General features: G+C 46.9%; 2 protein-coding genes across 2 annotated transcripts in view; both read right to left on the reverse strand.

Annotated features, from left to right (window-relative positions):
• The window catches only part of HDHD5 (haloacid dehalogenase like hydrolase domain containing 5), a 20,321-nt gene extending 15,267 nt beyond the window's left edge, over positions 1 to 5,054 (reverse strand). The window contains exon 1 of the mRNA XM_021690412.2: positions 4,929 to 5,054. Within this exon, the coding sequence (XP_021546087.1) occupies positions 4,929 to 5,054 (126 nt within the window). The remainder of the gene's footprint in view (positions 1 to 4,928) is intronic.
• Positions 5,055 to 29,093: 24,039 nt separating this feature from the next.
• ADA2 (adenosine deaminase 2) lies at positions 29,094 to 54,463 on the reverse strand. Its single transcript, XM_021690617.1, is given in 11 exon segments — positions 29,094 to 29,252; positions 29,488 to 29,690; positions 30,474 to 30,631; positions 34,061 to 34,169; positions 35,322 to 35,412; positions 37,108 to 37,235; positions 47,460 to 47,670; positions 48,907 to 49,132; positions 50,557 to 50,740; positions 50,742 to 50,887; positions 54,419 to 54,463. Coding segments are annotated over 10 exon segments (1,548 nt in total). The 5' UTR covers positions 50,880 to 50,887; positions 54,419 to 54,463; the 3' UTR covers positions 29,094 to 29,152.
• Positions 54,464 to 71,701: the final 17,238 nt, after the last annotated feature.

Consider the following 71,701-nt stretch of genomic DNA (forward strand, 5'->3'; position numbering starts at 1 on the left):
AATAAGAAACCAAATTCAGAGAGAAGAACTAGTCAAAGGTAATCCGTTCACAAGTGCTCCATCCAGATGTCAGCCTTAAACTGAGCTGTGGCAAAGTCAGAGCTCATTCAGTGGCCCCCCAGGGCAGCAAGCACCTCAGAGTAAGGAAGGGATTCAAGAGGTACCAAGAGATCTATGTTGGAACATGCTGTTGCCGCACCTCCTGCCAGGCCCCAGCCATGTGAGTTTGTGTTCTTCTCAGTGTGCTCATTCACCAGATGGTCCTCAAGGTGTTCTGGAGCCCCTCCCTCTTCCTCAACAAACCCCACTAGAATGGGGGTCCTAACCAGGGGCCCATGGATAGATTTCAGAGTGGCTATAAAACCCCTTAAAACTCTATGTGCATTTTTCCTGGGGAAAGGATCTATGGCTCTTTTCTGATTTTATCATTTTATTCTTCTCAAAGAGAATAACTGCACAGGTCCAGAGGGAGGAGGGGTATGATTTTCCCACCCCTGGCACAGTGCTTAAACTCCCGTAGGTACTCAACAAAGGTTGACTGAATGTTGAAGGACCCATAGGATGAAAGCTCAGCCCTCAGGTAAGGGCGACCTTTCCCCTCAGGCACTTCCTGACCACCAAATCCCTTCCCAAGGGAAAACAGTTGGTTACCCTTAGAAAACAGGTCCCTCTGGAGGCAAGGATTATGTTGTTCTAGAGCATGGTCTGCCTTCTTTCTTGTACTACACGGACACACAGCATACTGTTCTGAAAGCTTACATGTAAAACTCATATACCCATAATTTTGAGACACTCAGGGACATTTTAAGGACAGGATTTTAAGTTACATTAAGGGATTACTAATGTTAGGTATGACAACAGCATTGTAGTTATGTTTAAAATGTCATTTTTCTTAGAGGTACATATAGAAGAATTTAGGGGTTAAGTGACAAGAAATCTGCCATTCATTTTAAAATCTTACAGCTGGGAAAAAAAGGGGGGAGGGGAGAGACAAGCAAAGCAAGTGTGGCAAAATGTCAATAACTGGTGAATCTGGATTCATAATATTATTCTGTTTTTGGATTTTTGAAAACTTAGCATAGTTTTAAAAAATAAGATGTCTCATTTGTGCTGATGGCTACAAAATTTAACCATACAGTTTTAATGGTCTTAGTGGCCATGTCCTAAATAGTCACAAATCTTGCTCTCTTAGAAATAAGAATCCACAGGGGCGCCTGGGTGGCTCAGTTGGTTAAGCGCTGCCTTCGGCTCAGGTCATGATCCTGGAGTCCCGGGATCGAGTCCCGCATCGGGCTCCCTGCTCAGCAGGGGGTCTGCTTCTCCCTCTGCCCTCTTCCCTCTCGTGCTCTCTGTCTCTCATTCTCTCTCTCTCAAATAAATAAATAAAATCTTTAAAAAAAAAAAAAAAGAAAGAAGAATCCACAGCCCCTGCTACTTAAAACATGAAGGTTTTCAGGACAACTTAGCAATAACCTTAAGGCTCCCTCATCTTTAACTATATAAATGAGTAATCATATACCTCCAATCCTCAGGTGAATGCATATAGAGAAATCAGGCACCCAGCAACAAGAAAGTAAAGATGCAAGTCAACTGTAATAAATGTGCCACACTACCACCAAGATATTAGTAATACAGGAAACTGGGGGGAGAGGGCGTATATATAGGATTTCTCTATACTTTCTCTTCAATCTGTCTTTACCAATGCTCTAAAAAATAAAGTTTATTAATTTTTTTAAGTGAAGGTACCTAGACAAAGAGAAAGAGGCTTTTTCTCCTCACTTTTTTTCATTTTTCTTTTCATTCTCTTCTGTATCTGTATTCTGATTTTTCTTCTTTATCACTTGGATTTTTAAAAACCTCATCCTGGGTATTAAGCCAGATCTTCTAAGTAAAGTTCCTATCTATGGCAGTGATAAAATGTGTGATTTTTTTTTTTATTTATTCATTTGAGACACAGAGATACAGAGAGAGAGAGAGAGAGAGGGAGAGAACATGAGCAGGGAGAGAGGCAGCGCGAGAGGGAGAAGCAGGCTCCCTGCTGAGCAGGAAGCCCGATGCGGGGCTCGATCCCAGGACGCTGGGATCATGACCTGAGCCGAAGGCAGACGCTTAACCATCTGAGCCACCCAGGCGCCCCAAAATGTGTGATTTTAAGATTAGTTTGAAGTGGGGGCGCCTGGGTGGCTCAGTTGGTTAAGTGACTGCCTTAGGCTCAAGTCATGATCCCAGGATCCTGGGATCGAGTCCCACATCGGGCTCCCGGCTCAGTGGGGAGCCTGCTTCTCCCTCTGACCCTCTCCCCTCTCATGCTGTCTCTCTCTCTCTTTCAAATAAATAAATAAAATTAAAAATTTAAAAAAAAAAGGTTAGTTTGAAGTGAAAGGACTACTAAGATGTTCCTTTGTGTTTTTGCTTCTTAATTGTAATTAGTTTGGTAGGTTTTCAACAACAGCATTAGAACTATTGTCTACTTTACTGTCTACTCCATCCACTTCCACATTTAAGAGAACTTACTATGTGCTAGTCACTGTGCAAAGTACCCTACATATATCACAAAAAGTACCCTACACTGCACAGTAAGTAATATCCTCAATACATAGATGGAGAAATTGAAGCTTAGAAAGCAAAGTAATTTGCCTTAAGTCAAACAGGACAGGTAGGATTCAGTTCTAAAGCTAGTACTCTGGAGATGAACCATGAGAGACGATGGACTCTGAAAAACAAACTAAGGGTTCTAGAGGGGAAGGGAGTGGGAGGATGGGTTAGCCTGGTGATGGGTATTAAAGAGGGCCCGCTGTATGGAGCACTGGGTGTTATGCGCAAATAATGAATCATGGAACACTACATCAAAAACTAATGATGTAATGTATGGTGATTAACATAACATAATAATAAAAAATAAAAAGCTAGTACTCTGAAATGCTGTGCTATGCTACATCCCTTTCTTCCCTTTTCCTACTCTATCAGAAAGTCACTTGGTGGGGCGCCTGCGTGGCTCAGTCGGTTAAGCATCTGCCTTTGGCTCAGGTCATGATCCCAGGGCCCTGGAATCGAGTCCCGCATCGGGCACCTTTCTCGCCAGGGAGCCTACTTCTCCCTCTGCCTGCCGCTCCCCCCCGCTTGTGCTCTCTCACTCTCTCTCTCTCTGTGACAAATAAATAAAATCTTAAAAAAAAAAGAAAGAAAGTCACTTGGAAATATCTCAGGACCTGCAAAAATGCTAAAGTCAATACAATAGTTATAAATGACAGCAAAGTCCTTTCCACAACATATTTTCGTTCCATGCTTCCAGTGTGGCCACTTTTAGCTCTGTGACACTGGTCAAGTCACTTAACTTCTTTGACTCTTAGCTGCTCCATATCCAAAATGGTAACAAGTGATAACATAGCTGTTAAGAGCTAGAACTCTAGCACCAGACTGCCCTGGATTCCAGGATTCTACCACTGACCAGCTGTATGCCCTTGGGAAAGCTGCTTAACCTCTCTGTGCTTCAGTTCCTCCATCTGTAAAATGGAATAACAGTACCTACTTCATAGAGTTGTTATGAAAAGTGTACAAATTAATAATTGTGAAGTGTCAGGGCGCCTGGGTGGCTCAGTTAAGCGTCTGCCTTTGGCTCAGGTCATGATCCCAGGGTCTGGGATGGAGCCCCGCATCAGGCTCCCTGCTCCGCAGGAAGCCTGCTTCTCCCTCTCCCACTCCCCCTGCTTGTGTTCCCTCTCTCGCTGTGTCTCTCTCTGTCAAATAAATAAAAGATTTAAAAAATAATAATAATAATAATTGTGAAGTGTCTGGCACAAAGTAAGTGCTTATGTGTTTTTAAAAATAAAGTTATCAAAGAGTTACTGTGAAAGCACTATAAAAATGTACTATTATTACATACAGAAATTGATTTTAGAAAACGAAGTTATCCTTTAAAAAAAAAAAAAAGACAAATGGCCCAGAGGAAAGTGAGGGTAACAGATTTGCCCACCTGGTTTAGAGTGCTGGCACAGTCGTCCCCCCACTGTTTGACCTTACAAAGAAAAGTAATTAAAAACTTGACTCCAAGCTTCAGCTTCCTTACTACAGGGTTAAATCTACCTCCAAAGTTGCTGAGAGAATTATCATCACTTAAGTACCTGGCACAAATTAGGGACCCTGCGCCAGTTCTCTTCCTCTCGCCCCCCAGATCTTCCACGTAACAGCTGCTCATTATGAGTAAGGCTCACAAGCGAATGGGACCAAAATAAAAAGCCCGCACAAAACCACTTTCATCTCTGGGCTGTCCATTTATAGGTGCAGTCCATCGCGAAATCTCCAAATTTCTTTCAAATGTAGCTGAAAATCAGGGGCGCCTGCGTGGCTCAGTCGTTAAGCGTCTGCCTTCGGCTCAGCTCACGATCCCAGCATTCTGGGATCGAGCCCCGCATCGGGCTCCCTGCTCCGCGGGAAGCCTGCTTCTCCCTCTCCCGCTCCCCCTGCTTGTGTTCCCTCTCTCGCTGTGTCTCTATTTGTCAAATAAATAAATAAAATCTGAAAAAAAAATGTAGTTGAAAATCAAAACCGAAAGACTCTCATCCTGAAAAATCACAGAGGAAGTGCAGGAATCATACCCTGACCGGGAAAATAGGAACACAGAAACTGCAGAGTAACTTTGGAGACGAAAAACAGCGAGCGGCGAAGAAATCCTGGTGCGCGTTTTGGGCTTGTTTTGTTCATTCTCTAGCTGAAGTAACTTTTCATCCAGGCCGAAGGCATGACAAACTCCCTGACTGAGGGGGAGGCAGGGCGTGCTAGGGACACTCGTGCTCAGGGCAAGAACGAAACGCACTTGAGATCAGTGGCCTGTTCCAGGAGCAACCCCGCCCGCGGCCCCTCCCTCCCCACGGCTCCGGCCCCACCCCCAGCCCTGAGGACCTGCTCGGCAGGAACTCCGGCGTTCTCACCTGTGCGGCGTCCACAGAGCAGCCTCTCCCAGGGCAGGGCCCCGGGAGCCCCAACGACGCGCGCGCTGCCCGCCACCAGAGCCCCCGCGCCGCACGGACCGCCGCGAGGTAGCGGAGAACAGCCATTCAGCCGCCCGTCGCGCGCACGTGCAGACAGCACCAGCCCGGGTCCGTGGCCCCGCCCTCGCCGCACAGCCAGTCAGCAGCCGGGGAGCGCTCGGGCCGGGCGGCGCCCGAGGCATTTCGGAAGTTGTAGTCCCACATCCGTGTCCCGGAGCCCTGCCCGGCGCAGGGCATGTTAGGCCCGGGGTCTAACAGGGCTCTGAGTCAAGCAGGGCGCGGGGTCAAGCAGGGCGCTGGGGGAGGCTGGGGCCGGGGCCGGGAACCGGCCGGATGCAGAAGGTTCTTGCCCCGCGAGCCAGGGATGAGGGGTGGAGGGTGGGGCGGGTGAGGTTCCTGTTGGAGGGGAGAGAGGCAGGCAAGGTCCCGCCTCTTTAGTAGACGGAGACTTGAGGTACGCAGGCCAGTGTGCACGGACTCTGTACCTGCGGACTTCCTGGGACATGCGTTTCTGATTGAAGTCGCAGCTCCCTCAACCCTCAGCGACTGTCAGGGAGAAGAAACTAATATTTATTTGCAAGAGGGGGGGGGCGGAGGAGCAAAGCTTTCTTTTGATGTTCTAGTGCCCTGGACCCCAGTCAATCAAGGAATACTTACAGGATACCAATTAGTCATTCTTGTAGTCTTTCAGTAAATATTCTCTATGGTCCTCCTTCCTGCCCAGCTCTGTGCTAACTCCTGGGGAGACTATATACATAAATAATCCCGCAAACTCAGTTTGTAGGGAGGTTGAGACAGGACTATAATACAAGGTAGAAAATAATTGTCCCGAAAGAGGGAAAGCACAGTTGTTTCCACCGCTTGAAATGTTTAAGATGCCCCCTTTCAGACCCTTTGACCTGTCCCTGGATATAGTTATACTGAGAATGGCTGAGCCTACAATATATTTAGCACTAGGTGAGAGGAAGCAAGGTGGGGGTCAGGGATGGGCAGAGACCCTGCCAACTCAAAGATTAGTGAAACCCTTAGATCCTCAACGTTGAAGGCCAAGATCTTAATTTTGTCAGTTCACCTGCAACTGAGCAGGATCTGGCAGACTGATTCACATTAACCAGCCTACAATAGCCCAACACCTCAACCCTGCCAGGGACATGTCTTTCCAAGACTGAAATGTTCTCAATCTCTTCCTGCTATCAAACTACCTGGAAATTGCTTTAGTAGGTAGAAGGTTTCTTGGTGTAGTGATTTTAAAATATATCCACAATTTATCTGACAATCCTCTACTAAAAAGGTAGAGTTAATTCCACTTCTGTTGAGTGTGGGCTGGACTTAGTAACTCACTTTTTTTTTTTAAGGAGGCTCCACACCCAGCATAGAGCCAACGTGGGGCCTGAACTCATCCCTGAGATCAAGACCTGAGCTGAGGGGCACCTGGGTGGCTCAGTTGTTGGGCGTCTGCTCTTGGCTCGGGTCATGATCCCAGGGTCCTGGGATCGAGCCCCACATCAGGCTCACTGCTCAGTGGGAAGCCTGCTTCTCCCTCTCCCACTCCCCCTGCTTGTGTTCCCTCTCTTGCTCTCTCTCTGTCAAATAAATAAATAAAAATCTTCAAAAAAAAAAAAAAAAAGACCTGAGCTGAGATCAAGAGTCAGACTCTCAACTGGCTGAGCCACCCAGGTGCCCCAATAACTCACTTTTAACAAATAAAATTAAGTAGAAGTGACACTGTGATTTCCAAGGCTACGCCATAAAAGATAATGTGGCTTCCACCTTGCCTTTATTTGTCTCACTCATTCTGAGAAAGTCAAATACCATGTTGTTAGGACACTCAAGCAACTCTCTGGAGAGACCCACGGGTTAAAGACCTGAAGCATCCCGCCAACAGTCATGTGAGAGAACCATCTTGCAGGCAGATCCTCTAGCCCTCATACACATCTTGGCCAAAACCTCATGAACAACCTGAAGACAAAACTACCCAGCCGAGTCACTGTTGAATTTCTTTTTTTTTTTTTTTAAGATTTTATTTATTTATTTGACAGAGAGAGACACAGCCAGAGAGGGAACGCAAGCAGGGGGAGTGGGAGAGGGAGAAGCAGGCTTCCCGCTGAGCAAGGAGCCCAATGCGGGGCTCAATCCCAGGACCCTGGGACCATGACCTGAGCCAAAGGCAGACGCTTAACGACTGAGCCACTCAGGCGCCCCACACTCTTGAATTTCTAACCCTCAAAAACCAGGAGATAATAAATGTTTGTTGTTGTAAGCCAGTAAGTTTTGGGGTAATTTGTTGCACAGTAATAGATAACTAATACACTCAATGATCAAAATTATATCATCATCATGGCTATTTCAGCTCCAGAGGTTCTCAGCCTAGGTCAGTGTATTCTGGATCTGGATCGGCCCTGCTTTCAATCTTCCTCAGCTGTGGGCTGAACTCCATAAAACAGCAGCTGTCCCTAGCAGGAATCAGAAGCAGGCTGGTTTGTTTCAGGAAAGGTGATGGAACAGGTGTTTCTGGGAGGTTCCATTCTGGTTATTGTAATTAATACTCTGTGTGTATGTGTGTACATGTGTGTATTTATTTTTATTTTTGTGTGTGTGTGCCTGTGTGTTTAAATATTGATAAGTCCTCCTTAGATTCTCTGGGGCTTCTTTGTTTTGTTTTGTTGTAAAGATTTTATTTATTTATTAGAGAGAGAGAGAGACAGCACAAGCAGGGGGATCAGGAGAGGGAGAAGCAGGCTCCCCACTGAGCAGGGAGCCCAGTTCGGGGTTCGATCCCAGGACCCTAGGATCAATGACCCGAGCCAAAGACAGACGCTTAACTGACTGAGCCACCCAGGCACCCCCACTCTCTAGGGCTTTTTAAGCCAGAAAATATTAAGAACCATCTATAACTAGAAAAATCCTTGAGAGCAAGGTCCCTCTCTGATTTGTCTTCCTCATAGGTCCTATCATGGTGACTTGCACTTGATGAGTGCTCAATTAATATGAGTAGGCAAATGAATGAATACACATACACCTACTATCCCTCTAAACTTGCTCACCTCTGCTTGTATGTCCATGTGTGTGCATAAGCCTGCTCATCCCTACACACATACTTTGTGTTAGTTAGGACTATGACTGGCTCTAAGTAACAGAAACCTCCAAAGACTAGCGGCTTAAATAAGATCTAAATTTGTTTCTTTCACGTACACAAAGTTGGGAAAGAACAATAAGGCTTGGTATTGTGACTCCACCAACTTATTAGGTACCCAGGCTCCTATTTTGCTCCTTGCCTGTCTTCACTGCACAGCTTCCACTTCGTGGTCCAAGATAACTGCTCAGGCTCAGACATTATGTTCACATTCCAGGTATCAGGAAAAAAGACAAAAAGGCTATGCCATCTCCCTATAGATACAATTTCCAGAAGTCTTAAACGGGCATGCCTCTTTCTATTGCACTTCACAGATACTGCATTTTTTACAAATGGAAGGTTTGTGGCAACCCTACATTGAGCAAGTTTCTTGGTGCTATTTTCCCCCAACATTATTTGCTCGTTTTATACCTCTATGTCACATTTTGGTATTTCTGGAAATATTTCACAATTTTTCATTATTATTATATTTGTTATGGTGATCTGTGATCAGTGATTAGGACTTGCTCAAAGCTCAGATGATGGTGAGCATTTTTAGCTATAAAGCATTTTTTAATTAAGGTATATTGGTTTTTTACACATAATGCTATTGCACACTTAATAGAGTACAGCATAGTATAAACATAACTTTAAGTGCACTGGAAACCAAAAAATGTATTTGACTTGCTTTATTGTGATCGTCCCTTGGTTTCCGTGGTCTGGAACTGACCTGGCTATGTCTCCCACGTGTGCCTGTACACACCTACTTACGCCTCACTGGCCAAAACTTAATCACATGGCCACACCTAGTGGCAAAGCAGGTTGGAAAATGCAGCCTTGTGCCCGGTTAAAAATAGGGGTTTCCTTTTCCACATAAAAAGGGAACAAAGGGAATTGGCATTTTATGTCTCACACTAGGAGGCAGACAAAAGGAAAAAAAAAAACCAGAGTTCATGGGTCCCCAGAGGAAGGGCTGGAGTGCCGTGGCTGGGAGAAAGTGAGTCAGGGATGGGGAGCAGATGACAGGAAGGTGGGTGGACCTGGGCAGTGGTCAGTAAAGGGACGTGGACAGACGGACACACACACACACACACACACACAGCTTTCCCCAGGCCTCACCCAGTTTTGCTGAGGGAGAATTTTTTTTTTTTAATTTTATTATGTTATGTTAGTCACCATACAATACATCATTAGTTTTTGTTGTAGTGATCCACGATCCATTGTTTTCGTATAACACCCAGTGCTCCATGCAGTACATGCCCTCCTTAATACCCATCACCGGGCTAACCCATCCCCCCCCCCTCTAAAATCCTGTTTGTTTCTCAGGTCCATAGTCTCTCATGGTTCATCTCTCCCTCCACTTCCTCCCCCCCCATTTTTCCCTTCCTTCTCCTAATGTCCTCCATGCTGTTCCTTATGTTCCACAAATTAGTGAAACCATATGATAATTGACTTTCTCTGGTTGACTTATTTCACTTAGCATAATCTTCTCCAGTCCCATCCATGTTGATGTAAAAGTTGGGTATTCATCTTTTCTGATGGCTGAGCAATATTCCATTGTATATATGGACCACATCTTTATCCATTCATCTGTTGAAGGGCATCTCGGCTCTTTCCACAGTTTGGCTATTGCGGACATTGCTGCTATGAACACTGGGGTGCATATGGCCCTTCTTTTCACTACATCTGTGTCTTTGGGGTAAATACCCAGGAGTGCAATTGCTGGGTCATAGGGTAGCTCTATTTTTAAATTTTTGAGGAACCTCCACACTGTTTTCCAAAGTGGCTGTACCAACTTGCATTCCCACGACAGTGTAAGAGGGTTCCCCTTTCTGCTGAGGGAGAATTTTGAGAAGAGGTTAGAGTTCATCTTTGTTGGGGAGTGATACTTATTCCCTTCTCCTCATGTTTTCCTGAAAATACAACTTTTTTTCTTTTTTTAAAAAATATTTTATTTATTTACTTATTTGAGAGAGACAGATAGCAAGAGAGAGCACAAGCAAGCAGGAAGGAGGGGGTGAAGCAGACCCCCCCTGCTGCTGACCATTGAGGCGGATGCGGGGCTCGATCCCAGGACCCCGGGATCATGACCTCAGCCAAAGGCAGGCGCTCAACCAACTGAGCCACCCAGGTGCCCCACAACTTTTTTTTTTCTTAGAGAGGGAGAGCAGGAGGGAGGGGCAGAGGGAGACGGGGAAAGAGAGAATCTTAAGGAGGCTCCGCACCCAGGGCGAAGCCCAAAGCGGGGCTCGATGTCACAACCCCTAGATCATGACCTGAGCTGAAATCAAGAGTCAGATGCTTGGCGCGCCTGGGTGGCTCAGTCGTTAAGCATCTGCCTTCGGCTCAGGTCATGATCCCAGGGTCCTGAGATCAAGTCCCACATCTGGCTCCCTGCTCAGCGGGGAGTCTGCTTCTCCCTCTGCCGCTCCCACTGCTTGAGCTCTCTCTCTCTCTCTGATTAAAAAAAATACTAATAAGCTGAAATAAAATCTGGTTCTTTAAAAAAGAAAAAAGAGTCCCTTATGGTGGGACACCTGGCTGTCTCAGTTGGTTGAGCATCTGCCTTCAATTCAGGTCATGATCCCAGAGTCCTGGGATCGAGTCCCGCATCAGGTTCCTTGCTCAGGCGGTAGCCTGCTTCTCCCTCTCCCTCTGCTGCTCCCCCTGCTTGTGCTCTCTCTCTGACAAATAAATAAAATCCTTAAAAAAAAAAGAGTGTCTTATGGTTTGCCTCCCCCTCCTCTTTTTTTTTCCCTTCCCACATGTTCATCTGTTTTGTTTCCTAAATTCCACATATGAGTGAAATCATATGGTATTTGTCTTTCTCTGACTGACTTATTTCGCTTAGCATAATACCCTCTAGCTCCATCCACGTCACTGCAAATGGCAAGATTTCACTCTTTTTGATGGCTGAGTAATATTCCATTTAAAAATAAATAAATATATATATATATATATATATATGATACCTATACACACACACACACATATGTATACCGCACATCTTCTTTATCCATTCATCTGTCGGTGGACATTTGGGCTCTCTTCACAGTTTGGCTATTGTGGACATTGCTGCTATAAACATTGAGGTGCATGTGCCCCTTCAAATCTGTATTTTTGTATCCTTTGGGTAAATACCTAGTAGTGCAATTGCCAGGTCATAGGGTAGCTCTATTTTCAACTTTTTGAGGAACCTCCATACTCTTTTCCAGAGTGGCTGCACCAGCTTGCATTCCCACCAGCAGTGTAAAAGGGTTCCCCTTTCTCCGCATCCTCGGTTCCCCTTTCTCCGCATCCTCACTAACAACTGTCATTTCCTGTTACAAGCTTTTAACAGTAATAAATCTGATATTTATCCCATCTGTCCCATGTCTATTTTTCAACGGAGTCATATTTAAGCAGGAAAGCAAGGACCATTTATGGACTTATCCTTAGAGCCTCCGTCCCCACTGGTTCCAGACTAGCAACCCCTACTTGCCTTCCCAAACCCTAGTGATTAGCAGAATAACTGGCCCCCCGTGTGGTAGGGAGGCTGCAGCGGTCCCCGGCTAGCTCCTGGCTGCTCCAAACCTCTGAGGCAAAGAATGACATCTTTTACACCACAATTAGAGCTCTGACTTGAGACCCGGACAGCAGGGACACAGGAAGTTGAGACAGTTCACTGCATGCTATAAATAACTGATGCTCTCTCCTACCTTAAAAGCAAGTTTTTCGAGTGGGAAGAAAGGTCAGTGCTAAAGACGCTAGATGACAATGACAGGAGCAAAGCAAAGGCTCAAAGAGGCACCCACGGGCTTGAAGTTCAGCACCTCACAGGGCTTCCTGCTCAGATTCATTCCTTCACGTTCTCTAGCCCACCAGTCTCCCTTGCTCGGAAAAAATCAGACAGCGGGGTATGGCAATGTCAATCATGGGCTAAAGGTGGCAGGACCTTCAGTATGGCTGAGCCTCTGGAAGAAGAGGCACTTTCAAGGACTTGTCTGAGCTTCCCTGGTACTGTGCTGCAGCTGGGGGTGGGAGTCCTGGTCAGCAGCTGGTAACCCAGTCCCATTTGGATTATGTGACCCTAATTTGTAAGCAGGTAACATTGACAGAAAAACTTTAAACCTCCCAGGCTAAGGTACTGTGTCATCGGTCCCAGGCTAAGGTACTGTGTCATTGAGCCCACCTCCAGATCTTTGCCCTCCTGACCCCTGGCTGCAGGGGTAGAAGGGCGACTTTCTGACATCTTGTCCCAGCCGTAGAAGAAAATGAAGAATGCAGGGAGCCACCGATGAGTTCTCACAGCCCTGTGCTCCTGCTCAGACGCTCCTTCTCCCCAGAACTGCCAGTGTGTCATGCTTTGCTCTTGTTCCCTTCCTGGGTCCACCTCTCCCCCACTCCCTCACCACCTGCTCCAGGGAACTGCAGGCCATGTGTGAGAGTTTAGCTGTCCTGAATACCAAGCTGGGTCATGCTCCGAGACCAGGCAGTGAAGAAAGGGCTCCTCAAAGATGCAGGAAATGAGCTGGCAGCTCAGCCTGGCACACCCAGCCTGGTTCTCCCTGCCACACCTGTGCTCTGTCCAACATGTCCATGCAAAACACAGGTGGATTTCTGAGTGCGGGAAGGAGAAGGGCTGAATGAAAGAAAGGGGAAGCTGGAGAGGAAGAGAAGAGAGAAAAGAAACAGGCAAAAGAAGACTGATGAAGGAAATGCTGAAAACCCTACACAGAGACAAGTGAAGAAAAAGGAAGAAAACAACAGAACAGAGGCTCCTAAGTATCTTGGAAGCATGTGATGTCCAAATGAATCCCTGGGGGGCGCCTGGGTGGCTCAGTCGTTAAGCGTCCGCCTTTGGCTCAGGTCATGATCCCAGGGTCCTGGTATAGAGCCCCGCATCGGGCTCCCTGCTCCGCGGGAAGCCTGCTTCTCCCTCTCCCACTCCCCCTGCTTCTGTTCCCTCTCTGGCTGTGTCTCTCTCTGTCAAATAAATAAATACAATCTTAAAAAAAAAAAAAATGAACCCCTGGGCTGGGTTCCTAGCAGGCCCAGGGGTCCACCTCTCCCTGCTAAAAGCCTGTGGCCCCTCCTCTGCCCTGACTCCCTGCTACCCGCCCTTCCTGGGCTTTTTTTTTTCCCCCTTTTTCTTTTTGCTAGTCAGGGGAAGCAGTGGGAGTAGAGAAGGAACAAAGAAATCTGTAACTGGCTGTGATCAATTAATAATGAAACCACTGCACTCAGACCAGCCCCTCTTGGGCATTTTCAGCTCCTCAGACCTTCCCCAGACTGGGTGCCCAGGCTGCACTATACTTCTGGGTCAGGGCAGTGCCAGGATCCTCCAAATATGGCTCCTTGCCCATTCCCTCTCTTGCAGAGCCCTAAGGGGAACGTTGATCAACTGCAGCCCAGCCCTCACACCCTCCCGCCGCTGACTCCCAGGGAGCCTCTGAGGGGAATCAGTGGGGCCCCAGCCTTCCAGCTCCATCCCGGCTGCCTAGCACACAGGGATGGACCCCTGCTCCTGTGGGGGCCCCCCCCGAGCCCTCACAAGGAGGGAAGGGGATTCAGAGGCGATGAGGCGGGGAGGAGTCTGACTGCCCTCCGGGGTCCAGCCTCTAGGGTAGGCTGAGCAAATGAAGGAGCTGTCCCCCACAAGCCCTGACTCAGTGTGATCCCCATCTGATTGCTGCCCCCGCATCTCCAGCCCTGCACAGGTCATGGACTGTCCGGACTGGTTGGTCCTCATTGGTAAAAGGTAGGAATGAAACAGTCCTATGGGAAGAATCACACTTAAATCATATTAAGACTCTAAGTCTGGGGTGCCTGGCTGGCTCAGTCAGTAGTGCATGTGACTCTTGATCTTGGGGTCATGAGTGTGAGCCCCACGTTGGGTGTAGAGATTACCTAAAAGAAAAAAAAAAAACCTCTAATTCCAACAACTAATTTACAGGAAATATGCAGGCCAGAGGAACATGTTAAAGAATAGTCCTGGGCTCACTTCCTTCCATGGACATAACTAGATAACACCTGTATCAGCATAAACAACCCAGAAAGCAATACGAAGACTGGCAGAATATACTCCCCACAGCAGAGAAGGCACATCAAAGAGGTTTAGAAGGGTGGAGACATGGTCAGAAGCTAAATGGACCCGGAGACCATCTGCAGGAGGGAAGAACACAACAGGCACAGAAGGGAGAGGAGCAGATCCCGAAGGCAGGCATCCCAAGCACAGGGGACCTGCATGGGGAACAGGAATCTACATAACATTGGGCTTTGAAAACCAGCGAGGCCCAAACACTCAGGGGAGCTTAACACCTGAACACTAAAACTCAGTGGGTTTAGCTCTGGAAGAGCCAGAAGGGTAGAACCCTTGCCCTTAAGAGACAGTACAACAAACAGCTCCACCAAGAGTCAGCATAGAAGCAGCAGTTTGAAAAATGCCTGGTGTTTATGGGAAGATATATTTACTAATCTGAGTGTGTGCTAGAGGAGCATGGATCATTGGGAGACCTCTCCAAGAACAAAGGAGCAGGTGGGCACCATTTCCTTCCACTGCCTCAGCCTAGACACAGGCACTCCTGCGGGAACTAGTGCAGGGCCAACATTCTCTACCTAACTTGCTAACCATGTGCCCTGTCCCTGTGCTCTTCTGCGGACCCACCCCCTCCAACCTAGCCTAGGCAGGAGTTTTCCTCAGCTGCAGGTCCCCTCAGCAGCTGACTGGCTAGGACCTCATTGACATCCCTGCATTCTCCTGCAGAATTGTCCCCTCTAGTATACCCTTGGCCAGGAGTCCATCCAAAGCTGCACCATAAGCATGACAGTGTGCAAGCAGCCCCGACAGGGGCCAGCACCACCCCAAAATGACCACTATCTGAGGGAAGGGGAAGAAAACCACACACATCAGTTTGCAGCCCCAGCAGGGGGCTAGGGGCAGACATCTGGTCTGACTGCAGGCCATGCTCACCAAGGAAAGCTTCTCAGAGGACAACACAGAGAGAATATCAGCAGCTCTGGGAAACACATGGTCTGACTCAACTCAGGCCCAAGGTGGCCCCAGACTGGCCCACTAACAACACAGGGACCAAACCCTGCCCACAACAGGCAAACAGAGCCATTGCAGATGACTGGACTGAAGGCAAAAGTAGCTCAGCCACAACAGCAGGGTGCACGCAACACACATAGGAGACACCCCTGCAGTGCCGGTTTCTGAACAGGGGACACTGCACCACAGGGCACTATAGGACCTCTTCAAAGCCACTACTTCCCTTTTTTTTTTTTTAAGACTTTATTTATTTATTTGTCAGAGAGAGAGAGAGTACAGGCAGGGAGAGCGGCAGGCAGGGAGAAGCAGGCTTCCTGCTCAGCAGGACTTGATCCCAGGATCCTGAAATCATGACCCGAGTGGAAGGCAGACACTTAACTGACTGAGCCACCCAGGCATCCCAAGACCACTGCTTCCAAGAGCAGGAGACATAGCTGACTTCCCTAACACATACAAACAGAAAAAGAGTTAGATAAAATGAGGAAACAGAGGAATATGTCCCAAAGGAAAGAACAAGACAAAATCACAGCAAGAGAGCTAAATGAAACAGAGATAAGTAATATGCCTGATGGAGTATTTAAAGTAATGGTCATGAAGATATTCCCTAGACTTCTCAAAATATTCCAAAAAATAGAAGAGGAAGGATAGCTTCCAAATTTATTCTATGATGCCAGCATTATCCTGATACCAAAATCAGGTAGAGACACTACAAAAAAAGAAGAAAGAAAGAAAGAAAGGAAAGGAATGAACTACAAGCCAATATCCCTGATGAATATAGATGCAAAACTCCTCAACAAAATACTAGCAAATTGAATCCAACAATACATTAAAAAAGTCATTTACAACAATTGAGTGGGATTTGTTCTTGGGATATAAAGGTGGTTTGACGTTTGCAAATCCATCAATGTGATACATCATGTGAATAAGAGAAAGGATAAAAAAAAATATGACATTTCAAGAAATGCAGAAAAAGCATTTGACAAAGTACAACATCCATTCATGCTAAAAACCCTTAACAAAGTAGGCTTAGAGGGACCATATCTCAACATAATAAAAGCCATATATGAAAAGCCCACAGTGAACATCATTCTCAATGTGAAAAAATGAGAGATTTTCCCCTAAGATCAGGAACAAGACAAGGATGTCCACTCACCACTTTCATTCAACATAGTACTAGAAGTCCTAGCTACAGCAATCAGACAACAAAAAGAAATAAAAGGCATCCAAATTGTTAAGAAAAAAGTAAAACATTCACTATATGCAGATGATATGATACTATATATAGGAAGCACTAAAGACTCCACTAAGGGGAACCTGGGTGGCTCAGTCAGTTGAATGTCTACCTTTGGCTCAGGTCATGATCCCAGGGTCCTAGGATCAAGCCCCGCATCAGGCTCCTATCCCTTTCCCTCTGCCTGCCACTCCGCCTGCTTATGCTCTCTCTGTGTCAAATAAATAAACAAAATCTTTTAAAAAAAAAAGACTCCACCAAAAAATTACTAGAACTGAAAAATGAATTATGTAAAGTTTCAAGATACAAAATCGACATACAGAAATCTATTGCATTTTTTTAAAGATTTATTTATTTATTTTAGAGAAAGAGAGAGAGCACAAGGTTGGGGGGGGTAGGGTAGAGGGAGAGGAGGGAGAAAGAATCTTAAGCAGACTTGAAGCTGAGCACAGAGCCTGACACAAGGCCTGATCCATGACCCTAAGATCAAACCCTAAGCTGAAACCAAGGGTCAGTCACTCAACTGACGGCGCCACCCAGGTGCCACCAAGGCACCCCAACATTGCATTTCTATACACTAAAAATGAAGCAGCAGAAAGAGAAATTAAGAAAACAATCCCATTTGCAATTGTACCAAAAATAATGAAATACCTAGGAATCAACTTAACCAAAGAGGTGAAAGATCTATACCCTGAAAAGTATAAAACATTGATGAAAGAAATTCAAGACAACATAAACAGAAAGATACTCCATGCTCATTGACTGGAAGAACAAATATTGTTAAAACGTCCATACTGCCTAAAGCAATCTACAGATTTAATGCAATCCCTATTAAACCACCAACATTGGGGCACCTGGGTGGCTCAGTTGTTAAGCGTCTGCCTTCGGCTCAGGTCATGATCCCAGGGTCCTGGGATCGAGCCCCGCATCCAGCTCCCTGCTCGGCAGAAAGCCTGCTTCTCCCTCTCCCATTCCCCCTGCTTGTGTTCCCTCTCTTGCTGTGTCTCTCTCTGTCAAATAAATAAATAAAATCTTAAAAAAAAAAAAAACCAACATCATTCTTCATACAACTAGAACAAATAAGCCTAAAATTTGTATGGAGCCACAAGAGACCATGAATAGCTAAAGCAATCTTGAAAAAGAACAAAACTGGAAGTATCACAACCTCAGATTTCAAGATATACTACAAAGCTGTAGTAATCAAAACAGTATGGTACTTGCACAAAATTAGACACATAGATCAATGGAACAGAATAGAGAGCCCAGACATAAGCCCACAATTATATGGTCAATTAATCTTCGATAAAGCAAGAAAGAATATCCAATGGGAAAAAGAAAATCTCTCCTACAAATGGTGTTGGGGAAACTGGACATCAAAAAGCAAAAGAATGAAACTGGACCATTTTCTTACACCATACACAAAAATCAACTCAAAGTGGATTAAAGACCTAAATGTGAGATCTGAAACCATAAAAATCCTAGAAGAAAGCACAGGCAGTCATTTCTTCGACATCAGCAGTAGCAACATTTTTCTAGGTAGGTCTCCTGAGGCAAGAGAAACAAAAGCAAAAATAAACTATTGGGGGGCTCCTGGGTAGCTCAGTCGTTAAGCATCTGCCTTCAGCTCAGGTCATGATCCCAGGGTCCTGGGATTGAGTCCCACATTGGGCTCCCTGCTCAGCGGGAAGCCTGCTTCTCCCTCTGCCTGCCGCTCCCCCTGCTTGTGCTCTCTCTCTCTCTCTCACTATCTCACTCTCTCTGTGTCAAATAAATAAAATCTTAAAAAAAAGAACAGATGGTCCCTTTAAGGATGCCTCCCACAAGTTATACACACACTCCTACTCACAAACCATTGACCAGAACTTAGTCATATGACCACACACAGCTGCAAAGGAGGGTGGAAATGGTAATCTTCATTTCAGGCAGCCATGTGCCCAGCTAAATATCAGAAATCTTTATTTCTAAGGATAAAGGGGTAACAGAGACCATGGGATAACATCAGTCTCTGCCATATTACTCCTGAAGCAGAGCGTAAGAGAAGGAGTAGACCTTCATCTAGGATCACCAGGCTGTATGGCCTCCAAGCTTGCCCTCACCAGAAGGTTTCCTTCCAAGATTAACTCAGGGTTTGATTTTTTTAAAGGATGATGTCTCCTTCCCCTTTACCCATTGTTCCTATTGCCTTCCTATAGACCATGGTTTCTTCCTATAGTGTTAACTCTTCCTTAAGAGCATTGAAGAATAGAATGTCAGAGCCAGAAAGATTCCTAAGAAAACACCCAGCCCAGCACCTCTAGTGACAAAAATGAGGCCTTTGAGTTTAGAGGCAGGGAGCCGGCTCGACAAGGTTCAATACACGCACACACACACACACACACACACACACACACACACATTAGGAGTAGCAGCAGAACTGGAGCTAGAGCTCAGGCCCCAGCACTCTGTTCTTGGCCCAAGGTGAGTTATTCAAGGGCAAAGAAGGGCAGGCCTCTTCTGAACGAGGTCTGGGAACTTAGATGAGCTCCAAATATCAGGAGATGATTGAACCAAGTGAAGGTAGAGTTTCAGGAAAAGGCCATTACCAGAGCTCACAGTCTGGAAGGCACTGACTCCTCGGCCCTCCACCACCTTTCCAGAGCAGACAGTGTTGAAAATGTCCCTTATGTACTACAGAAAACTGTGCCCAATAGAAAAGAAAATCGGGGGCACCTGGGTGGCACAGTCAGTTGAGCATGGGACTCTTGGTTTTGGCTCAGGTCATGATCTCGGGTCCTGAGCTTGAGCCCCATGCCAGGCTCTGTGCTCAGCGAGGAGGCTGCTTCAGATTCTCTCTCAAATAAATAAATAAATCTTAAAAAAAAAAGAAAAGAAAACCGATTCCTTATTTTTCCTTAAAAATCCCATTGGCACCTTTTTCTTTTTTCCATCTCTATTTCTAATCTGCCTGGACCAGGCCTGTGACCTATAAAGCAAGACGCTGCTTCCCATCAGCCAATGAGCAGGTGATGACTTAGCACCTTCTCTGGGCTCGCCTGAACTGTTGTCATGAAAGAATCGGGGAGGGGGGAGCCTGGGTGGCTCAGTCAAGCGTCTGCCTTCCGCTCAGGCCATGATCTCGGGGTCCTGGGATCGAGCCCCACATCGGGCTCCCTGCTCGGCGGGAAGCCTGCTTCTCCCTCGCCCACTCCCCCTGCTTGTGTTCCCTCTCTCGCTGTCTCTCTCTCTCTATGTCAAATAAATAAAATCTTAAAAAAAAAAAAAAAGAATCAGGGGAAAGACACAAGTTTATAAACCCAGGGAAGTGTCTGCAAGGCTCTTGTTAATTGGCCTCTTCTTCATTCATCAAATAAAGCAGGTACTTATTCTATTGCAACGGTGTTTATAATAAAGGATATTTGAAAACAATCCAGATGCCAACTTGTTGGGGCTTTGTTAATTAACTATGGCATGTTCCCACAATGAAACACTGAGTTAGAAAAAGGAAGTACTCCCTATGACCCAAAATGGAAAGATCCCCAGGGCATATTGTTAAATAAAAAGAGCAAAGCCCATAACAGTGTGCATAATATGCTGCCTTTTGTATCAGAAAAAGGGAAAACAGAATATTCATATTTGCATTCATTTATTTTGCACAAAGAAACACAAGAAACTATTAAGTATGGTGGGAAAAAAATAGGTGGGGTGGGAAAAAGGATGGGGTGAAGTTGGGATGGGCATAAGACTTTCCAATCTATCCTTTTCACATTTTTTTTTTAGATTTTTAAAAAGGTGATTGCATACCTATTCAAAATTTTTATTTTAAATATGTTAAAATTTAGCAGAAGACATGACAGACATTTCTGCAAAGAAGACATCCAAATGGCCATCGGACACATGAAAAAGAGCTCAACATCACTCTGCATCAGGGAAATATAAATCAAAACTTCAGTGAGATACCACCTCACACCAGTCAGAATGGCTAAAATTAACAAGTCAGGAAACGACAGATGTTGGCGAGGATACGGAGAAAGGGGAACCCTCCTACACTGTTAGTGGGAATGCAAGCTGGTGCAGCCACTCTGGAAAACAGTATGGAGGTTCCTCCAAAAGTTGAAAATAGAGCTACCCTAGGACCCGGCAATTGCACTACTGGGTATTTACCCCAAAGATACAAATGTAGGGATCCAAAGGGGTACATGCACCCTGATGTTTATAGCAGCAATGTCCACAATAGCCAAACTATGGAAAGAGCTAAGATGTCCATCAATAGATGAATGGATAAAGGAGATGTGGTATATATACACAATGGAATATTAAGCAGCCATCAAAAAAATTGAAATCTTGCCATTTGCAACGATGTGGATGGAACTAGAGGGTATTTTTTTGTAAGATTTTATTTATTTATTTGACAGAGAGAGACACAGCGAGAGAGGGAACACAAGCAGGGGGAGTAGGAGAGGGAGAAGCAGGCTTCCCGCGGAGCAGGGAGCCCAATGCAGGGCTCCATCCCAGGACTCTGGGATCATGACCCGAGCCTAAGGCAGACGCCTAACCGACTGAGCCACCCAGGCACCCCGGAACTAGAGGGTATTATGCTAAGCAAAATAAGGCAATCAGAGAAGGACAATTATCATATGATCCCACTGATATGAGGAATTTGAGAAACAAGACAGAGGATCATAGGGGAAGGGAGGGGAAAATGAAACAACACGAAACCAAAGAGGGAGACAAACCATAAGGAGACTCTTAATCTCAGGAAACAAACTGAGGGTTGCTGGAGTGGTGGGGGGTGGGAGGGATGGGGTGGTTGGGTGATAGACATTGGGGAGGGTATGTGCTATGGTGAGTGCTGTGAATTGTGTAAGACTGTTGAATCACAGACCTGTACCTCTGAAACAAATAATACATTATATGTTAAAAAAATTTTTTTTAATAAGTAAATATATTAAAATTTAAAAATTATTATGCACTACCCCCTCATCCTATACTATGTGCTTTAAATTTGTACATATGAGGGAGGTAGTGGCAAGTGATAAGGCAGAAGCAGGGGGCTGGAAAGAGACCCTGAGGACTATTATACTGTGGGTAGGAAATAGACCAAAATAGTAACAGTAATGTAAGTGCGGGTGATTTTTTTTTAAGTTTTATTTATTTAAGTAAACTCTACACCCCACCGGGGGCTCAAACTCAGAACCCGGAAATCAAGAGTCACATGCTCCTCTGACTGAGCCAGCCAGGCGCCCCAATATGGGTGATTTTTGTTTCATCTATACTTTTTGGAGTTCACAAATTTGCTACCACAAGCATGTTTTACAATCATAAATTATTATTATTAAATGTTACTTATTACATTAAGTGTTACTCCCAGCAGTGACAGGAGGCGACAGCAGAGGATAAGAGAACCGAAAGGAGCGCTGAGATGCTGGGGGCATTTCTGGGGTCCCATGAGTGGCCACCAGGGGTCAGCAGCACGCCGCAGTCCGCTCGCCCCTGGCCACAGGTGAAGAGGACCAGGCTCCCGCGGGGAAAGGTCCTTCTTGGCATCCTCCCTCTCACACTAATCGCCATTTGCTTTCTGCATGCTTCTGTCTTGGGCCATTTCCCGCTAAATGGCAGTCACGGGGGTCTCGGAGGGCCACAGCTGTCTGCAAGCTGAGGGGCGGTGGGGGTGGGGGCTGGCGGAGATTCTCGGGACAGGCACTCCGCCTGCCCAGGGACCCTGGACAAAGAGAAGGCTGGGGCCCTCGGCTCCAAGGATCCATTCCTCCTGGTGGGGGACAGGAAACGGAGCCGGTTTCCCGGACTGGAACTCAGGCAAAGGAGAGCCAGGGGTCACAGGAGAGGTCAGCTTGTCCCAGAAGGAAGATCGCTGCTCCCAGTAGGACTAATGGTTCTGTCTTCATCAAGCAAGGGGACTGGTAGAGAGGTTGTCTCAGGATGAGTTAAGGGCTGAGGTTGCCCAAACTGCACCCTCTGAGCTGGAGAACTGATCTAGGCCCACCAGGAGTTTATTGAAACCTGTTACTGAGAGGTGCTTCAGACAGGAAGAGAAAACAGCCCCGTGTTGTAGTGTGAGGACGGACCTAAGACTCTGGAAACCTGCTGTTACCTACTGTGTGACCTCCAGAGAGTTGTTTAACCTCTCTGGGCCTTAACTGAGTCCTCTGTAACACAGAGTTAGATAAGATGATCTTTAGGCCTCTCCCAGCTCCAATATTCCATGAATCTAAAAATTCCAGTCTTCCTACCCTTCCCTGCCCCAGGAGGAGCTTAGCCCCAGGAAGGTCTGGATGGACCAGGACAGGTCTCATCCCCGTTATGTATGGTCTCTGGCCAGTCCCCAGGCAAAGTCCCTTTGGAAGATTGGATCCAGGTCACCCTGAAGGTAGAGGAGGAAGAGGCTTTTGGCTAACAGCTGGGATGAAATGAAACTCAGCAGCTCTGCCCCAGTGGCACCATTACATGTAAGCACTGAGTGATATGGATGTTGCTCCGGCAAAGCCAGTTGGAAATTGCTCCCTGTCCCCACCATGCTCCCGGACACCCCAACAGTTCTGCCAGCCCCCACAGGTTCTATTTACCCCCTTCCCAGACAGAGAAGAAAGGACCAAGAAGGTTAAGTTATTTTTAGGGCAAATGCTATATAAAGAACATATTACGTATGTGAAAATATTTATAATCCAGCACGCTAACTTAATGTTGGTCTGTGGATAGTTATATATATCCAATCCTCCAGTGATCAATTCTTGTGAAAGGCAAGGATCCCAGCAGCCACTCAAAATCCTGATCTTGGATGCCTGGGTGGCTCAGTCAGTTAAGCATCTGCCTTCAGCTCAGGTCATGATCCCAGGGTCCTGGGATCAAGTCCTGCATCGGGCTCCCTGCTCGGCGGGGAGTCTGCTTCTCCCTCTCCCACTCACCCTGCTTGTGCTGTCTCTCTCTCTGACAAATAAATAAATAAATAAAATATTTTTTAAAAAGTCCTGATCTTGAGAAAAGGGACATTCTGGGATTCTGGACTGGGTGGCTGAGGCAGGTTACAGAATCCTATTCTGGTGAGCTTTAAAAATTAAGCAGGCACAGCTTCCTGATTATTTGGGCTGCTCTTCCAGAAGCGGCGATGATTTACATAGCTTTCAGGATCCCTTTCAGGCTAAGACCCTATAATGTTTATCTCCGTTTTGCTAGTCTTTTCAGCCAACATACCTTCCCCTTGTTTTCCTCATTCCAAATGAAGAGCTGAGCTAGAGCAAGACCCAGACCCAGATTTTGTGGGACCCTGAGGCTTATACATATTTGAAGGACCCTCTTAAAGAAAAATAATTTTATTATTTTTTTAATTTTATTTATTTATTTGACAGAGACACAGTGAGAGAGGGAGCTTCAGTAACACCAGTGAATCTGTTCCCTTTTAGAGATCTCTTCAAACTCTAAGAAGTCCACCTGTTCTCTCCTTCTTCCAAATCTTTTTCCCTTCCCTTCCCTTCCCTTCCCTTCCGTTCCCTTCCCTTCCCTTCCCTTCCCTTTTGTTTATTGGTTCCCCTCCTTTCCCATGAGGCATCTGGGACCAGAGGGACCTGCAGGGCCACCTGAGGAGGCGGTAGTGGGGGGTGAAGAGGGACCACATACACAGGGAATCAGGAACTATGAAGATACATTGAGGGTAGTGGGAGCTGGGTTTCTCACTGTTGGGGAATAGAGTTAGATATGGGAAGGGCTGAGGCCAGAATAAACCCACGGTATGGAATGGAAGGAGAGATATGGGTGCAAACTCATGTTTGTTTGCTTTTTTTAAGTAAGGTCTAGGCCCAAGGTGGGGCTTGAATTCACGACCCCAAGATCAAGAGTCACAGGCTCCACCAGCTGAGTCAACCAGGCACCCTGCAAACTCACGATTTTTTAATACACATAAATTTGGAAATAGATGTAAATGTATATGTATAAATATATGTGTGTGTTTTAATATACACTGTTAATAAGCAAAAATTCAACTGAGTAAATATGAAGATCTAATTGGCTTTACTAAGTGATTCACAGAATCAGGCAGCATCCGATCTAGCAAGTAGAGGGGAACTCTGAGGAGCCGTATAAAATGGAAGATTTTTATAAGAAAGACAGTGGGGCAAGAAGTTATTAGCAAAAGAAAAGATCGGTCCAGGCAAGGTCATCTCCCCTTACGGTGAAGGGCATGGGTTCTTATTAGGTGGATTACCTCATCTTTGGAGGATGGAGAGGGCCCATGTGGTAGATTATCTCATTGGTACTAATTAGAAAATTCCTGACTGACCAGTTAAGACTTACATTTCTGAGGGAAGTTGAAACTGCAGTTAGGTTAGGCATTAAGCCCCAGTTTGGTAACTTGGCCTAAGTGACACCATTTTGGGAATGTGGATTTCTTTTTAACAATATAAATTATAGTTACATATGCACATATATAAATTATATTTATATTTATATACAGATATACAGAGAGAAGGGTATAGCAAATGTCCAGACTCCCAGAACGTCCCCTTTCCCAAGATCAGCACATCTAATCAGCACATCTAATGCTCAGGTCAAGGTTTCTAAATATTCTCTACTAAAAGGAGCCAAAGTTCTTTGGGAGAAGAGCTCATGTCCAGTATGAGACAAGGAAAGTACAAAATGAAGCTAGAATATTTAACTGTGTCAAAAAATAAGAAAGTTCTCAGGGGCGCCTGGGGGGCTCAGTCGTTAAGCGTCTGCCTTCAGCTCAGGTCATGATCCCAGGGTCCTGGGATTGAGCCCTGCATCGGGCTCCCTGCTCAGCGGGAAGCCTGCTTCTCTCTCTCCCACTCCCCCTGCTTGTGTTCCCTCTCAAGCCGTCCTCTCTCTCTGTCAGATAAATAAATATATAAAATACTTTGGGCGCCTGGGTGGCTCAGTTGGTTAAGTGACTGCCTCCAGCTCAGGTCATGATCCTGGAGTCCCAGGATCGAGTCCCGCATCAGGCTCCCTGCTCAGCAGGGAGTCTGCTTCTCCCTCTGACCCTCTCCCCTCTCATGCTTTATCTCTCATTCTCTCTCTCAAATAAATAAATAAAATCTTTAAAAAAAAATAAGGAAGTTCTCAAAAAATTATAAGAATTTATCAGAGTCGGGGCGCCTGGATGGCTCAGTCGTTGGGCGTCTGCCTTTGACTCAGGTCATGATCCCAGGGCCCTGGGATGGAGCCCCACATTGGGCTCCCTGCTCCACGGGAAGCCTGCTTCTTCCTCTTCCATTTCCCCTCTCTCGCTATGTCTCTCTCTGTCAAATAAATAAATAAAATCTTTAAAAAAAGAATTTATCAGAGTCACAGGAGCCAGTTTAACAGAGTTCCCATGGCCAAATCTGGAACAGTGTGAGCATCTTAAAAGAAATAACGATAGTGTTCGAGTACAGTCCATTGAATAGAATCAGAATCCATGAACCCTAGTGATAGATAGAGCTTACATTTAAAAAAAAAGTTATAAAAAAAACTCCCACAAAGATCAGTTTCAGACCACTGTTGGTTTCACAACAGGCTGATATTTCAGCAGCTGTTTGTTGTTTGCTGGTGCAGACCACCTCCACAGGCCCTGATCCATGTGCCCTCGGATGTGATGCACTGAGAAGGACAAAGCGTCACTTCTGAGGCCTTCCCCCTGAAAATGTATAAACTGGAATCTCTTCACAAGGAAACATTACACAGACTTGAAATGAGACATACTCCACCAAATAATTTTTTGTACTTTTCAAAAAGGTCAAGGTCACAAAAGACAAGGAAAGACTGAAGAACTGTTCCACAGTGAGAGACACAAGAGAGAGTATAACTAAGTGCAATATGTGATCCTGGGTTGGGTTCTGGGACAGAAAAGAAATATGCCTGGAAGGGCCAGGGCCAGATGGTAGTATCTTATCAATATTAATTTCCTGCTTTGGGTGGTTATACTGTGATTACACAGGAGAATGACACCGTCTTTAGTAATGTGCACTGCGGTGTTTATGAGCAATGGGTCATAATGGTATCTTAAGTCTCAGTTGGTTAGAAAAAATAGGATCTATTACACAGACACTGAAAGAGATACAGATATATATATACAGAGAGAAGGGTATAGCAAATGTTGTAAAATGTCAATAATTGGGGAACCTAGACAAGGAGTATGTTAGAGTTCTTTGTACTATTCTTGCAACTTTTCTGAAGGTTTCACATTATTTTGAGATAAAAAGAAATATGTTCCATGGTTTTCCCTAAGGCTGGGTCCCAAATTCTCACCTGCTGGGAAACAGGATGATTTGCATCTCCAACAACATTCCCTCAGTTTGAATTTTGAGAAGTCTCCCTGCCCTTCCCTGGGAGCTGTGCCAACTGATGAAAAGCTCCAAGACCCAGGAGGAGGGGGCTGGACCAGGGCATTCATCATGGGCCAGATAATGGGGACTTGTACAATAAGCCTGGCAAGTCAGGGACTCTTGGTGTCCCTGGCCATTAGGATTTTCCAAGCCAGACAATTCACCTGACAAAGAAGGAAAAAGCATTTAACCTTATTCCAATAAATAAATAAATATAGACTACATAATTCAAATTACAAAATATGTTTTAACAGAAGAGCTTTGCTTCAGATTTCCTTTAAATAAATAGCAAGGCCCCAGGTGCAGCATGATTTCATTTACAAAAATTCAATTAACACACAAGTTTTCCCAAAAAACATATGTCAGGGTACCTTCTGGGAAGTCCTACAGGAGGAATAAGTGAAATCAGATTTAATGACTCAACTCCTGGCAGAAATATTACTTAGTTCCAAGGGGGCTACAACCTGTTTCCCAGATCTTCCTAACTTAACATCTGGTTCTGTTGATGTTTCTAGTTCTCTGCTAGGACTCAGCCTATTGAACCAGGCATGAAGACAAGACTAGTAGCTGGTTTAATTTGCCAAATCAGAGATCACACCAAGTCCAGGTCAGAGACCTTACACTCCTGGGAGACCCCTGTAGTCATGACAACTTGCTACAGAAGTCCATTCTGCTAAGTTCCATTTTCACCATTTATTAAATATAAGTCAGCTGAGTTGGGACCTATGTACTATCTCCTGGGATTGGCTAAGGCAATAAATCAAAGACCGTTCCATCTGGGTGCCAGCCTGTGGTTGAGGACCCCTAATCAGCAAGACTTTTTCCAGCATCATGAACCAAACAGTGATAAACTACTAATGGAGAGAGTGTTGGCTGCTGCCTTTGAGCTCAGGTGCAGGTGATGGGTGATGGATGAGAAGACACTTGAATCCACCTGCAACTGCTAAGGAATTCTTTGACCCTCCTTCTCTTCCTTTAGTCAAGTAAAGACAGGGCTGGCTTCTTGCCTTCCTTTTCCTGAAGAACAGGCTAGGAGCCAGAATTGGATCACATGAGGTCTTTTCTTTGAGGAGACTCTGCTCTGTTCCCTCCTGCTTCAGCAACCAACTCAATATTATATCCATTCATTTAACATATCTTTTATTCAGTACTGACTAGGTTTGGGGCATGGAGCTAGGCTCTGGGTTCACAGTGTACAGGAAACAATCATTAGTACCTGCCCACATGGAGCTTACACTCTGGTGGAGGGAGACCATAAACAGAGAAATAAATATATAATTACAAATTATGATAAGAGTCATGAAGGAAAAAAGCAAGGTGCCATGAGAGATATTAACAGGTTAGGGGTCTAAGAAACTTCTGAGACAGTGACATTAAAGGTGAAACCTGAAGGGTAAACAGGAGTCAGTTAGACAAAAGTGGAAAGAAAGAATATCCCAGGCAGAGAGAATGAGAAAAGACTCTGATGCAGCATAGAGTTTGGGATATTTGAGAAACAAAGGACCAGTGTGGCCAGAATCTGGTACACTAGAGGAGACCGGGGTAGAATGATGCTGGAAGGGATCCAGGTTAAATAGGATGCTATATGCCCTGTTGAAACATTTGGGTTTTTCTAAGTGCACTGAGTTGTAAGCAATGGAGTAACCTGATTTAATTTTTGAAAAGTCATTGCTCTGTGAAAAATGAAATGAAGAAGGCAAAGAGAAGAAAGGAGATCAATTAAGAGGCTATTGTAACTCAGACAAGAAGTGATAGCGGCTTGAACTCAGCCAATAGCAATGCAGATAGAGAGGCATGGAGGATTCAAGATACATTTTGATGTAGGGAACAGGGGAGAGAGCAGTATCAAGAATTTCACTGAAAAATTCTACGTAGAGCAACTGGGTGGAATGGATGGAGATGCCATTTACCAAGATGAGAAAGATCAGGAAAAGGTTGAAAAGGAAGAGATTGAGTTCAGAATTGCACATAGTACGTTTTGAGATTCCTGTGAACCTTCCAAATGAATAAATAAATTGGTAATCATCAGCAAATAAATGGTATTTAAAAGCAAAGGAGTGGATGAGACTACCTAGGAAAAGACTATAGAGTGAGAGAGAAAAGAAGAGGAGAGAAGCAGAGACATGAACAGAGGAGAGGCAAAACTAAGCCCTGAGGAAATGCAACACAGAGATCTGATAGAGAAGAGCATCTGGAAAAGGGACCCTGGAAGCAATGGCCAGAGAGAAAGGAGGAAACCAAAAGAGTTGATGTCACTGAGGTTGAGAGAAAAGGATATTTCAAAAAGATGAGTTTGGTAGACTGTTTAAGTGTTTCTGAGAGGTCAAGCAATGTGGAGGCCATTGATGACCTTCATGAGGTTAGTTCTGATGAAGAAATGGAGGTACCAACTACACTGGAGTGGGTTCAAGCATGACTGATGGAAGGTGAGAACAGCTTGCAGAGAGGAGCAGAGGACTAGGGTAATAAACGGCTAGCTTCTCACTTTGGCCTCCTTGCCAGGTCGGCTACAAACGTATTCCATCTCTCCTCCCAGGTTTTCATGGCAGCCTTTTTATCAATATCCAACAAGGTGCTGAACCTGCAGGAGAAAAGGCACTCAGGTCAGGAGAAAGGGTTGGGGAACAGGTGAGGGGATCTCAGATGCTTGCAGGGCACATTGCTCCCCAGTCCAAGAGCAATAATGAAACCGAGGCGACGTGGAGAAAACACACAGAAACCTTCCAGGCTTCTGCCCCCAAACTCTAAGAGAGATAAACACAAGTTGTGGGATGGAAGAGGGAGTTGGGGATCTGGGAAGTACACAGGATACTCACTTGATAGAGTTCATGGCCAGCTGTTTGAGTGTCCTCAGATCGGCCGCCATTCCCCCAATGCCCATGAAGGCCTCATAGAAATCATAGGATAAACCTTTGGCACCAAAGACAGCTGGGTCATCAGAGCTGATCACCATGGGGTACCCAGTGGCCATCAGAACAGCGGCAGGGTGGTTTCTCAAGTCAGACACCAGTTTCAGAACCTGCCAATAAGAGGCAAAGGAGAAAGACAAACTTTGACCCATAAAAAGAGTTGTCACAAGAGAGGCAAGACCATGAGCATAACCAGCTCCTTTCTTATCTTCATCACCACTGAACATTAGGATGACTTCTGGGTACAACACAGGAATAGAGCCAGTCCTGTGCTCTTCCTAATTTTCTCCAAGTTTCTTCACGAGCACAAACATTTGGTCTCTCTTGGTCCGGCTCAGAGCAGCTCTCCTGAACAGAGCAAGACAGGCAGGTGCACAAAGAACCCCAAGCATCTGTGGGAACAGCAGTATCCAATGGCCCCTCCCACTCCACTGGTCTTCCTTACTGTCCCTTTAGCTTTGTCTATCGCTTTGCCCCAAATTCTACCCCACTGGGGACCCCCACTGCTGCCTCATTGTTATGAATGGGTTAGGCAAGGGGTCATTCCTGAATAATTATTAATGGGAGTGAGACAGTGGAGGAATATAGAAAATAAGTGAGCTAAGGAGCAAGAAATTATACAGTAGGGTGCCTGGGTGGCTCAGTCGTTAAGCGTCTGCCTTCGGCTCAGGTCATGATCCCAGGGTCCTATGATCGAGCCCCACATCGGGCTCCCTGCTCGGCGGGAAGCCTGCTTCTCCCCCTCCCACTCTCCTTGCTTATGTTCCCTCTCTCACTGTGTCTCTCTCTGTCAAATAAATAAAAAATATTAAAAAAGAAATTATACAGGAAAAAGTTTGGGAAATCAGAACAGAGGCTGAGATTGGAGGGTTGGTTGCATGGATCACGCATACCTGGTTGGAGATGGGACAGACTTCTATGGGGATGTTCTTCTTCCAGGAGTCAGCCCAGACTGCTGGGTGTTTGGTCAAAGCAAATCCATGGCCAATCCTGGTAGAGTTCAGTAGTAGAGCATCCAGAAGGTTTCTGTCTATGGAAGTACCCTGCCAGTCTGGGGAAAAAGGGATAGTCTTCAATCAGATGGATCTGGCCCAAAGACCATCCTCAGATAAAGGCTCCAGATCAAAGAACATTCACACACAAGCATTCACACACATACGCATTTTCCTTGTAACAATGCTAACGAAAGGTATGGCAAGCCTTTATTTTATGTATGTATGTATGTAACAGATGAAGAAGTTGAAACTTATACAGGCTTTATAACTTGAAGGAACATATTCAGTTAAGTAGTAAGACTGGGTTTCAAATCTTGGTCTATTTGACTCCACAGTCTATATTCTTTCTTTCCATTTTTTGTTTGTTTCCAGAGCTATTTTCTGGGAATTTTATTATTTTTACAACAGTGTGTTGCAAACTCTCTCAATATAATTACTTGTGTGTACTTACTCAATTTATATCTTCAACAATATCAATTGCAACATCAATTGCAAGATCACAATGACCAGCACAAAATGGTGGCAGATACTGTTGCCTGCCTATTTACCAGCCACCCCCACTGTATCTTCCTTGCTGGCAGGACGTTCTTTGGAGGGTGAAAATAACAGGTCCTGACTCTCCCAGCTTCCCTTGCAGCTAGGATGGTCCTAATGCTGGTCTGGAAGGTTATTTGTGGGGAGCTCTTTGGCTTCCTTCCTGATAAAAGGAGATGCCCTGGAGGAAATATCTTGTCTTTTGCTTTATTGAATTGGTTACACCTGAATGTAATTTGACTACCTGGCAACCAAATAAGGTGAAACCCTGGACTTGATGAGGACAGCAGAGGTCACTTATTATGTAAAATAATAGATGATCTTGGGGCACCTGGGTGGCTCAGTCACTTAAGCGTCTGCCTTCTGCTCAGGTTATGATCTCAGGGTCCTGGGATCAAGCCCTGCATTGGGCTCCCTGCTCCGCAGGAAGCCTGCTTCTCCCTCTCCCACTCCCCCTGCTTGTATTCCCTCTCTCGCTGTCTTCCTGTCAAATAAATAAAATCTTAAGAAAAACAACAACCTATTAAATGTGTGTATTCCATCCCTGGCAGCCAAAAGCATCCTAACTGATCTACATGTAAAGCATGAAAATTCCCCTTTTCTGTTAGGAATAAAACCCCAGAATTCCCACTGCTGGTTAGGGTATGTGTTTCAGGTGGATTTTCACTGGTTTCCAATCTAGAACTTTCTTTTCAAAGATCGCTCCCTATTTATTTATTTAAGATTTTATTTATTTATATGAGAGAGAGAGTGAGCATGATCAGGGGGAGGAACAGAGGGAGAGGGAGAAGCAGACTCCCTGCCCACTGAGCAGGGAGCCCGAGGCAGGACTCGATCCTGGGACTCCAGGATCATGACCTGAGCCAAAGGCAGACGCTTAACTGACCGAGCCACCCAGGCACCCCAGATCTCTTCCTTTTTATTTTATTTAAAGATTTTATTTATTTGAGAGAGAGAGAGAGAACACACGAGCAGGGGGAGTGGCAGAGGGAGAGCGAGAAGCAGGCTCCCGCTGAGCGGGGAGCCCAACATGGGGCTTGATCCCAGGACCCTGGGATCATGACCTGAGCTGAAGGCAGACACTTAACCGCTTGAGCCACCCAGGCACCCCTCTTCCTTTTTAAAAATAAGAACATGACTCTTGGGTATTAAATACCCAGCTCCTGGCAAAATCCTCTCCTAGGGCCATGCATCTTAGAATGTGGTTAGATCCTGTTACAGTGTTTCATACTGTTGAAATGATTTCACACAGGTAAGTATGATTTTCCCAGCTAGACCACAAGTTCTTCAAGGTTAACAACCCCTACCCCCCTAATCCCATCCCCCCAAAACAATTCTTCAAATCTCCTAGAACAACTTTGATGTAAATTGGACTCAAAATGACTTGAAATGTCAGGAAAAAAAGAGATTAATGTACATGGACCCTTCCTCTGAGAGATGGTTTGAACCTGGTTGTGAAATTCAAGCCCCCACTGCTCTTCACTTATCTCCTTGGTCTTCTAAGGATGACAGGTGCCTAAGGTACTCAGGGACACCTGGTGGGATGCAGCAGCAAGCTTTCCTCCTGGTATCTTCATTTTGACCTGAAATTGCAGCCATGATCTGGGACTCCTTTTGCTTAAGGTTTACACATTTTATTTATTTATTTATTTATTTATTTATTTATTTATTTATTTAATAAAGATTTTATTTATTTATTTGACAGAGAGAGACACAGTGAGAGAGGGAACACAAGCAGGGGGAGTAGAAGAGGGAGAAGCAGGTTTCCTGCAGAGCAGGGAGCCTGATGCGGGGCTCGATCCCAGGACCCTGGGATCATGACCTGAGCCGAAGGCAGACGCTTAACGACTGAGCCACCCAGGCGCCCCAAGGTTTACACATTTTAAGGACTGTAATATGAGAAGGTCTGAGAGATGACCTATGAGCCTGTGGAGTGAGCTTAGGGGAACAAAGATGTGGCTAGGCTAATGGCATTTCAGAAACAATAGCAGCAGGCGGCTTGAGCTGGGTGGGGTCTCCTCTTCAGCACCTGGTGAGTGTAGACAGAGCCTCCTAGCTGTTAGAGCAGTCCTGGTTCTAGTCCCTCTTCTATCACTTAACCCGTGTATGACTTTGGACAGGTGAATTAATCTCTTTAAGCACAATTTGCACATTATAAAATGGAGATCATCAGAAAGGGCTCAAATTCAAGCTTCACTAATGACTAGCTCCTTGCCCTTGGACTAACCACTCTATGTTTGGAGACTTGGGCTCTTCAACTATAAAATGGGAAGAAGGGTGCCTGGGTGGCTCAGTTGGGTAAGCATCCAACTCTTGATTTCAGCTCAGGTCATGATCTCAGGGTCTTGAGATTGAGCCTGGTGTCCAGCTCCACATTTAACGGGGAGTCAGCTTGAGATTCTCTCTCCCTCTGCCCCTCCCCCCAAATAAATAAAAAAATCTTTTAAATAAAATAAAATAGGGATAAAAACACCTTCCTAGCAGGACTGGGGTGAGAATTAGAAATAATATATGTGGGGCGCCTGGATGGCTCAGTAGGTTAAGCGTCTGCCTTTGGCTCAGGTCATGATCCCAGGTTCCTGGGATGGAGTCCCGCGTCAGGCTCCCTGCTCTGCAAGGGGTCTGCTTCTCCCTCTCCCTCACCCTCTCCCTCTGCCTGCTGCTCTCCCTGCTTGTGCTCTCTCTCTGTCAAACAGATAAATAAAATCTTTAAAAAAAAAAGAAAGAAAAGAAATATGTAAAGTGCCAGATACTGTTATTATCATTGCTATTCCTTCTCCAAGGGTTGCCATCAGGATTAAGCAAAATAATGCATATGAAATGGACAAGTGTCATAAAAGGACTATCAACAGTTTCAATACTGCCCAGGATCCTATCAGTTCTCTTGAATGATGAGGAGGAGCCCTCCTATCGATCACCTCCTTTGTCCTACTTGTCTCCATATGGCTCACCTGTCTCTCCAGCATGGAAAAAGTAAGGCAGTTTAACGCCATGCAAGGTGGGAATCATCAAAGCCTCCCTGTAGTCATACAAGGAGTGGCCAGTGTCCTCACGCCCCACCTGCAGGACACAGAGGAGAGGACATGGAGCCATCTGCTTGGTCCATGCCTCAGCTGTCACTACAACAAAATTATGCTTTTCAAACTAAACCACACATACCCCCAGGGTTTTGTAGCTGTGTGCCAAGAGTAAGGGTGCCTTAGGATAAAAAGGTACCTCCTTCAGGACGCCTATTTTAATTTGTTGGGGGTGGGGGACAATCAATGACACATTTTTATAATAAGCCAAATACGGATATTCAATGTAGTAGAATGGAGTGCAGGCTTGAAAGAGAGTTGGAGCTTGTGAGTAGATCCCTTTGAACAACTGCCTATCCCCCTTCCAACCCCAATTTCCCTTGGGACTTGTCCATTACAGTCCTTGTAGGGACTGTTCTGGAAGCTCTATACTAGAGGTGCTCCTTCTCAGCCCCCTTTGTCAGTGCTGCACACAGATGGAAAAGGTGGGATGAGGGGGCCTTCTGCCCCTTTCAGGAGAGGCCAGACCCTTTGAGCAACCCCCAGGGATCCTAGGAGGCCATCCCAGGTCCAAACAAAATGAGTCTTTGAAATCTACCCCTTTGAGCTCTGGATGGTCTGAAAATAAGAGCTTAAGCACAGACTCAGGTAAAATGTACAGATTCTATAAAAGGGAGTCAGGAGTGCCTTTCAGCCAGTTAGTTCAAATTAATTTAGCTTCCTTAATGCGATTGATGAGCTGTCATCTGGGAAGTGTGCCCTGGCTGGCTTTGATTTGGTGGAGGGGCAGGGAACAGTTTTGCCCAGGATTAGCCCCATCTCTGCTTCCAGGACACACATACCGCCCCCCCCCCCCCGCCATGTGCTACAGTTTTAAGAGCCAGCTGTGGGTGGGCAACGTGGGCTAGAAAGAGGGCGGAGGGCAGGGGAATGGGAGTAAGCCCACCATTACTGCCCAACCTCCTTGAATTCTTCTTATTCTGGAACTCCCTCCCCCTTTCAGCCTTCTGGCCCTTATTGCACCCCTTTCTCTTGTGACTGCCATCCTCCTGCAGGCCCCCCAGAGAAGGCCAACGCTAAACTCTGGCCAGGCCTGCGCCTCTGCAGAGGATTTCCGTGGGAGCCGCCAAGGCCTTCAGGAGGAGCTGCCTATGGGACCCCACTCTCAGACAGCTTCGTCGTGCACAGTCGTTACCAGGTCAAACCCTGACACCATCCTGGGGAACATGGCTCGAAGCATCATGGCTGTTTGGACGGATTTCACGATGAAGGACACATTTTTTATTCTGTGAGAGAGACAGAGAGAAGCAGGGGCGACAGCGTGACTTGGCGTCGGTGGTGCTGTGTACCCTGGAGTGGCTCCGCCAGCACCTGGGGGGTCCTCAGCAGCCCCTCCCCACTGCCCACATGACCCCGGCCTGCTCTTGTGATCCCTACCAGTGGCTACATCTGTGAGCTGTTTCGCCCAAATCCAACCCTATCGAGGACTCTGGCTGGCTCCAGAAGGACCCACAGTGTCTGAAAACAAGTGAGGAAGGGAGACCCATGGGATACGCATCATTTATCTACATTTGGATGAAGCAAAGAGGCCTCGTCCAAAACTTGCCCTGCATCCCTGAGAAGGTGGCTCCCAGAAGTGGGTGCAGTACAGAGCCCAGCTCTCTGGTCACTGGGCACCTAGGGAATGCAGCAGATCACCCAGGTCCCTGTCAGGTCAGCTGGGCCTGGCAACGCTATGTCCTCTGCCCCCCGTTCAATCAGCAAGGCCCTGGGCACTCCAGAAACCATACAAGCGAACTGTCTTCTCTCCACACCCTCTCTGTTCAAGTCCGAGATAGGGATGAGGCAAACAGCATGACAACAGAAGCACCGAAGGGAAAAGTCTGCTACAACTCTGTGACAGGACAAAGGTCTTTGCACAGCAGCTGGCTCACTGTTCCTCAGTTCTGGGGGCCTAAATTTCTCCTGCCACCTTCGTGCTCATAGTGCTCACTCCCTCTCCTGCAGAGCTCCAAGGGAACACGGAGCACTGACCAACTGCAGCCCAGCCCTCACACCCTCCCACCGCTGACTCCCAGGGAGCCTCTGAGGGGAACCAGTGGGGCCCCAGCCTTCCAGCTCCATCCCAGCTGCCTAGCACACAGGGATGGACCCCTGCTCCTGTGGGGTCCCCCCAAGCCCTCACAAGGAGGGAAGGGGATTCAGCAGTGATGGGGCGGGGCGGAGTCTGACTGCCCTCCGGAGTCCAGCTTCTAGGGTAGGCTGAGCAAATGAAGGAGCTGCCCCCCCCCCCCACCCTCCAAGCCCTGACTCAGTGTGATCCCCATCTGATTGCTGCCCCCGCATCTCCAGCCCTGTGGACGGGTCACAGGCTTTAGACTGGCTGCCCTTTGACAGGAGGAGAGAGCTGTCCTTTCGTACAATCAGAAGGAAAATTAAGCTATAAAGCTTTCTGTGCTTGTTTGAGGGAAGAGTGGGTCCTTGTTCACACCACCAGGTCCCACATACATCATCCTGTGGGGTGTCCACACACGGACTCTGAGAGAGCTGTCACTCAGGGCCAGGTCACCAGACAAGGCCTTGCACACAGCCACCCACAGTACACATCAGGCAGAACCCCAGGGCCCAATTCAAACAAGGAAATGAGCCAGTTATCTGAACATACAGGCAAAAACATATCCATAACTGAGTCACCCAGGCCAACATGGGCCAGGGCCTAGAATTATCTGGAAATTTGCTACAGTTCTTCATTTCAGCTTAGTTGCAAAGATTCAAACTAGAAGTGACTTTAGAGGTAGATGTTTGCACCCATGTACGAATGTACCCGCTGAGCCCATGGCTCTTTGGCCCTGGGGGTAGGTCTCTGATGCCAGCCTCTCAGCCTCCCTCTTTCTCCCTCTCCTCCCCTCCCTTCCTAGTGGCTCTGCCTGCAGCCCACCCATTCTCCCAAGTCCTGCAGCTTCAGCCATATTCTCTCTCACCTGTGATCCGAATAAATGAGTTTGATTCCAATAAACCCGGGATGCTCTTTCGCAAACAAAGAAGCCACTTCTCTGTAAGTCCTCACTGACCACTCTTGGCTATGGATGGTCCCATTCAGTTCATACACCTGAGAAGGAAGCATGGTCATGATCAGACATCAGAGGTGAGTGAAACTTCATTCCCATTGCCAATAATCTCTAAAACCATGTTAGACTTTGCAATTTCCTTGCCCAATGCCTTCAACAGCCTCTGACATTTATCAGAAGTTCTAGTCCTATCTGGGATAATGCTCTTGAACACCACAAAGCTGGCTGTCTGCCTGTCTCATTCCTTGCTGGGTCCCTGTATCTAGAACAGTGCCTGGCACATGGTAGACGCTCAATAGGCCTTTGTGTAATGAATGAAGAACAGTCAGCGGGGGAGAGGACCCACTTCAACGCCCCACTTTCCCACCCCTAGGTGGGATGTCCCCTGAGGTGGACATGGTTAGGGGCAGTGACAAGAGCCAGCAACGGACAGTGGCTAAGGCAAAGGAGAAGGAATGGGTATAAAGAGGTCCCCTCTTTGCAGGTTGGGCCACACCAAGCCTGCCGTGAGAGGCCGGAGGGTTGGAGTGGGCACATCCTCTGCAGCAACCTCTGCCCTCTCCTGTCACTGGGTCAGCTCTCAGCTCTGCACAAAGTGGCAGTTCAGGCTCAGGACCGGATGTAGGAGTTTCCAAAGAGATTGTGGGGCAAGGAAGGATGGGAAGAAATGATATGCATAAGTTATTTCCATGAACATCATTTAAAAACCTGCCGTGTGCAAGGAACCAGGCTAGGCCCTGGAAGGGGTAGACAAATGCTGGTAAGACAAGATGCCTACCCTTAAGGAGTTCCCGATTTAGTGGAGACAGGCTCTATTCATGTTTATGATATAAAGCAGGAAGAATTAAGTGCTAAACAGAGGTTTACAGGACCTCCAAGGAAAAGAGGGTTCCTTTTAACTGGATAGGGTCAGAGAAGCTTTCGGGGGGGGGGGGGGGCATGGCATTGAAGCTGGGCTCAAGGAGGCTGCTCCGTGCCGGCCCCCCTGGCTAAAGCATTGCTAGTCCTGTGTAGGGAGCAGCAGCCCCACACAGAGCCAGAGCTGCAGGGTCAGGGAGTGGAGGGTTGAAGGGCAGAGGCAGAATGGGAGCCGCGAGCTCTGTCACCACCTGAAGGAGAGAAATCCTTTTCCCTCCCTCGGGTCAGCTCTTATATCCTGGAGCTGGTCGTGTGCAGGAAGCTCTTCTCATTTCCCCGCCAGTCACTTGCGTGCTCTCACCGGCCCAGGGGGCCTACCCTGTCCCTCCTAGCTGCACCCCGGAGATATTGCCTTTGGTCCCGGGGCAGCCTCCCCAGCACCCTCTTCTCCTCAGGCCCACAGAGCAGCCTCATGGCTCTTTCACCTCCGGAGGTCCTGTTCTGCAGCCTGGGTTGGGGGAAGTGGGGTGAATGGGCAGCTCTTTCCGGCCCCTTCTCTTGGGCCCATTGGCCTTGGCTCTTCAGTTTCCTTTGCTGCTGCCCCATTGAAGCCTGGCCTCTCATGCGATCCCCCATAAGGCTGCCTCAGCCAACAGGGCTCAGCACTGGCAGGTGAGTCTTCCCTGATTGCTTGGCCCAGGAGTGGACATGCTCAGGCTTACTGAACGTTAACGCTGCCAGAACTTTCCAGAGGAGACAATCTTAGAAACTGCTAACTCAGTATCTAGTATAGCCGGTTACTACTATTATTTTTACTGAAGGGGATTAGAACATGCCACCCTAAAATATGCTACTTTTGCATAAGGATTATTTTGAGTGGAAGGCAATTAAGCAGCAAACACCAGACAGAGCTCTTTGGCCTCCTCCTATCTGCCTACAAGCAGGACATAAACTGTCGGTGAAGGTGCTCCCCCTTCCATCTCCCACACCAGGAGAACAAGGCTTATCACTGGAGACAGAAGGTCAGCACTGCCACGGGTCTGCACAAGCAAACCTTAGTAACGTAACCCTTATCTTCTATGAGTTTCCCCCATATATTTCCCTCCCCACAATTTACTGCCCCAGAAACCTAAACCCCTTTTCCTTTGTATCATCATTTCTCCATAATTTATCATCACTGGTTAAAACAGTGTATAAGCACCTGGCCTACCCACTTCTCTGGGTCTTCACTTTTTTCTACAAAGGCCTCCATGCACCCAAAAATTAAATATTAACATCAAATACAATGTGTATGCCTTTTCTCCTGTTAATGGGGCTTTTGTCAGTTTAATTTGCAGGCACCCAAAACCGAACCTTAAGAGGGTAAAGGAAAGTTACTTTCATCCTCTCCTACTTTACCAAGGATTTTTTAAAGGAGAATTCCTGTCATTGATCAAGGCTTCAACAGACTTCCAGGTGCTCTGTTAGAATCTTCACAACTTTGATGCCAAAAGAACCAATATCCTGTACCCCAGCAGTACTCAACCTGTGGTAAGGGAACCCCTATGGATCCCCTAGACTTTTCCAGGCAGTCTGCAAAATCAAAAACTCTCCTCATAAAAATTTTAAGATGATATTTGTCTTTTCCATTCTCATTCTCTCGTGAGTATACAGAATTTTCCAGAAGTTGCATCATGTGTGACAAATATTGCTCTAACAAATAATGGCTTGTGTGCTTGTGTAGTCTTGTGTTTTGAAATTTTCTCAGTTTTAATTTCTAATACAGGCTGGATTATACAGGATATAGTAGATATAATCCATATAAACAAAAGTTCTTTGGGATCCTCCAAAATTTTTGAGTGTCCAAGTTTGAGAACAATGCATTAAGCCAACCCAGAATTGATACTTGAAGTTGTCTCGGCATTCCGCAGCTGATTTGCAGAAGGGAAGAACAGAATTCTTCCCCAGGCCTTGACTGCTGTGTCATTACTGAGTCCCCCGCCCAGACACACCAACCGGATTCTAAACCACCAACGGTAGGGTCCAGCTCCTTTGGATCTTCCCACCTCCCCTCCTATAGCAGCAGAGTAGGAGCTCCACAAATAAGCGTTAACTTAAAAAAAAAAAAAAAAAAAGCGTTAACTTAAGAAGAGCATTGTCCACTAGCAGTTTCAAAAGTACTAAGCCGCAGGCGGCATGTTTTAGAAAAGGGACGGATAGATGGACACTGGGAGGGGTGGCCAGTAGAGTAGTGCCAGCGGAACAGAAGGGAAATAAAAGAACCTTAAAAAAAAACAAAAAACAAATGACAATTCTGCCTAAAAGATCCTTGGCATATTAAGCAAGTATGTACAGATATGCAAATGACACAGAGGCATGAAGGGGGCTTGCATATGGTCGGAGTTCCATCAATTCTATCACTCCAGTACTTACTGTGGGAGAATCTGGGACTCCTGCCTTGCAGGGTTCCAATCCCACTGCCAGTTCCCATAGCGTGGAGAGCCACAAAGATGGAATCTGGCCCCTGGGGCTGCAGATGTCAGAGCCCTGTCTCTTGGTGCCTCAGTAAATCACCACCGGGGCTGCCCCTGTCTTGTGCTCCTGGGCCTCTGGCCCCTGGCCAAGAAACTGCAGGCTTTATGGAAGCACCTAGGATAGGATCTGAACGCTCAAGAGCACCCCCATTTCAAGGAGCAAGAGACCCTTTTCACGGGGAGACCTGCAACTCCTCACAGCCTCACAGCCATTTCACTACTGATTAGAACACTGCTGTGAAGCCAAGCATTTAAGGAAAGTTCTCAGCTGGTTAGGGGGTTCTGGGCAGCCTTCTGGGTTCCGGCTCCCAGTGGAGGTATGTTCTGCCCCAGTCAATCACACCTCCCAGGGTCACTGCAAGGATCAAATGAGTTAATATTTGTAAAGCACTCAGAAATGATAACTGTTAGGGCGCCTGGCTGGTGCAGCCGGAAGAGCCTGTGACTCTTGATCTTGGGGTCATGAGTTCGAGCCCCACAATGGGTGTAGAGATTACTTAAAAAGATAAATGAAAACATAAAAAAAAAAGAAATGATAAATATTAATAACAATGTTATTATTACCAATCTTATTACCGGATATAGAAAAATGACTCAAAGTCTGCAGTTATCCTAGGAAGATGAGTTAATATCTAAGAATTTAACAATTATTAAGTACAAGTAGGTGGTGTCAGTCATTTATCTAAGACCATGTAATACAAAAGCTGCTATATCCATGTAATAAGCCCCCTTGAGTTGAAAACACTGGATTCAATGTAGACTATCTCCATTTTCATTATAGTTTTTAATTGTGAAACTATAAAGTTGGCTATTTACACAAGATCACAAAGTTTTATTGTCTATGATATCATGGAATTATAGAATTTTGAAGCTGGAAGGAACCGAAGGGAAATGTGAAAGCAGACAGGTGCTCAAGGTCACACAATTAGTTTGTATCAGACCAGAAGCCAGGACTCACAATTTCTAACTCGCAATGCCACTCGAGCACCAGGCATTTAACATGCATTAACTGAGCTTCTATTATGTGTCAGGCAATGCCAAGAGCCTTATGTCATAATCTCCTTTAATCTTCAAAACCACACTATCCAGGTAGTTCTCATTTTACAAATGAGGATTTTGAGGCTGAGAAAGGTCAAGAAACTCAGTCCTATTGCACAGTGGGAGTGAGGGGCTGAGGGATCTGCCGAGTTACAGAATCTTGCTGACCCTGAGTGTCTCCTGTCAGCAGCCCCTGTCTTTTACCTTTATACTCCAGTGGCAGGTAGGGGTCTCAGCGTCTCAGCTCTGGCTGCACATTAGAATCACCTAGGGAGAGGGAGATGCCTGGGTCTCATCCCAGACTAATTAAATCAGAATCTCTGGGGTAGAAGCTGGTTGTTTTTATTTTAACCTCCCCAGGTGATTCTAATGTACAATGTACAGCTAGGGCTAAGAGCTACCATTTTTGTGGACTTGACAGACAAGTAAACAGCTTGATTACAGCATAGCAGGATAAGTAGGGTAAGGGGAGCAGTTAAGAGGGTCCCCCCAACCTTGTTTGTCAGTATTCTCGCAGAGTTACACCAGTAACATCAGACAATGGTCACTTCAGCAACGAGCCAGGTGGAATTTTCAATGGAGGATCTGCCAAGAATCCAGGAAAAACCCTGGCATTGGGAGTGGGTAGGCGAAGCCCGGGGAGCGTTGGTTATACAAGTGACAGCATCCAAGAAAACGTCTGGGAACGACCATCGTGGGTTCTCTCTGCCACCGACGTGTCTCTCTCCTAAGATCTCCTGTCAGGAAGTGCCAGCAGGGCAATGCCCTGTTGATAATCCTCTGGGGTCTTAGAAGAGCTCCACTCAGAAGACTGGCCGGACCCAGCCTGGGCCTCCGATTCTGGCCGTGGGGGAAGGGACTGGAGCCCGGGAAATAAGACCCGCCTAGCAACTGTTGCTAAAGGCAAGTAGCCTTTGTTATCAAGCATTAGTAACACAATAGGAGGCTGAGCAACCAGGATAGTCCATCAACATCATCCCAGGCCCTGAATTAGCCCCACAAGCAAGAAGGGGGAGGTTGTGCGGCTCAGCAAAAGAATTCCCGTGCAGTCGGTTTTTAGTTGTTAATGTGCTGATGGCTCCCCGACTCTGGCTAATGGGGGGCATTAAGGCATAGACTCTCTATTGCAAGAGGCCTTTGTTCCAGGGTCAGAGCAGAACAAATGGTCAAATCCCATCCCCCTCAGCCTCTCCAGAATCCCAAATCCCAGCAGCCCTCCACCTTCTAGGGGGGTGGGGGGTGGGCAGAGTGGGACAAGAGGTTAGCAGCGAGGCAGGGTCCCCAAGCGGGATGCCCCGGAGCCCACTCCTCAGCGGGGTAAGAATGAAAGAGCCCCGCCGGAAAAGGGGAGGGATGGAACCAGAGACTACTGTGTTCCCTCCAGCTTCTCAGCATCTTCCCTAAATGCTTCCCTGCCGGGCTCGAGATGAAAGTCACAGCCCTCACAGCGACCAAGACCCAAAGCCTCCGTGATTTCCCCCTCCCTCCTCTCCCCTCCGCCCCCTAAGGCACCCAGGGCTCTGCCAGGATTGATGGGCTACCTCCCCCAGGCTCCACACCGAGAAAGCCGCCAGGATTGCGCAACAGGAAGCGGCCCCTGGGCACCACTCTGGGTGAAGCATCAGCTCAGCCAGTCCTAGGAGCTCTCTTTCCCCTCCAGGAGGACGAGACTCGAAGCCGGATGCCCTCTCCAGCAGCTCCTTTTGAGATTGATCAAGCATGGCTTCCTCAATGCTCATAAAATCCAGCACCCTCGCCTCTATCCAGTCCTTACCACCAATGTGATCTTGGTCGAGCTCTCTGACCTTCCCAAGCCTCAGTTTCCACGTCGGTAAAACGCAAGCTTGCTATGCAGCTCAAGTGCTTTGGAAAGGTCAAGGCGAAGAAGGCCCTCGCTCCAAGTGTGGTCTGGGTCAGATCATCTGCATTAGAATCACTGGGAGGAGGGGAAGAGGCTAGTTAATTTTGCAGCTTCCTGACCCTACCCAAGAGCACAGAATTAGAATCCTGGAAGGTGGGGCCCAAACATGAATTTTAAAGAGCACCTCCAGATTATTCATATGAACAGCCAAGTTTGAGGACCACCGTCAACAAGCATGATTATCACTACTGGTGCCTCTCGGCAGTGTCGATGTGGTGGCAGTCTGAAATATCTCACAATCTGACATAAATAAAGAGGCAACAAATACTGGATGCTGGAAATCCACATTACCAGGAAACAAAGGCGGAGATGTGGACTGTCACAGTCCTGGGTCGGGGGTGAAGGAGGGATTGGCGGACCTACAAACCAGTTTCAGTGGAACCAAGAGGAGGACTGGCTTAGATGGGATGGAGCCCATGCTTGGGGAGAAAAAGATTTTCCAGGCCAAATCATGGGAATAGATTGTTCTAGGAAGTGCAATTTCTTCCACCTCACATAGGCTAGGCCCAATGCCAGCTCATCTCTTTTAGAAATTCTTCTCTTTTTTTTTTTTTTTTTTTTAAGATTTTATTTATTTGACACAGAGAGAGCACAAGCAGGGGGAACAGCAGAGGGAGAGGGAGAAGCAGGCCTCCAGCCAAGCAGGGAGCCCGATGTGGGGCTCGATCCCAGGACCCTGGGACCATGACCTGGGCCAAAGGCAGATGCTTAAGCAACTGAGCCACCCAGGCACACCTAGAAATTCTTCTCTTTTTTTTTTTTTTTTAAGATTTTATTTATTTATTTGACAGAGAGAGACACAGCGAGAGAGGGAACACAAGCAGGGGGAGTGGGAGAGGGAGAAGCAGGCTTCCCGCCGAGCAGGGAGCCCGATGCGGGGCTCGATCCCAGGACGCTGGGATCATGACCTGAGCCGAAGGCAGACGCTTAACGACTGAGCCACCCAGGCGCCCCAGAAATTCTTCTCTTAATAGGTGGATGGACCCTCGCTTCCTGTAAAAGGATCATTTGTGTCCAGTCTTATCTACAAAACTGCTGAAAGCTCTACTGGAGGACAAAGGTCAGCCCCACTGCCCAAGAACTATACTCAGAGCTTTAACTACCAAACAAGCAGGCAGATCCTGAGGGAGATAGGCACCCTTAGCTGAGAGCCAACTCTCCAGGACGCTTCAGGACCCTCCAGGGCCCGCCTTGAGCTAACCTCAAGAAGGGTATTAACATATCTAAGGGGAAAGGTGGGTCGGTCCTGAGAGTTGAGCCTTGAGGAACCTTGGTCTCAGATGGAGGGAAAGGGAGCCCTGACCCACAAACTAGAATTACTGGTTCTTGGGACAGGTGTATCCTTCATCAGAGGGTGGGTCCTTGAACACTTGAGATCAAACTGGGGGTAGTAAAATCAGTTTAGGAATCCCAACAAGAATTAAAAATTTTTTTAGAATACAAAAATATCAGAATCTCTGTACACTGCGTTGTTTCATAAAATTTTTCATAGATACATATGGATACATGTGGAAACATTGTCTTCAGTAAAGGCAATTTATCATAGCATTCCCCTCCCCCCACCCCCACCCCCACCCCCCCGAGAAAGGGGATAATTTTCTTTTTTTTTTTCTTTTAAAGATTTTATTTATTTATTTGAGACAGAATGAGAGACAGAGAGCATGAGAGGGAGGAGGGTCAGAGGGAGAAGCAGACTCCCTGCTGAGCAGGGAGCCCGATGCGGGACTCGATCCCGGGACTCCAGGATCATGACCTGAGCCGAAGGCAGTCACTTAACCAACTGAGACACCCAGGCGCCCGAAAGGGGATAATTTTCATCAGATTTTCCAAAGATTAAGTACACTGTTACGGACTCTCTTAAATTCTCAGAGCCCAGTGACAGGGCTTTTTAGGGCTCTGGCTCACCAACATCCTTCTGGCTATAACTTGGCTTCAGGAAAGGCTAAGATTTGCCTTCAAGGAGAAAGAACTTCCCGGTCAAGAAACGTAATAGTGTCTGGTCTAATAGTTTTCTCCAAAAACCAGCATTCTGACTTTCTTTTTTTTTTTTTTTTAAAGATTTTATTTATTTATTCATGAGAGAGAGAGAGGAGAGAGGCAGAGGGAGAAGCAGGCTCCCCGCCAAGCAGGGAGCCCGATGCGGGACTCGATCCCAGGACGCTGGGATCATGACCTGAGCTGAAGGGAGACGCTCAACCATCTGAGCCACCCAGGCGCCCGCATTCTGACTTTCTTATTTATACTTCTATCTCTTACGAATTTGGTCAATATGTTTCAGTCTGGAGTTCTATCACTTCTGAGTGTACAAAGAATATCATTTCTGAGCCTATAAAGACCATGGAATATGGTAACAAAGCCAAAATGATGCCACCCTGTGGGCCTTGCCACAAACTTGAAGGTCACTCACCAAGGCATTGGTATGCTCAACAAATATTTCAATGAATAAGCAGACTAGTTAGGATACAATATAGGGGAGAGCTCTACACAAAGGTCATGTTCTCCAAGCCACTTAAAATCTTCAACCAGCTCAAACTCTTTGTGAGCCCACCAAATGGAACATTCAGAAATCCTGCCCACTCCCACAACACCCAAATCCCTCCCAGAAAACTTCAGGGAAGTTTTGTCCAACAGACATCCCAAAGGAATGGTCCAGGAGTATCTGATCACCTGGGACTCTCTCCTCAATAAGGCGTCCCCTAACGGGGAGACCATCCTCACTCTCTCCTTCTATAATGGCTCCTCCTCAGCCCATTTTGTGAATTTTCTATCCTATTTCTGTTTGCAGGGCCCCTTTCTTGGCCTGCTCCTCTTTCCAACTCACAGCTTCTATGGGAACCTCATCCCTCTGACAGTTTTAAGGATTACCTTTCTGCAGACAGATGTCAAATATCTGTTTCCAGGCTAGAACTGTCCTCTGGGCTCCAAAGTCACATATTCAACCACTTCCTAGACATCTTCATAGGGCTGTCTCATAGACACCTCCAACTCTACAGGTTCAGAACAAAAATTTCTTGGGGCGCCTGGGTGGCTCAGTCGTTAAGCATCTGCCTTCGGCTCAGGTCATGATCCCAGGGTCCCGGTATCGAGCCCCGCGTCGGGCTCCCTGCTCTGCGGGAGGCCTGCTTCTCCCTCTCTCTCCCCCTGCTTCTGTTCCCTCTCTCGCTGTGTCTCTCCCTGTCAAATAAATGAATAAAATTAAAAAAAAAAAACCAAAATTTCTATTCTCCCTCCCCATCCTTCTCCTCCTCTTACTTCCTCATCTCCATCAATGTCACCACCAGTTAACTCAACTCAAGTCCAATGCCAGCCAGTCGCCATAGTGGCCACCCCCACGTGCTCAGTCAGAAAGACCTCTAGAGTCCTCCTTCAGCACATTGCACATCTCTTCCCCCTCGTTGCTCCTGTCCCCCCTGGCCTTGTCATCTCACACCTGCTTTTCCCTGCTCTCCCAGCCTCCATCCCCACCTTGCTCAGTCTGGGCAACCCTCACACTGCAATCCGTTCTCCCCAGTGCTACCAGGGTGATCCATTCACCAGACCCATCAGCTGTCCCAAGACCAACAGCATAGTCTTGAGAGACTCTGAGAAGCTAAATTTTGATATGAAAGGAGACAGGTCAAGAAAGGTCCAGGCATGAGGCACTGCTCAGAGTCCAAGGCCAGGGAAACCTGAGCATCCAGGAGGCACAGTATATCCAGGAGGTGAGAAGTGGGGGTCATGAGAGAAGGGGGTACAAGGTGGATGTTTAGTTTTGCAGGGACCAGCCAAGTACAGTGCAGGTTTCCTTGCTCATGGGGGCCCCTGGAAAGACACATGTCCCGTTTGGGATAAAACCAGCATCCAGTCCTATACCAGTACAAGGGTGGGGAGCCTGTGAAGACCTACAGGGTGAGATCTGAAAGTCAAGCCAGAGCAGAGGAAAGAGGTGGGCTCACCGGGAACAGCATGGCTCTGAGCTCTAGGTAGAGCACATTGTCCTGGTAGAACTCCTCCAGGGCCTGGAAGACATAGTCTCTGAACACTGGTGCATAGTGGACAAGGCCAGAGATTGTGAAGAAGATCGTTTGAAACTTGGACCAGACAACATTTTGGTTTGCATAATCCACATCGGGGTTCTCAGTCATCAGAGTGAAATTCTTTAGCAGTCTGTTCAGGACACAAAGTGGGTAAATTGAGGAGGTGTGTTTCAAGCCATCACCTTTAGGCGCCTGCAGGATTCCTGCCCACCTTGCTTCTCCCGCCAGAAGCAAACCCAGATGCATCATAGTGAACAATGATGAGAAGCCAGGGGAAGCACACTGGGTTCTCTGGTGGAGGCCCCTCCATGAGACCCACTTTGTGCTCCTCAGGACCCAGCTCAGGCGGGATGTTCCCACCAACCAGGCTCTCCTACCCCCTCCATATGCTTAGCCAGTCTGACCCCATTGTACTTACATCCTAGACCAAGCTCTCTTCGAGGGGCGTTATGCACCAAACTGTATCCCCCTAAAATCCATATGTTGAAGTCCTCACCCTCAGTATGACTATATTTGGAGATAGGGCCTTTCCGGTGGTAATTAAGGTTAAATGAGGTCATAAGGGTGGGGCCGACATAGAATAGGACTGGTGTCAGGGACACCAGGAGTGCACACACACACAGAGGAAAGGCCATGTGAGGACACACTGTCTGTAAGCCAAGGACAGAGGCCTCAGGAGAGACCAAACTTGCCAGGATCTTGATCTTGAACGTCTAGCTTCCAAACCAGTGAGAAAATAAACTTCTATTGTTTAAGCCACCCGGTCTGTAGTATTCTGTTATGGCAGCCCCAGCAAGCTAATACAGGAGGTATGATGGAAACGGGGACTCCATGACCCAGGCTTCGCCCCTGAGTAGCCACATACTAGCTGTGTGGCCTTGGGCAGCTTCCTTAACTGTGCTGAGCTTCACGTTTCTTATTCGTAAAGGGAAGTAAGCTCACAAAAGCACTCTATAGATGGTTCTATGATGAAAAGAGTTATTACTTATAATATCACTTTACAAGCGTGTTAGGAAGTTGCTCCATCATGTTTTCAAGGTGTTTCACCCACAAATGCACTGTCATTATTCCAGGAGCTGGGAGCTTTTCATCTTTCTGATATCAAGCATTTAGACAAATTTCATCTGATGCAACAACAGTGTTACTGTTAATACCTCTTACAGATCAAACTGGATTTTAACTGAACCAGGAACTTGCTATTTGAATGCTTTTGTGAAGCGAAGTATCTTGTAAAGTTAAAAGAAAAAGCCTCCTGAGTTTTTTTAAGGCCAGATTTGCATATATGGGTTTGTACCAAGGAAGACACACCTGCACACCACCCACTACTTATAATGGACGAGACACATCCCTTCCCAGCCACACTCACCCGTTGTCAAACTCAGTGACGTTCTGCATCTCCTTTCGATATTTCTCCAGCAAAACCCACTCTGAACACTCTGCTGGCATTGGGGTGGGGGGTGTTGGATAAGCAAATTTGAACTTCAGGGCCCCCTTCGGGGTGATACAGAAGTGGCAGTGGGGCCTATAGGTGACATTTTTCACCAGCCAGTTCATGCTCAGGATGCCGAAGTCATGGACATGTAAGGCAGCCCCTGGAAAGGGAAGAAGGATGGGGGTGAGAGTGAAGCAAAAGAGGTGAAGTCCACATTCCAGGGCACAGGGACCGTGAGGACAGTGTAGCTGGGCAAGAAGTGAGAAGCACAAGGATGTCTATCTGGCAGAGTTCCTTGGAAATGCCCATGATGCACCATCCCCACTCTGGCACAAAGACCTTCCAGGCCTCTGTGTGCCTTTGTCTTCCTGGGCTGGCCACAGCCTTCCCTGCTCTGGTGTAGGAAAGGAGCTTCCCTCACTAGTAAGAAGCATGCTGACCTCATTCAAGAGAGGCAGCCCGATGGGGCAGGGGAGCATCAGGCTTGGATTCAGAAGACTGGGGTTCAAGTTGGACTCCATCTCACCACCCAACACTGCGTGAAAGGTTGTAATAGGAAGGAGCCTCAGCCCCTGCCCCCACCTGATCCTGATCCTCTCAGCCTGCTCCCCGACGCCCGACACACCGCGTTTGCATTCCCTGCTTCCAGCCAGCATCTAGGCAGCTCCTGGCCCGCAGGTTTGCCTTCAATGCCCCATGCTTCTTTCAGAGCTGACACCAATTTCAACTACCGAGCTCCTCAAGGCACAATATACACTGTCCCTCTGCTCTTCTTGCTCCATCTTAGCACCTGGCCTTGACACTGGCCGCTTAGGGGTCCCAGCTGTGTGAGCTCTGGCAGGTCACCCTGTCTAAACTTTATGTTCTGCATCAAGTGGAGAGGTTACTTTACCAACTTGACAGTTTTTTTGTTTAGTCTCTTTATTTATAACATTAAAATAAAAGAGGTACAGAAAAGCCCTTGGGGTGCCTGGATAGCTCAGTTGGTTAAGCATCTGCTTTCAGCTCAGGTCATGATCCCAGGGTCTTGGGATCGAGTCCCGCATCGGGCTCCCTGCTCCGCGGGGAGCCTGTTTCTCCCTCTCCTGCTGCTCCCCCTGCTAGTATTCTCTATCTCTCTGTGTGTCAAATAAATAAATAAAATCTTTTAGGGCGCCTGGGTGGCTCAGTTGGTTAAGCGACTGCCTTCGGCTCAGGTCATGATCCTGGAGTCCCTGGATCGAGTCCCGCATCGGGCTCCCTGCTCGGCGGGGAGCCTGCTTCTCCCTCTCCCGCTCCCCCCTCTTGTGCTCTCTCTCTCTCTCTCAAATAAATAAATAAAATCTTTAAAAAAAAAATAAATAAATAAATAAATAAATAAAATCTTTTAAAAAGTAAAAATAAATAAATTAGGATTTCACATGGCATTTACTTGTCACTCTTAGGCTTAAAAAAAAAAAAAAGAGTTGCACGCTCTACGGGCTGAACCAACCACGTGCTCCTCACAGCTCCCTTTAGAACACCAGCTCCAGTAACAATGCCAGCTCCAAGTTTCGTTCCCCCTACCTGCCCAGCACCCCCAAACCACCCTCTCCAAGCCTCTACCTTTTGGCATCTTCTTCAGGAGATTAAACACCTCACTTTTCTCGATGAGATCCTTGGCCTGGAAGAAGTGCATGCTGGGAGGGAAATTCTGGCTCTTCATGGCCTGAGCCAACTCAGCCTTTTTGAGGGCCATGAGCCTCCCATTGGCCAGCTCCTCCTGCTCGGTCAGCACCAGCTGCCCCCCCCAGCTGCATCATCTTCTCTCTCATCAACAGCTGCGTCCGTGCTTCATCTATGGGTATGGCTGAGCAGGAAAAAGGCATCGCCGCCACCAAAAGCAGGGAGAGCAGGGCTGGCCGCCCTGGCGGGCCACCCACGGACATTGGGATGCCTGGAAGAGGAAATTGCTCAGATAGAAACCCAACAGGGCTAAAGAAGGGAGTAGGTCAATGAAAATTTACAGATTTAAATGTCAAACTCTGATTTTCCTTCTCCCACTCAGTTCTCAGATTACCAGGAGGCAACACACTGAAAGATTCTCCAAGCCCGCAGAGAAAAGACTTGCAGGTACAGACCGGAAGGGGTTTCCCAAATAATAAGTCACCATGAGCCGTCCTTGAAAAAAAGTGGATCTTTTCAGTTAGCGAGCCCTGTTCACACATGGAGGAGGACACTGCAATCAGATTTTCAGTGTTTCACTTTTTAATATCGTCAGAGAGCAACATATCACAAGGCATATAAAGAAAGCTTCCAACATGGTAAAGAAACTTAAGAAAAAAAAAAAAAACACAGAGAGAAGGAAACAAAGGGAAAGAGAGACAATGCAGGAAATAAAAGAAAAATTCAAAAGAGCCATACTTAATATCCTAAGAAGGATACAAAAAGATACTGTGTCCATAAAACAACTACAGGGAATTATTAAAAAAATATAATTTTTTATATTTGGGCCAGCTGGCTCAGTCTGTAGAGCATGCAACTCTTGGTCTCAGGGCTGTGAGTTCAAGCCCCACACTGGGTGTAGAGATGACCTAAAAATTTAAAAAAAAATAGGGGCACCTAAGTGGCTCAGTTGGTTAAGCGTCTGCCTTCAGCTCAGGTCATGAGCGCAGGGTCCTGGGATCCAGCCCCGAGTGCGGCTCCCTGTTCAGCGGGGAGCCTGCTTCTCCCTCTCCCTCTGCTGTTCCCCCTGCTTGTGCTCTCACTCTCTCTTTCTCTCTCTCTTTCAAAAAGTAAAAAAAATAAATTAATTAAAAAATAAACAGAATGAGAAAGAGCTTTTAGAAATTAAAAATACAAAAGCTGAGGGGCGCCTGGGTGGCACAGTTGGTTGAGTGTCCAACTCTTGGTTTTGGCTCAGTCGTGGTCTCAGTGTTGTGAGAATGAGCCCTACGTCAGGCTCCACACTCAGTAAGGAATCTGCTTAAGATTCTCTCTCCTGGGGCGCCTGGGTGGCTCAGTTGGTTAAGCGACTGCCTTCGGCTCAGGTCATGATCCCGGAGTCCCAGGATCGAGTCCCGCATCGGGCTCCCTGCTCGGCAGGGAGTCTGCTTCTCCCTCTGACCCTCCCCTCTCTCATATGCTCTCTGTCTCTCATTCTCTCTCTCTCAAATAAATAAATAAAATCTTTAAAAAAAAAAAAAAAGATTCTCTCTCCTGGGGCGCCTGGGTGGCTCAGTCGGTTGAGCGTCTGCCTTCGGCTCGGGTCGTGGTCCCGGGGTCCTGGGATCGAGTCCCGCATCGGGGCTCCCTGTTCAGCGGGCAGCCTGCTTCTCCCTCTGCCTGTTGCTCCCCCCCTGCTTGTGCTCTCTTGTGCTCTCTCTCCAACAAATAAATTTTAAAAATCATTAAAAAAAAAAAAAGATACTCTAATCCTCACCCTCTGCTCCCCCCCACATTCTCTCTCTCTCAAATAAATAAATAAATCTTTTTAAAAATACAAAAGCTGAAATTTAAAAAATTTACTAGCAATATTACAAGATGGAATTTCTTTTAGAAATTAGGACAAAATAAGAGAGAAACAAATGAGAAGATTATTGGCTCAGGAAACCCAACCCCAAATAACAGACATATTAGAAGGAAAAAGAAAAAAGAAGAGAAAAAAAGTAAATAAATAATAGAAGAAATTGGGCCACAAAAGAAGACCTGAATCCCTGGTTTAATGAGGCTTGTTGAGCTCCTAGCATAGCACAACAATTGCTCAATGGCCACACCAAGATATATCATCTTGATATTTCAGAACATTAGCACTAGAAGATGCTAAAAGCTTCTAGAGAGCAGCTTAGTCCTGGTTAGCAGTGAGCAAGGATTTAAGGGCAGAAGGAAAGAAGCTTGCCCCAACGGTCTCCTCATGCCAGGCACTATGTTAGGGCTTTGTTAGGTCATTTATTTGAATCACATTTAAGAATTATGGGGCGCCTGGCTGGCTCAGTCAGAGGAGCGTGTGACTCTTGATCTCAGGGTTGTGAGTTCGAGCCCCATGTTGAGTGTAGAGAGTATTTAAATATATATATATATATATAAAGGAATTGTTTCTGCATCCTTGAAAGTATGATATGGTATCCTGGAAAGAATTAAGGCTATAAATTGGAAGACCTCAAGATCAGTCCCAAATTAGTATGTCTTTAACCGTGAGACCTTGGGCAAACTGCTTAATATTGATGGGTCTCAGTTTTCTCACCTGTGAAAAAGATGAATTACACTAGATCAGTGGCCCTCAAAGTGTGATACAGGTATCATCAGTGATACAAGATACCAATGTTGAGGTTGAATAAAAAAATTTTAAAATAAGTTAATTGAAAGAAAGATATTAAGTAGGGGTGCCTGGGTGTCTCAGTCAGTTAAGCATCTGCCTTCAGCTCAGGTCATGATCTCAGGGTCCTGGGATGGAGCCCCATGTCAGCCTCCCTGCTCAGTGGGGAGTCTGCTTCTCCCTCTCCCTCTCCCCCTGCTTGTGCTCTCTCTCTCTCTCTCTGGCTCAATCCTTCTCTCAAATAAATAAATAAAATCTTTTTTTTTTTTTTAAAGAAAGATATTAAGTAAATAGAGATGCAGGGATATGACAAAGGTGAAAAGCTTGCTAATCATTGGAACACAATATATCCCAGGTTCTTTCCAGGGCTAACATTCAATTATTCTAAGTTACATCAGCTACCAAGAGGGAATTTTCGGAAGGAACTGGATACTATTTACTCTAATACCACAGCTATGGTAGGGGCTGTACCTTCTTAATCAGAGAGTTGGACTTTTGAAAAACCCCTGCAACTTCATCAAGGCTTCGAATCTCTCTTCAGACTACAGTGTTTGCCAACAGCTGAAAGAGGAGAGTGACATTTATGTCACCTTCCCACCCATCCCATGCTGTATCCTCCAATCAACGGCCCCAGCCCCTTGTCCCTCTCTCCTTACTCACACATAGCAGAAGCCACTAAGTTCCACAGTCTCCACCCATGTCCTCTCCGCAGACCCCAGAAATAGTTGTGTGGCCCAGCATCTAGGGACTTTTCCTGGTCTGACAGACAAAAGTTTATCTAACACTGGTCCTGGCTGAGGCTGGCTGAGCATCAGGAAAAATAATCCCTATAACACTTGTTGCTAAACTTACTTCATCTCTCTCCTCATGAAAAGTGTCTTTTACTTTTAAAAGAGGGTGCATGAAGACTCTCTAGTTTGGTCCCAGAGTAAGAACAAAGAAACAGACCATGTGCACCTGTGACTCTGAGCCAATGTCCTTAGGTCCACAACCACTTTCAAAAGCCTGTTGTGGAGCAAGGCTATGCTCTTCCTCCCCACTGGAAGGCACAAACCCGCTTCAGGTGGGGGGCAGGGAGGGCTGCCAGCAGGTAAACAGAGCCCAAGTGCCGGCGTCCCAGCTACCTACCATAACCTCACGAGCTAGACTCCCAGCCCAGGGGATCCCAGGTACCTCAGAGCAGCTCCAGAAACTGCAGACTGTTCGCCGAGTCCCCCGACAGCTGGGTCAGAAGCACCAGAAAAGCTCACCATCCTGTTTTCACTTCCTGTCAGGGTAGGTTTCACTTCCTCCCAGCCTCATGTTGCTCAGGCCTAAAGAGAGGCAAGGAAGACAGGGTCTGGCAGAGCTGAGGCAGCAAGTGGGCCTGAGAGTATGGGTTTACATGTGTGTGCGCGTGTGTGCACGCTTATGTGCTCGTGCGGTGATTTATGTGTGTGTTTGTATGTGGTCATGTGCATTTGTGTGGGGGTTATGTACATCTTTACGTGCGTGTGCATGTGTGTGCGTGTGGGGGTCATGTATGTTCGTGAGGCAGTTATATGCATGTTTGTGTGTGTCTACGTGTTTGTGTGAGTTTATGCGCATGTGTGGGCTTCTATATGTTTGGGGGGGAGGATATGTGTGTGTTTGTGTTTGAGGTGTCTTTGTAGGGTCCGGAGCATAGTTTTAGACAACAAGCACCACAAGGAGGCACTCCAAAATCTGCTCATGAACTTTGGGAATTATAGCTCTCCTCCAAATGTGATTGTGAATTGTGGGGCAACCTTCTGAACAGAGGGTGAAAAGGTAGATATAAAAGAAGGTAAATGATTTATGGGGGAAATACACAGATCTGGGGGCAGGACGGTTGAGGAAGTAGGGAGGTGTGAGGCAAGAGCAAGGGGGTGGGGAGGACGGGTGAGAAGGCAAGAGGCAGAAGGCTCCGGAGGAAGAGCAGAGTGGGACCAGGCCCTGATACCCAGACGCTGGAGTCAGGCCTACCTTTGCACCCTGGCCTGGCCTTTTGCAGCTGTGTGGCCTTGGCTGTGTTATTTAAACTCTCTATACTTTGTCGTCCTCATCTGCAAATGGAAGTCATAAAAGCAATGACTACACAGGGTCCACTGTGAGAATGTATGCAAAGTGCCCGGTGCATAGTAAGTTCTCAAGAAATAGTAGCCATTACTACTATCAGAAATAACTATTGTGACACATCGTCCAAGCCATGTGAGACCGTACCAGTGACTCTGCGATACACGCCCACCTGCTCCACAGACTTGCCGAGTACAGCTCCTTCCCAGCCCCCTCTCAAGGCCTTCTGCCCCAAAGACACCCACAAACTCCCAGCACTTCCACTTTTGCTGTTCCTAAACGTCTGGAACCTTGGGGCCCCTTGTCATCATCTTCTCCAAAAAGTAAAAAAGTCACCCGTTTCATAAACAAGAAGAAATCCAAAAGTGAAAATACAGAGGAACTGGCAATTCCCTCATCACAAGTTCAAGATTAATTTTTTTTCTAAGTCCGTGCAATCAGAAGAAACAAACAAGCCGCAAAGACAGACCAAATTGACCTACAGAAGGGTAGGAAGGGAAAAATCACCAATTTTGAACATAAACCATTAGGAGATTTTTTAAGTACTAGAGCAGAGCTAAAGGTAAAGCTTCTTTTTCCAAAAGCTTTGGTTAAAAGTAAGAGCTAATGTCCACATCGCAAAGGACTGGCTCTGGAGACTCCGGCTCACAACTTGGCAGGGAAGTGCAGAGCCAGGGGAGGGCTGTGGGTCTTGAAGCTGGAGTTATTGCCTCAGGCAGAAGCTACTTGGGCCAGGGGAGTGGAGGACCCAGATGTTGAGACAGAAGCAGAGAGGGAATGGCTGCGGGCGCACACCAGGATCAGAAACAATGAAGCGAAGCAGGGTCAGACCCAGGAGACTCAGCAGGACCTGCGAACATTCTTGGCCTTCTGAGCCATCAGCCTCCTCGGGGGTGTGGCAGTAAGCACGTCTAGCAGAAGAGGTCTGCCATCTGACAACAGCAAACCACGGTGTAAAAGGGTGAGGCCGTTCTGGGAGGATATTCTGCCAAGTGCAGAGACCGTAAAATATGGAACAGGGCTCTGCTTTTTATGCTTTATTGAAGACAACCATCAGAAGCAGAACTGGCCCTGTTTCAGAATCTAAAAAATCTACAGGGTAGAAAAAGGGAACCAACGTGTTTTTTAGTGATTTCAAAGCTTAAGCTAAATGGAATGAAGTCTGATAGGATAGGCGGGTTATGCCCCCAAAACTGGAGACAAGGAGACGTTTTCAGAATTAAAGATGGTGTATGGCTACAAAAATATTTGAGAGCTATTTTCATTAAAACAGTGCTTTCTCCCATCAATATCATGAATTATATGACATTGCTATATGTAACCTACAGCAAACTATAGGAGAGTTACCTATGGTGGAAGATTTGAAGTGCTGGAAATACCACTTCAATAGAAGATAAATAAGGTTCTTTGATCCCAAAGTTGAAAAAAATGAAGTAATAATAGCTAAAATTTATTGAGAATTATATATATATTTACTAATTTAATCCTTGCAGTGATCTTATAAGGTAGGGAATATTGCTAGCTGTCCTTGACCAGTGAGTGCACTGAAGCACCTGGATGGAGGTTGGTGACTTGCCCAAGGTCACACAGCTGGACTTGCACTTTCCACCTACAGCCTTCCCTGGTAGCAAGGAAACAGAAGGTCTTCAAGGCGGTGGGGAGCCACTGGTGTGGGAGAGCACCCCTCAAGACAGAAGGGCTGATCCCTGGAGGAAAGCCCAATTCGCAAAGATGGGACACAGAAACAGATATTATCGGGCATAAGATGATTTTTCTAGATACTGGGAGCTTGTGCTTTTAATAGCCAAAGTTTTTCAGGAAGCAAAAAATTAGCTCTTTCAAGGAATTGCTGTGTGATTTTGAAAAAAAATTCTTAACATCTATGAGCTTAATGCCTTTATCTGAAACAAGGGAAGAATAACATGTACTTCCTACTAAGTTTTTTACCAAGTAAGTTTGTGTGTGTTAAATAATACACATGAAAATATTTCTTTCTCTCTCTCTCTCTCTTTTTTTTTTTTTACGGAGAGAGAGAGCACAAGAGGTGGAAGAGGAGGCAGAGGGAGAAAGAGAGAATCTTAAACAGGCTCCATGATCAGCATGGAGCCCCATGTGGGACTCGATCTCACGACCCTGAGATCATGACCTGAGCTGAAGTCAAGAGTCGGATGCTTAATCAATTTGCACCACCCAGGTGCCCCTTAAGATTGTATTTTTTTAAGTAATCTCTACATCCAACATGGGGCTTAAACCCTCGATCCCTAGATCAAGACTCACATGTCCTACCAACTGAGCCAGTCAGGCGCTTCCAAACTAGACCATTTAAACAAAAAGACAAAACCCCTAGAGCTACAGACATTCTTTCCGAACTCTCTTTAGCAGAGCACTGCAGATTTCTTTGGGGGAAGAGAAACAGTTTCTAGCCTAGTTAAGGATGGCGTACCCTACTAAAAATGAAGATAATACTGAAATTTTGCACACTTAACAAGACTTTTTCCCTACTAGTCTCTCAGACGTCAGCAACCAGTTTCATACCCAGAGTGAAGAAAAGGGAAAAGCCTCCCATGGGGCTTTCACCAGCCACTGATAATAGCCCTAAAGATACTGACAGAGACTTACCAGATCACTTTATAGCACAAGAGATGGCCAACAACCACCCCTCCCCCACATACACAGGGCTTATAGCATCCTTTTATTATCCCACTCCTTTTTTTTTAAAGATTTTTTTTAATTTAATTTTTTTTTAAAGATTTTATTTATTTATCTGAGAGAGAGAATGGGAGACAGAGAGCATGAGAGGTTTTTTTTTTTAAGATTTTATTTATTTATTTGACAGAGAGAGAGAGATAGCAAGAGCAGGAACACAAGCAGGGGGAGTGGGAGAGGGAGAAGCAGGCTCCCCGCCACTCAGGGAGCCTGATGCGGGGCTCGATCCCATGACCCTGGGATCATGACCTGAGCCGAAGGCAGATGCTTAACGACTGAGCCACCCAGGCGCCCCTCTTTTTTTTAATATTTTATTTACTCATTTGAGAGGGAAAGAGACAGAGATAGCAACAGAGATCAGAGTGGGAGGAGAGGGAGAAGCAGGCTCCCTGCTCAGCAGGGATCCCGACCCTGAGATCATGACCTGAGTTGAAGGCAGAGGCTTAACCAGACTGAGCCACCCAGGCGCCCCTACCCCACTCTTAAATATAAGTAGACATCCAGGAGCTGCTACATTTGAGGTATGCTATTTTATGACAGAGCAAAAAGTATCTTGGAGGAAAGAGAATGGGAGAGAGAAGAAAACTCCATCTAATATATTAGTATCAGAGACGTAAGAGAAGATACCATACTCATGAAACAAGGACAGGATGTTATAAAGAAGGGATAGTCAAAGAGTGAAAACTAACTCGGCACAAGTGATGGATAGTAAAAATGAAAAACTACAGAAAAACTGAATGATGAAGTCAACATCTTCCAGAAGGTAGAACAAAAAGACGAAGAAAAGAAAAAGTGGAGGAAAAATATTTTTTAATTTATTATTATTATTATTTTTAATTTATTTATTTGAGAAAGTGAGAGCATGAGTGGAGGGGCAGAGGGAGAGGGAGAAGCAGGGAGCCTGACAAAGAGCTTGATCCCAGGACCCTGGGATCATGACCTGAGCTGAAGGCAGACGCTTAACGACGGAGCCACCCGGGTGCCCCGGGAAAAGATTTTTTTAAAGGATGAACAGCCAAAAAAAAAAAAAATCAAAGGTATAAAAACATCATGTTCCAGAAAGAGAAAACAGAGTGGACAAAAACCAAAGCAATAGCTCAAGAAAATATCTTAGAATGGAAAGACATGTGAGTCTAGACCGAAAGGGTCCTTAGGAGGCCCATCAGATGGCTGACAATGAACCCCGGCCAGGCCATCGCGGTGAGAGTGCAGAAGGCTGGGGACAAAGTAAAGAACTCTAAGTCATCTAAAACAAGAGGGTGAACCAGAAAAAGGGAATTCAGGGGATCCAGGAGACAGAAGACCCAACATAAGAAAGGGACAGAGGAAGTTTCTAGCTTCGTGAAGGAAGATTCCAAGGCCGGATCGGTGCTGCACACCGAGGGCCAGCCAGTCCTGGAGAAGCTGGACCTGGTGAAAGAGCCTCTAGGACGGGGCGCCTGGGTGGCTCAGTCGTTAAGTGGCTGCCTTCGGCTCAGGTCATGATCCTGGGGTCCTGGGATTGAGCCCCGCGTCCGACTCCCTGCTCAGCGGGGAGCCTGCTTCTCCCCCTCCCTCTGCCTGCCACTCTGCCTACTTGTGCTCTCTCTCTCTCTGTCAAATAAATAAAATCTTAAAAAAAAAAAAAAAAAAGAGCCTCTGGGAAAGCATTTGTCAAGATGAAATTAATAGAATGCCTAATATGTTTGGTTGTATTAGGAGTTTCGGAGAAGAGAATCTGAGGATGAATAAGGGGAAAAGACAGAAAACTAAATAAAACAAATGAACAAAAAACAATGACTAATTCCATGAAATACAAACTGTGGTGACAAGGGAAAGTTATCACAGCAAACTACGTAGCTCAGCCGTGTCTACACAGGATCGTTTGGACTGCACTGAATATAGAGCTAACAAAATCATATAAATACATTGGAACAACGGAGGGATAGAAAAATGTGGGTGTGGTGGAGTGCCGAGAGAGACCTAAATCTTCTATAGCAGGAAGCCTGCAGCTCACACCTAAAACAGAATAAATCAAGAAGAGCAGTATAAAGAGCTATTAGGCATATGGAGGAAGATGCTAAAAGGCCTGAAGTGCACGGCCTCTGGAGAGCACAGAATGGCGGGTGTGGGGGCGGCTAGGGGTGAGCCCTGTAGCACATTCTGACTCCTGAACCAGGGGCAGGAATGCCTAGCCCCAGTCAGACTGCCTTCTTCCTGTTCTTCCGGCTGCTGAGCCTGCCAGCCGAGGGAACCGGTGGTGTGGAGAAATGAGTGGGGTCACACACAAACCACAGACGTTACACCCCAGCAGAGCTCAACAGATTGTCACTCACCAAGGACTGGAGAATTCCTGGGGAGGAGCCATGTCACGATTCTAAGAGGCAAACTCTGAAAAGTAAGACGGAGGGATCCAACAATTCATCACTCTTGAAATTATTTGCTCAGTGTCTAGCTTCTCCATTCATTAGATTGCAACACTTAGTAAATATATGTTCAAAAATCGTTAACACTTCTTTAGCACTTACTGTGTGCCAGACACTATGCTCAAATGCATTAACAGCATTGTCTGGTGTGGTCCTCAGGACAACTCTGTGAGGTGAGTAATCTGCCCATTTACAGATTCAGAAGCACAGCCCACACTCAGTGAAATATTTGATGCCAGGCAGACAAACTCCAAGGACCATGCTCTCCACCACTCTGTTCTACTGCTTTCCATGTTAGCTTTTTCTAAATGTACTTACTTTTTCCAGCTTTACTAACATATAACTGACAAATAACATTTGTAAGTTTAATTTGTACATGATGACTTGATATATGTACATATTGTGAAATAATTGCTATAATAAGGTTAGTTAACACATTCATCATCTCACATAGTTACCATTGTGTGTGTGTGTGTGTGTGTGTGTGTGTGTGGTGAGAACACCTGAGATTTACCTCTGAACAACTTTAATGAGAAGTGTTGTTAACTATAGTCACCATGCTGTACGTCACATCCCCAGAACTTATTCCTCTTCCTTCCATGTTACCTTGTTCCTTGCTGATTTTGCAGTACTTTACAGAATGTTGGCACACAGTAGATGCTCAATAAATATTTGTTTTTACCGTCCTTCTTGTTGGGATGCAAACGCTGAAACGGATACCCTGGAGAGAAGCCCTTAAGCTCATGTCTCTCTTGATGTTGTGAAGAGTAACTGAGCAAACTCTGATCTCTCAAACCCAACTTCACTCATTCTGACTTTTTACCTCCTCTTCCCAAAACCTGATCCTCTTCCAGTTTTCTCCTCCTCATTACATGGCACCTCCATCCACTTAGTTGCTTCTGTCAGAAACCCGATTCCCCCTGTAGATGAGGAGCTGACCAATGCCGTCCACGTCTCCCCCACCAGAACTTCACCAGCCCCTGCCTGGTCCCCTGTCACCCATGTCTTCTGGCTCCACCATCGCAACACGAGGCTCCAGCATCTCTCATCTGCTCTACTTCCAGAGCTTTCACTTTTGTCCTCTTTCTATTTATTTTCCAGATCTAAAAGCACAAAATCTCAGCATGGCCCTCATGTCCCTTCCTGCTGAAAACCTGTCAAAATCTACCCAAGTCCTTTTCTTGACCTACTAGGGCCATGTTCTATCTGGTCCTGGGACTATCTCTCCACCCTCTCCCCACCTGCTCCCTTTTGCCCACTGACCAACCTTCTTGTAGCATTTCACATGTGGCGAACCCTTGCTCTTCAAAGAGTTTTCAATGTGATGCCCTTTGCCTGGAATGGCCTCTCCCCTCCTCTACCAGGCCAACACCTGTTCATCTTTCAGACCCCAGTGTAAATGCTTCTGCTCAGGGAAGCTTTCAGTGAACACTCTGCCATCTAAATAGAGTTCCTCTGGTACACTCTTCATAATATCCTTTTCTTTTCCTTTGTAGTATGTACCTCAATTTATAATTTTGTATCTATGTATTTCCATGATTGTTTAATTTACATCTTCATATTAGATTGAAAGCTGCTTGAGGGCTTTCTGAAGGGTTGTTACTGCTGTGTCCTTTAGGTATATCGCTGCCCAGCTCAGAGTAGATGCCCCAAAAACATTTGCTGCAGGCAAGCAAGTGGGCAGGCAGGAATGAACACATGAATGAATGAATGAATGAGTGAAAAAGTAGAGAGGAAAAGAAAATTCTGAGTGTTTGTTGCAGGTAGTAGGCACTTGGGTCTTCTCAACCTGGTATAATGGAGAACAGGTAAATGAAATTAGAGTGTTTAGTAAAGGATGGCCTGTCAGCACAGCCGTTCACGGGCACGGCCTATTTCTATGCCATGTGCGGAACAATTGTTGTAATAAATAGGTAAGTCTATGTCAGTGATGTAAATGGCGCCCCCTAGAATTGTGCAGTGCTCATCCTGCACAATCGCACATGGTAGCCTAGGATAAGCCTGGGCTGGCTGTTCTTGTTTGTTTGTATTTCATTTTATCCATTCGGTGAAACACTGAAGTATCTCTAGGAACCAAGCCTTGTCTTGGAGTCACCTATTTTTCCATTGTTTTATTTCTAGTCTCCAACACACTCTTTGCACGCACCAACATTTACCTTTGCCCTCTCTACAGTTTTCTTTGTTTCATTCTTATTTTTCTTTTCCTACTTTTTGGGGGGGGTGGAGTGGTGGTTCTTTCTTTATTACACCTGTCATATCTTGTGAGCCTGTACTCTGGTCCTTTGCTCTGAATAGTTCAGAGATTCAGTCATGCCAATACCCGTGTCTTGCTACCTTCAAAGTGGGTTCTGAGTCCAAAGACAAGAAAGTCCTCTAGTGTGACTGTGTGATTTGAGCCAGCATTTTCTCTACTATAGACATGAGGACCTTAGCCTTCTTGGGGTGAAGGACTTTTATTACCATGTGTTGACCGGGCAACGGTAGGACTTCCTGTACTTCCTGGGCTGACGGTGGCTGTGTTATTCCTGAACACAGAAGGGAAAGAGCCAACTGCCTTGGAAACCAGACATCCACCTGACTATTTTTTTTAAGAGCTCTAGGCCCAACGTGGGGCTCGAACTTGCAAACTGAGATCAAGAGTTGCACGCTCCACTGACTGAGCCAGCCAGGCATCCTCACCTGTCTGAGTATTGCCTCCTCCAAGGATTCCATTCTGTTCGTCTACCTGTAAAGCACAAGCTCTTCCACGATTTTCTCCTCTCAGAAGGAGAGATGTCAGTAAAGCAAATCAGATCATTTCACTCTTCTAAAAACCCTCCGAAAGTTTCCCAGAACACCTCACTAGTTTTATTGCTCACCCCCACAATCTCCTGCTAGTCACACCAAATTCTTTGCCACTCCCAGAACAAGCCAGGTTCCTGTTGCCTCCAGGCCTTGGCACATGTTCACGTGGAAAGGTTTTCCTTCCCCTTTGCCTGGCCAATTCCTACTTTCCAATCTCAGCTTGCACTGACTTTACTCTCAGAAGTCTTGGTCCCCTCCCCAAGGACAAAAACCAAGTCAGGGGCTGGTCAGGTGACCCTCCCATGCTCAGCCCCCTATCCTAGCACTCACACCACATCGAAATATTCCAGGTACCTGTGTGTTTCTACCACGAGGATGCACCTTCTTTGATGGCAGGGGCTCTTGCTCACCAAGCACTGTGCTTGGCACATTACAACGACGCCATCAGTGTTTGCTCGGTGGATGAGTAAGTGGATGAAAGAAGCCACACAGTTTCCCTTACCTCTTTCAGGCTTCAGTTCTTGTCACTTAGGGAGCATTAGTAACAGAGGCTCAGAGTTGTTCCTTGACGGTCTCTGTTACTCTGATTTAAGCAGGTCTTTTATCCTCAAAGTGCACTTCCTTATCCCTGTTCTATATCTCTCCACCTCCTCTTTAGCCCTAAAGCTCCATCCAGAGCCTCCCAATCTATGACTATTCAGGGGGATCACAGGAGGCACCTGCACAAGGAGACACAGAGGGACAGAAGCACGGGGAGAAGGGCAACAATCTGTGCTTCCTGACCGCTCTTTTATGCTCTGCCCTTTACCTCCTGACGCCTTCCAAATCTGTGAAGGACCTATTATTGTCCCTACTGTAGAGGGTGTGGACACTGACACCCCGAGGCTTCAATAGCCAATCCATCTAGTCAGTTCTGTAGCCACCAAGAGGTGGGACCAGGTAAAACAGTGATAGCACTATCCCCTGAGCCTGTAGCGTGGGCTCAACCCAGGACAGGGATGGCTTCTTGTGATGCTCATGGTAGCCTCGGGAGGTGGGCAAGCCGTTCATCACCATTTGGCAGGTGAGGAACCTGAAATCCGGGGAAGTGAATAAACTCCATCCAGGTCACATAGTCAGTGGCTGAGGTAGGACCACTATAGTACACCTGCCCTTTATTTAAAGCCCTCCAGGGGAAGAAAACAGAAAGTGTGAAAAATAAATAAGGCGCACAAAGGATCGTTAGGAAGGCAGAGGGGTTCTGGAACAAGGACTACACATGGACCTCAGTCTCCTTGACCAAGATGTATACATCATACATTGGGAGAATGAGCTGACGACGTCCACCACACGTGCCTTCACCACCTTCCTACTGGACACTTCTATTTGCCCTTCCCCCATGACTACCCAGGGGCCAGTATTGGCTCTCTGGCCACTTGCTTTCCAAAGTCCTTTTTAAGTCAATGTTTCCATATTCATGCAGACATAAGAAAGCCCTACAGAAGGCTGGGCCCAGCTCTCCAATTCTCAACCTTGACTGCACATTAGCATTACCTGGAAAACTTTTACAGGCCTCATACATCTAAGCCCTGCCCCAGACCAGTTAAATTGTAATCCCTGGGCTGGGGACTTGGGTGCTGGTATTTTTTTTAAAAGCTTCCCTAGTGAGTCTCCTGTGCAGCCAGAGCTAAAAACCACTGCATTTCAGGTGACAGGTCCACATGGAAAAGTTAAATGGCAATCTATGGCACTATCTACACACATAAAAGACCCAAATTCTTTGGGAGACAGGAGGGGAGCTGGTGACAGCTTCATAACGGAGGTGAGCTTTGACATGACCCTGAGCAACACCCAGAGGAAGGAGGAGGGAGACATCAGAGGACGAAATGACATGAATTTTTCCTTTCCTCATCCCACACGGGGCCCATCCAGACTCTTCTGCTCCCCAGTGCTGGTTTACCAGGGACGGAAGTCAACAAAGGCAAACGGAGCAGAGTTCCAAATATAAAGGTTTATTTCAAGGCATTTTAAATGGTGCCTGATGGTTGTTGAACTGAAGAGAAGAGAAAGGGAAAGTAGAGAGAACAGGAGAAAAGCACCCCCTCTCCTCTGCCCCCATCACTCTAGCCTCCTCCCTCAAACATAATCACGTTTCCTCCACCCATCTCCAAGAGCCCTTGTGCTTACCACCGACCTCGGGGACTCTCTGGGGACTATGCTTCCAACGTGGCACTGCAGTTCAGAGGACAATGTTGGGTTCCTCTGCTCCCAGAGCATGGAGTGAAAGGAGCGCCTACACGCATGCAGCTTCCCCTAAGGAGAGGCACCGCAGGCACAGGCTGAGCCCAGGGAACCAGCTGAGGTGTGGGCATGTGGCCTCTGAGGCCCAAGCCTCCCCTTCCTGCCCTCTCCAGATGTAGGTGAAAAGGTGCTTGCGGCTCTGATTTATGGAGAGAAACTGAAGTCCCCAGGAGGAAAACAATCTGGGGATGGTGATACACCAGAAGTTCCAAGCTGAGGGTATATTACCCCAGAGACCATTTCAAATGGAGGAGGTGGGTCAAGAGGGAGAAAAGGGCCATGTCTGTCCTCAAAACATTCCTGAAATAGAGCTTACAATACCTCCACAGGGGCACCTGGGTGGCTCAGTCGGTTAAGTGTCTGCCTTCGTCTTGGGTCATGATCCTGGAGTCCTAGGATGGAGCCCTGAGGCGGGCTCCTTACTCAGTGGGGAGCCTGCTCCTCCCTCTCCTCTGCTGCTCCCCCTGTTTGAGCTTTCTCGCATGCTCTCTCTCTCAAATAAATAAAATCTTAAAAAGAAAAAGAAAGAATACCTCCACAATTAGAACTTACTTTTCAAGACTGACCAAAGACCCCCTAATACTTCCCCACAGACTCTCAGTCATGCTGGTGATTAGGGAAGGGTCAGTCCCTCTGGGCTTAAGATCCAGGCTTGGGGGCTGTGTGTGCCAACCCCTCACCACCCCCAACTAACCAAGAACATCAATTTGCATCTGGAATTGTTCTATGTCAGAGCAACCTCCTAGGCAACATTTCCTTACCTCCAAACGCAAATGGAGAGATTTGGGGTGACTCCACCTTCAAACATGGAACCTGCAGAGTCTGTGTTAAAATGCAAATACAGGGGGCTTAAATATTTTTAAAGAGAGAATACAAGAAACAAATTGCCCAAGGGCAGAAAAGATTACCTTTTATATGCAAATAAAATAATGAATCTTTAAATGCAGTTTTTGTCAGGGTGATGAGCTGGCCCAGGCTGGAGGGAAGGGGCCACCTGGGTGGGCTCCAGTGCATGATAAAAAAACCCACCAGGGCCAAAAAGAGAAAGAGGATGCAAGAACCCAGGAAAGTTGATAAGAAAGTCTAGGGGCAAGCTAGCGTGGAGAAAGAGGACCAGATTCTTGGGGTCAGTAACTAAGGGTGACAAAGAAGATTTTACTTTCTCCAGAAATCCAAGTGGCCATCTGGGGCAAAAACTGGCCAGGCAGGCCCTATCCCACAATCCGAAGGCAAGAACTCAAAGCAAATGGAAAGTGCTCTGCCTTAGTGGCCTGGACTTCTCTTCTCCGTCAGTTTCCTGCTCCTGCTCAAATCTCCAGACTCTTCTTTCCCAGAATGCACTCAACTGTGGATTTCCTGACTGGGGGGGGGCTATGTTGAATTTTGTTTTGATATTTCCAGTGCCCGGCATTTATTAAGCGACCACTGATGAAGGAATGATTAATTATTTGCTTCTATTTTCCTTCTCATTCATTCATTCACCAAGTATTTACTGAGGTCAGTGTATGACAGGCAATGTAATGGGTATGGTCCCCACACTCATGAAGTTCGCAGTCTATAGGGAGACAGAATGTGAAGAAATGATCAGTTAATTCTGAAAAGAATTACATTTAGGGTATGGAAGGATAAGAATAGCAGAGAAGGGAGACCCAACCCAGAGCAGGGGGGGTACAAGACTGTTTCCCACCGGAAAGGTTATTTCAAATAAATCTGAAGGATGGCTAGAAGTTAGAGAGAGGAAGAAGCATTGCAGGCCAAGTGTAGAGCAAAGGTCCTGAGGTGGAAAGTTTAAGGAACTGAAAGGATGGAGGCTGAGTGGCAGCAAAGGAAAGTAAGTAAAGTCTATTACGTGATGCAGAGGTAACAGTGCATATTAACTTCCTTCTAGAAGCCCTGCCCCATCTGGGGCATTGAGAGATTACAAGGAAATCCATTCCAATGGATTAAAGTAGATTTGCATCCATCTCACTGCTTGTCCTTTTCAGATCTTTGTTTCTTGGTCTGCTTTTCCACAGCCCTTGAACCTGGCTCTGGGAGCAACCCTCGGATGACTGTCTGAATCTGAAAGTGCAGTGACTTCCCCTGGGAGCCATCTGCAGTGGCGATAGTCGAGTTTTGGGGGACTTATCGTTTGTGAGTCACCAGAGAGTCTGAAGGGATGAGCAGAGCAGCCCCTGAGGAGCCCTTTGGGATACTTTCTGTCTGACCCTGGAGCTGCCAGTTGAGGCCTCTACCAGACATAATGGGAAGAGTGGAAACTGCTCATGGAGATGGGGGTTTGAGAGGGTAGGAAATTGGCTTAAAACAAGAGGCAGACAGTATGTGCCTTGAGTGCCCAAGCCCTGCTGTAAGCTGAGTTTGCTATTTTAGGTGAAGATGGATCAGCTTATGAAGCTTCTCCAGACACCTGAAGACAACTCAGAGAACAGATGAAAGAAGGAGACATTGCCTACGAAGCCAGAGGCCTCCCAAAGCCTCAAAAGAAGGGACTGTTTTGAGTCAGAGCTTGAACACCATCCATGACAGAAGGGACTACTAACCTAGGACCTGAAAGGCAATTTCCTCCCTTTTAAAGATTTATTTATTTATTTTTGAGAGAGAAAGAGAGAGAGAGAGAGCACAAGTGGGAGGCACAGAGGGAGAGGGAGAGAGAATCTCAGGCAGACTCTCTGCTGATCATGGAGCCTGACACGAGGCTCGATCTCAGGACCCTGAGATCACGACCTGAATCAAAACTAAGAGGCAGATGCTTAAACGACTGTGCCCCCCAGGCGCCCCCCTTCTTTTTTTTTTTTTTACAGACTTTATTTTTAAGTAATCTCTGCACCCACTGTGGTGCTTAAACTCATAACCCCGAGGTCCAGAGTCACATGCTCCACCGCCTGAGCCAGCCAGGCGCCCCAATGTGAACAAGTTTAGAAGCCCACTATTCCCCTGAGCCTCCAGTGAGGAACACAGACACGCCAACACCTTGATTTTGGGCTTGGGAGACTTTATTTATTTATTTATTTATTTGAGAGAGAACAAGAACAGAGAGAGAGGGAGAGGGAGAAGCAGATTCCCCACCGAGCAGAGAGCCCAACGTGGGACTCTATCCCAGGACCCTAAGATCGTGACCTGAGCCGAGAGCAGATGCTTAACCGACTGAGCCCCCCCCAGGTACCCTTGGGCTTAGGAGACTAAACAGAGGACCTGGAACCTACTAGAAAACACTATTTCAGAATACAAATAAGGTACGCCTAAGTAAACCAAGAAGTGCCTGCAATTATTAACTGCAAAATGTTTTTTAAAACCTGAAAGGAGTTCTCGTGTACTTAGCTCACATCCTATGTGGATGGGCAAAAGTAGGCAAAGAATGATGCAAGCAGACTTGGGAAACAGGAACTCAGGTGAGAAAGCAGCTTTTCTAGGCACCTGTAGGAAAAAAAGGGCAGAAGAGTCTGACAGGCACGCAAGAAAGAACTCTGGGGGCTGAGTTGTGGAGGGAGTCTGCCTACCCATGGCCCCTGGGGCCCCGGCCTCCTTTTGGATCTCTTCAATAAACAGGTAGTTGTCCAAACGGCCGGGCCAGGACTCCACTCATTAGTTGTCTTTTGGTCTTCTGCCCATTTATGTCTTGCCTGTCTTTCCCCATGAATTGTTCAGACTCACATCTCCATATGCCCACCCCAACATGCAGCTTGTTGGCAGGTGCCTAGGAGCTCACCTCTGCCTGCCCCTACCCTTACCCTGATGGACGCAATAGCTTAAAACAGCCCATGGATGGACTGCTTAGTTCGGTCCACCTGTGCAAAGAGAGCCAAGCCCTGGGAGAATGTTCTCGGGGGTCACCTCAACCATGTGCAGCTTGCGCCCAGTTCTTCCTTACAATGTGAGGCGACACCTGTCACAGGGGTGCTTACATGATGTGGGGCAGGGTGGGAGAGAGTGGGAAAGAGCTTGGACAAGCCCGGGTCAGGGGAAGAGTTCTTTTTTTTTTTTTTTTTTTTTTAGGGAAAGAATTCTTTTTTTTTTTTTTTTAAAGATTTTATTTATTTATTCATGAGAGACAGAGAGAGAGAGAGACAGAGGCAGAGGGAGAAGCAGGCTCCCCGCGGAGCAGGGAGCCCGATGCGGGACTCGATCCAAGGACCCTGGGATCATGACCTGAGCTGAAAGCAGACGCTTAACCGACTGAGCCACCCAGGCGTCCCAAGAATTCTTGATAGAGACAGGGACCCTCTTGTTTTGTGTGTAGGGAGCATCAGAAAGTGTAAGCCCAAGACACAGCTGGACTGTAGTGCCCCTTTGGGAATTCCCACACATGTGATACAGAACAGTGGGGGATTTCCAGAAAGCTTGGGCACTTAATCTGTGACAGAAGATACTTCCCTTCTGGAGGGTCTCAACTTCTCTATTTGTATTGCTTTGCTATGACCGCCAAAACAAAACAACAAAGTACCACAGACTGGGGGCTTGGACAGCAGAAATTTATTTCCTCGCAATTCTGGAGGCCACACATCCAAGATCAAAGTGTCAGCCAATCTGGTCTCTCCTGAGGCTCTCTGCTTGGCTTGCAGGTGGCTGCCTCTCTCTGTGTCCTTGCTCGGCCTTTCCTCTGCGTGTGCATGCTGCTGGTGTCCCGCTGTGTGTCCAAATTTTCTCTTAGAAGGACACCAGGGGCATCTGGGTGGCACAAGCGTCTGACTCTCGGTTTCGGCTTGGGTTAAGATCTCAGGATTGTGGGGTCGAGCCTCATGTTGGGCTCCACGCTCAGCACAGAGTCTGCTTGAGGTTCTCTCTCCCTCTCCCCCTTCCCCTCCTGCTCATGCTCTCTCTCTCTCTCCTGTCAAATAAATAAATAAATCTTAAAAAAAAAAAAAAAAAGGACCCCAGTCAGACTGGGTTAGGGCCCACTCTAATAACCTCATTTTAACTTCTTTAAAGGCCCAGTCTCCATCACCATATGAATTTCGGAAGGACGCAATTCATCCCAGAGCACTACTGAATAAGAAATCCTAACACCAAGGCATCTTCGTAGGTGAAGGAAGGGACGGTGAAGAGAAGGCAGAGCTGTGATACCAACGGAGCAAGTTTAGGTCTAAGCAACCCCTGCAAAATTTCAGAAAGGTTGTTCTTGTCCTTTGTTAATGAAAACAATATCACTCCTTCATCTAGGAACCATGAATTGAGTGCCTCCCTGTGCCAAGCATTGTGAGGGTAAAGCCCTAAGAGCGGAGACACAAGGCCCCCACCGCAAGCAGGTGTCATGTGACGGAATCAAGAGGTTTTCACGGAGTGTGGAGGTTAAAGTAGCATCAGCCGCTCTGCCCCAGTTCTGCAAGAGCTTGTAACTCTTGCTGGGGAGGCCGGACCAACCCCGGCCGCGCACCAGGACCACCACGGGGCAGTGACAGCCAGGTTCTCCGTTGCGGGGCACAGACCTCAACTGCTGTTGACCTTCAGAACGAGGAAGGTCGGGGCGGCGGTGGGCCCGAACCGCTCAGGCCCTCACACCGAAGCGTTCCTTAGCCCAAGTGTTGTTCCTGGCTGCAGGCTTTTCTGCTCCAGGCCGTAAAAGCCCGTTAGAAAGACCCCATCACACGGAAGCCTCAAGATCTGCAGTTTCACTTCAAGTTTCTAAAATCACATGACACGCGTGGGTCTTGCTCTGCTCACCATGGTGCTACCCAGCCCCTAACACCCAACGTGAACCAAAAGCTTTCTCGGCGTGGCTTTCCCCCCGTGAGGGTGAATGAGGAGAGGGGCTCCCCACCTCTGCACACATACTTGACGGCGCAGTTTTGACAGGAGAGGGCACAGAGGCTTGCCCCTGCGCCCTGTTCCCACCTCAGCCCAAGCCCCCCAGCCCTCGGGGAGGCCCCGGTGGCCGGTGATAATGGCCTCGTTCGTGTAGGAGGCCCGAGCTGCTTGCTGACTGCATGGGGCATCAGTTGACAGGATGTGGGCAGGAGGAGGAGCCTATTGGATTAGAGAGAGACAACCAGAATCAGAGCGAGGCAGAGAGAGGACACAGAACCTGGGGAACTGCGCACCAGCACGACGTGTCTAGCTTGACACAGGTTTCTCTTTCCCCGACATTCTTAGGACCTGGGGTCCACACTGGCTTGGGAGCGCAGGCAGGGTCTCCTCACTTCCCCTGAAGCCCTGGTGTGTTCACCCCAAGTGTGCCTGTGCGTAGCTTGCGGAAGGGCCTCTCCTAGTTTTC

The sequence above is a fragment of the Neomonachus schauinslandi genome, chromosome 5 (genome assembly GCF_002201575.2).
Source record: "Neomonachus schauinslandi chromosome 5, ASM220157v2, whole genome shotgun sequence".
In the NCBI taxonomy this organism is placed as follows: domain Eukaryota; kingdom Metazoa; phylum Chordata; class Mammalia; order Carnivora; family Phocidae; genus Neomonachus; species Neomonachus schauinslandi.